Source organism: Salvelinus fontinalis, chromosome 23, assembly GCF_029448725.1.
Source record: "Salvelinus fontinalis isolate EN_2023a chromosome 23, ASM2944872v1, whole genome shotgun sequence".
Classification (NCBI taxonomy): domain Eukaryota; kingdom Metazoa; phylum Chordata; class Actinopteri; order Salmoniformes; family Salmonidae; genus Salvelinus; species Salvelinus fontinalis.
Genome location: NC_074687.1, coordinates 50,427,976 through 50,500,064, shown reverse-complemented (window position 1 = coordinate 50,500,064; position 72,089 = coordinate 50,427,976). Strand labels below are relative to the sequence as shown.

Here is a 72,089-nt window from a genome sequence, read left to right as displayed (position 1 = left end):
TAGTATATATATATATATATATATATATATATGTGTGTGTGTTTTTAAATCAACAGTACCAGTACCAATTTTTAAGTTGTTTTGGTGTTGGTAGCTTTAACAGTTCATGTTAAAATATTTACCATTGGGGTCTATGGAGTTCCAAAAGTATAAATGGTATCAAAAAGCTATACAGTCGTGGCCAAAAGTTTTGAGAATGACACAAATATTAATTTTCACAAAGTTTGCTGTTTCAGTGTCTTTCGATCAATTTTTACAGATGTTACTATGGAATACTGAATTATAATTACAAGCATTTCATAAGTGTCAAAGGCTTTTATAAACAATTACATGAAGTTGATGCAAACAGTCAATATTTGCAGTGTTGACCCTTCTTTTTAAGACCTCTGCAATACACCCTGGCATGCTGTCAATTAACTTCTGGGCCACATCCTGACTGATGGCAGCCCATTCTTGCATAATCAATGCTTGGAGTTTGTCAGAATTTGTGGGTGTTTGTTTGTCCACCCGCCTCTTGAGGATTGACCACAAGCTCTCAATGGGATTAAGGTCTGGGGAGTTTCCTGTCCATGGACCCAAAATATCAATGTTATATTCCCAGAGCCACTTAGTTATCACTTTTGCCTTATGGCAAGGTGCTCCATCATGCTGGAAAAGGCATTATTTGTCACCAAACTGTTCCTGGAAGGTTGGGAGAAGTTGCTCTCGAGGATGTGTTGGTACTATTATTTATTCATGGGTGTGTTCTTAGGCAAAATTGTGAGTGAGCACTCTCTTGGCTGAGAAGCAACCCCACACATGAATGGTCTCAGGATGCTTTACTGTTGGCATGACACAGGACTGATGGTAGCGCTCACCTTGTCTTCTCCAGACAAGCTTTTTTCCCGGATGTCCCAAACAATCGGAAAGGGGATTCATCAGAGAAAATTACTTTACCTCAGTCCTCAGCAGTCCAATCCCTGTCCCTTTTGCAGAATATCAGCCTGTCCCTGATGTTTTTCCTGTAGAGAAGTGGCTTCTTTGCTGCACTTCTTGACACCAGGCCATCCTCCAAAATTGGTTGATTTAGGCGTAATCTTACTGGCAGCAATATCCTTGCCTGTGAAGCCCTTTTTGTGCAAAGCAATGATGACGGCACGCGTTTCCTTGCAGGTAACCATGGTTGACAGAGGAAGATCAATGATTCCAACCACCACCCTCCTTTTGAAGCTTCCAGTCTGTTATTCGAACTCAATCAGCATGACAGAGTGATCTCCAGCCTTGTCCTCATCAACACTCAGACCTGTGTTAACGAGAGAATCACTGACATGATATCAGCTGGTCCTTTTGTGGCAGGCCTGAAATGCAGGGGAAATGTTTTTTTTTTAGGATGGCAAAGAGGGACTTTGCAATTAATCTGATCACTCTTCATAACATTCTGGAGTATATGCAAATTGCCATCATACAAACGGAGGCAGCAGACGTTGTGAAAATGAATAGTTGTGTCATTCTCAAAACGTTTGGCCACGACTGTATACAAGCAACCTATTCCAGACCACGTTTTAAAGTTTGAAATCCGTTTAAACCACATTTTAAGGTTTGAATTTCGTTTCTAGCTTAAACGGTGGAAGACTAGTTACGACCAGAATTTTGTTCCATTCAAGTCTATAGCAATTTAAATGCATTGGGATGTATACAAATATGGTTGGTAGTGTGAAAAGTACTAGTGTCAATGTTTTTTTTTTTTAAAGCAACCTGACCAAGACTGCAATGATTACACACAAAAAAAACAGAATATAAAAAGATAAACGTATGGTTTATTGTAAGTATTACCAGTATTTTGATCAAAACGCTCTTGCATTCAGCCAGTTTTGTTTGTTTATTCAAAGTAAAAATCCACAGGTAGCAACACACGTTCCTGCTAGTGGGCAGGAGTAGGGGGCACAGTCAGTTAGTGCAGACGGGGTTGCTGCTGCATTCATTCCATTCTGTTAAGCATCAGAGTACCATGTCTCTGCTTTCCCCATTGTCTTCAGACTACCTGCCTGAGGCACACATCCAAACCAAGCCCACACCTCACATCCCCAGGTCCCTTTCAACTTCCCCTTGGGAATATGAAAGGATTGAAAGTGTGAGCAATATTCATTCAGACCAAAAAATATATATTTTACAATACGTTACTGAGTGGGACATCTTTTTCCAACAAAACCCAATTGGACTGAAGCTCAAATTCATGCTAAAAAGCTCTGCCTTAAAACCTCTTCCCTATCGCTTAGTCTATTCCAATCCCATCATTTCAAATCTCCAAGAGGGGAACACGACGAGGAACCTATAGATAAGTGCCAACTTTCTGGTTGGTAATGGGTCCCGAGGCTGGGACCAGGCAACCTGCCACCACTATGATATCATCAGTGACATCACGCACTGGTGTCAGACATCGAGGTCTCGAGCATCATGTCACTCTCGTACATGTTGCATTCCAGGGGCAGCGCGCTCCGCAGGGGCGTGTCCAACGAGGCCTTGTCCTGATTGGACTGCGGCGTCTCCAGGGCCATGATGCCGCTCTCCTCCAGAAGAGCCGTGGTTCGAGCGTTACTGGGTTCCGTCGACGTGTTCAGCATCTTCATCAACCCCGGCGTGCTCAGCGTCCCACGGACTTTGTCTTTTATGTCCGTCCCTGAAATACACATATACTATTAAATGCTTTAGACACACACACACGACCAAAAGTATGTGGACACCTGCTCATTCCAAAATTATGAGCATTAATAAATATGAAGTTGGTCCCCCCCGTCGCTGCTAGAACGGCCTCCACGCTTCTGGGAAGGCTTTCGACTAGATGTTGCTGTGGGGACTTGCTTCCATTCAGTCACAAGAGCATTAGTGAGGTCCGCCACTGATGTTGGGCGATTAGGCCTGGCTCGCAGTCAGCGTTCCAATTTATCCCAAAGGTGTTTGATGGGGTTGAGGTCAGGGCTCTGTGCAGGCTAGTCAAGTTCTTCCACACCGATCTCGACAAACCATTTCTGTATGGACCTGTTTGGACATTATTTCTTAACACAATTCGCCGGCAAGGCACATGCTGGCAACAAGACTTGGAAAAAGCAAAAAACAAAACGCAAAATCAACAGTACTTAAATGTGTTGTAAGTCATTGATGTTCACAGGCAAAAATAACAAATACATCAACAAATATTTTTCGCAAATCTGTTTTTAGCATAGGTTGCAAAGGAAGTCGTTTTACCTATGTAGGAAGTTTTACCTATGTAGGCATCCGTATCACCAATGTACATCTCAATGCAGTGGCCGAGCATCGTCACAGAAAACGTGTCATCACGCTTAAGACCGAGTGCCTGTCAGAAAAAGAAGCAGAAAAACTCACATCAATTGCTGTAATAACATTAAAATGCACAGCAATATATATTCAACGTGTCACACAGGTTCTGTGTCTATGGATTTCAAATGTAAATAAAAACGGACCCAAAAAAATAAACAGTACCGTGTGGAAGTAGTCGATGGCGCTCTCGAAGTCTCCCATGAGGCTGTGCACATATCCGATGGCGGAGTAGGTTGACGCGTGCTGGGGGATGAGAACCAGGGCCTGGCGGTGGTACTCTAACGCCTGGACATACTTCCTATTGGGAGGACAGAACAAAACAACCAATTGGACAGTTCTCTAATGACAAGAGCCAAATAAAGAGTTCTGCCTGGGCTGGGTGGGTTCAGAGAGCCAAAATAAGGATGTAACCAAACAACACCTTCCCTATCAGAACTAGGTAAAAATAGTACTTGTTTAATTTTTGATATTGTTCCATGTTCCAATTGACTCTTGCAAACTTAATCCTTAGAACAGCAATTAGAAGTCGAAACAATACATATGCTGAGCGATAGAGCTGGAGAAATGTAAGCACTCAAATTCATAAACAGAGCTATGGATACCAATAATGGAAGGACTGACCAAATGTTTTACAAGTTATAGTTTAAACCATGTTGAGAGGCTATATAGTTTTGCTTGTTTAGTTTTACATTTCTTCACAAACATTGGAGTGAAACAACCTTGTATTTTGGGTTCTGATGGGGTACGACAGCTGACAGCTTGGTCGCAAATGGATCTTCCAAATGGATAATGACCCCAAGCATACTTCCAAAGTTGTGGCAAAATGGCTTAAGGACAACAAAGTCAAGGTGGTGGTTGAAGATTTCCCTCTAGTGGTGTGGGGGCTGTGCTTTGGCAAAGTGGGTGGGGTTATATCCTGCCTGTTTGGCCCTGTCGGACAGGGCCACAGTGTCTCCCGACCCCTCCTGTCTCAGCCTCCAGTATTTATGCTGCAATAGTTTGTGTCGGGGTGTGTCAGGGTCAGTCTGTTATATCTGGAGTAGTTCTCCTGTCTTCTCCTGTGTCCTGTGTGAATGTAAGTATGCTCTCTCTAATTCTCTCTTTTTCTTTCTCTCTCGGAGGACCTAAGCCCTAGGACCATGCCTCAGGACTACCTGGCCTGATGACTCCTTGCTGTCCCGTCCACCTGGCCGTGCTGCTGCTCCAGTTTCAACTGTTCTGCCTGCGGCTATGGAACCCCTGATCTGTTCACCGGACGTGTTACCCGTCCCAGACCTGCTGTTTTCAACTCTGAGTATCTCTACCGCTCCTGCTGTCTCTAGAATGATCGGCTATGAAAAGCCAACTGACATTTACTCCTGAGGTGCTGACCTGTTGCACCCTCGACAACCACTGTGATTATTATTACTTGACCCTGCTGGTCATCTATGAACATTTCAACATCTTGGCCATGTTCTGTTATAATCTCCACCCAGCATAGCCAGAAGAGGACTGGCCACCCCTCATAGCCTGGTTCCTTTCTAGGTTTCTTCCTAGGTTCTGGCCTTCCTAGGGAGTTTTTCCTAGCCACCGTGCTTCTACACCTGCATTGCTTGTTTGGGGTTTTAGGCTAAGTTTCTGTACAGCACTTTCAGATATCAGCTGATGTAAGGGCTTAAAAAATACATTTGATTGGCTGAAGGTATTGGAGTGGCCATCACAAAGCCCTGACCTCAATCCTATAGAACATTTGTGGGAAGAACTGAAAAAGTGTGTGCGAGCAAGGAGGCCTACAAACCTGACTCATTTACACCAGCTCTGTCAGGAGGAATGGGCCAAAATTCACCCAACTTATTGTGGGAAGCTTGTGGAAGGCTACTCGAAACGTTTGACCCAAGTTAAACTTAAAGGCAATGCTACCAAATACTAATTGAGTGTATGTAAACTTATGACCCACTGGGAATGTGATGAAAGAATTGCTGAAATAAATCACTCTCTATTATTCTGATATTTCACACTCTTAAAATAAAGTGTTGATCCTAACAGACCTAAGACAGGGAATTTTTACATGGATTCAATTGTGAATTGTGAAAAACTAAGTTTAAATGTATTTGGCTAAGATGTATTTAAACTTCCGACTTCAACTGTAGTTGTTTGTATTCAAATATCAGCTCAGATCCTCCTAGGATCCTAGGGCGACAAATAGCCTAGCGGTTAGAGTATTGGCCCAGTAACTGAAAGGTTTGAATATCCAAGCCGACAAGGAAAATACATTTTGCTCCAGGGGCTCTGTACTACTATGGCTGAACTTGTAACAACACATTTCACTGCACAAATCCAGAGTGTTATTATATATAAAAAAAGGTTTATCCTTATCTTGTCTCCCATCGACAGGACCAAAGGCTGGACCAAAAGATACAGAAATAGGACCAAAGGATGGCACTATCATTCACTACACCCAAGGATTCCTCAGATGTTTTGGAACATTTGAAAAGAAAACCTGTGCAGGAAACTGAAGAAAAGCCTATACGGGATCCTCCAGAAAAAATGCAGACAGCAAGGATAATGGGGTGGTAGACTAAAGAACAAACCTAAGTCTATTGTGTACACTGCCCAGTTCAATACCACACAGTACATCATGCACACCGGAGGTGGATGATAAAGGACACTGGCCAATTCTGCATGCTGCGCCTCAGGCAACTTCCAAAGTAAGTCAACTGGGGCTTTTAAATTCAAGATCCATAAACAAAGGCTTACTACTGAATGACATCATTGCTGATAGAGGTCTAGATTTTCTCTGCCTCACAGACTTGGCATCAGCCCAATGAGCACGGTGCCTTCAGAAAGTATTCATACCCCTTTGACTTCTTACAAATTGTGTGTTACAACCTGAATTTAAAAATGATTCAATTGAGTGTCACTGGCGCACCCCCCTCCCTCCATAATCTAAAAGTGGAAATATGTTTGACATTTTTACAAATAAATGTAAAACTGAAATGTGTTGAGTCAAGTATTCAACCCCTTTGTTATGACAAGCCTAAATACAGTTATTTTGCATGGACTCACGGTGTGTGCAAGTGTTTAACATGATTTTTGAATGCCTACCTCGTACAGATAATTGTAAGGTCCCTCAGTCGAGCAGTGAATTTCTAACAAAGATTCAACCACAAAGACCAGGGAGGTTTTCAAATTTTTTAAGCAGACACTGAATATCACTGAGCATGGTGACGTTATAAATTACACTTTTGGATAGTGTATCCTAAACCCATTCACTACAAAGATACAGGCATCTTTCCTAACTCAGCTGCAGGAGAGGAAGGAAACCGTCCATGAGGCCAATGGTGACTTTAAAACAGAGTTGACCGGCTGTGATAGGAGGAAACTAAGGACGGATCAATAACATTGTAGTTACTCCACAATACTAACCCAAATGACAGAGTAATTTTTTTTAAATTCCAAAACATGCATCCTGTTTGCAATAAGGCACTAAAATAAAACTGCAAAATATGTGGTCAAAGAAAATAACAATTTCCTGAATACAAAGTGTTATGTTTGGGGCAAATCTAACATCACCGAGTACCACTCTTCATATTTTCAAACATGGTTGTGGCTGCATCGTGTTATGGATATGCTTGTCATCTGCAAGGGAGTTTTTTTAAGCTAAAAAGAAAGAGGAAAACCTGGTTCAGTATGCAGTCCAATAGACACTGGGTGAAACATTCACCTTTCAGCAGAATAACCCAAAACACAAGGCCAAATATACACTGAAGTTGCTTACCAAGATGACACTGAATGTTCCTGACTGGCCTAGCTACAGTTCTAATTTAAAAATCTACGACAAAACTTAAATTTCTGTCTAGCAATGATCAACAACCAACTTGACAGAGCTTGAAGATTTAAAAAAAAAAGAATGTGCAAATATTGTACAACCTAGGTGTTCAAGGCTATTAGAGAATTACCCAGAAAGACTCACTGCTGTAATCGCTGCAAAATAAGATTCTACCATGTATTGGCTCAGGGGAATACTTATGTAAATAAGATATTTAATTTTAAATAAATTTGCAAACATGTCTAAAAACACACATTCACTTTGTCATTATGGGGTGTGTAGATGGGTGAGAAAAATATATTTAATCAATTTTGAATTCATGTTGCAACATAACAAAATGTGGAGTAAGTCATGGGGTATGAATACTTTCTGAAGGCACTGTATTTTACAAAAAGTTTACAAATGAATTAAAATGAAAAGCTGAAATGTCTTCAGTCAATACATATTCAAACACTTGGTTATGGCAAGCCTAAATAAGTTCAGGAGTAAATTTATTATTATTGCATAACAAGTTACATAACAGTAAGTTGCATGCAGACAATGAATAGGCGACGTTGTTGCCGGTGATGTCTGGTTGAGGACCAGCCTTACATCAGGCCTACAAGCCCTCAGTCCAGCCTCTTTCAGCCTATTGCGGACAATCTGAACACTGATGGAGGGATTGTGCGTTCCTGGTGTAACTCAGGCAGTTGTTGCCATCCTGTACCTGTCCCGCAGGTGTGATGTTCGGATGTACCAATCCTGTGCAGGTGTTGTTACACGTGGTCTGCCACTAAGAGGATAATCAGCTGTCCATCCTGACTCCCTGTAGCGCCGTCTTAGGCATCTCACAGTACGGACATTGCAATTTATTGCCCTGGTCACATCTGCAGTCCTCCTGCCTCCTTGCAGCATGCCTAAGGCACATTCACGCAGACGAGCAGAAAGGCCTCTTTAGTGTCCTAAGTTTTCATAACTGTGACCTTAATTGCCTACCGTCTGTAAGCAGTTAGTGTCTCACCGACCTTTCCACAGGTGCATGTTCATTAATTGTTTATGGTTCATTGAACAAGCATGGAAAACAGTGTTTAAACCGTTTACAATAAAGACCTGTGAAGTTGTTTGGATTTCTACGAATTATCTTTGAAAGACAGGGTCCTGAAAAAGGGACTTTTACTGAGTATATAAGTACCAGTCAAAGGTTGGCACACCAAGTCATTCAAGTTTTTTAAAAATTTTTTTACACATTGTAGAATAATATTTAAGACGTCAAAACTATGAAATAACACATATGGAATCACGTAGTAAACAATACAAAATATATTTTATATATGAGATTCTTCAAAGTAGCCACCCTCAGCCTTGACAGCGTTGCACACTCCTGGCATTCTCTCAACCAGCTTCATGAGGTAGTTACCTGACTGCCAATCACAACATTCTTATTGGCAGACTCAGCCTTGGTTTGTCAATTGATTGCCTCACCAACTACTTCTCTGATAGAGTTCAGTGTTTCAATTCGGAGGGCCTGTTGTCCGGACCTCTGGCAGTCTATGGGGGTGACACAGGGTTCAATTCTCGGGCCGACTCTTCTCTGTATACATCAATGATGTCGCTCTTGCTGCTGGTGATTCTCCGATCCACCTCTACGCAGACGACACCATTCTGTATACCTCTGGCCCTTCTTTGGACACTGTGTTAAATAACATCCAGATGAGCTTCACTGCCATACAACACTCCTTCCGTGGCCTCCAACTGCTCTTAAATGCAAGTACAACTAAATGCATGCTCTTCAACTGATCGCTGCCCGCACCTGCCTGCATCACTACTCTGGACAGTTCTGACTTAGGTATTTGTAGTTGTCCACATATTCTAGGTGTCTGGTTAGACTGTAAACTCTCCTTCCAGACTCATATTAAAACATCTCCAATCCAAAATTAAATCTAGAATCGGCTTCCTATTTCGCAACAAAGCATCCTTCACTCATGCTGCCAAACATACCCTCGTAAAACTGATCATCCTACCGATCCTCGACTTCGGCGATGTCATTTACAAAATAGCCTCCAACACTCTACTCAACAAATTGGATGCAGTCTATCACAGTGCCATCCGTTTTGTCACCAAAGCCCCATATACTACCCACCGCTGCGACCTGCACGCTCTCGTTGGCTGGCCCTCACTTCATACTCGTCGCCAAACCCACTAGCTCCTGGTCATCTACAAGTCTCTGCTAGGTTAAGCCCCGCCTTATCTCAGCTCACTGGTCACCATAGCAGCACACACGCGTAGCACGCGCTCCAGCAGGTATATCTCACTGGTCATCCCCAAAGCCAATTCTTCCTTTGGCCGCCTCTCCTTCCAGTTCTCTGCTGCCAATGACTGGAATGAACTGCAAAAATCACTAAATCTGGAGACTCTTACCTCCCTCACTCGCTTTAAGCACCAGCTGTCAGAGCAGCTCACAGATCACTGCTCCTGTACATAGCTCATCTGTAAATAGCCTATCCAATCTACCCCATCCCCATACTGTATTTATTATTTATCTTGCTCCTTTGCACCCCAGTATCTCTACTTGCACATTCATCTTCTGCACATTCTACCATTCCAGTGTTTATTGCTATATTGTAATTACTTCGCCACCATGCCCTATTTATTGCCTTACCTCCCTTATCCTACCTCATTTGCACACGCTGTATATAGACTTTTTTCTACTGTATTATTGATTGTATGTTTGTTTATTCCATGTGTAACTCTGTGTTGTTTTATGTGTCGAACTGCTTTGCTTTATCTTGGCCAGGTCGCAGTTGCAAATGAGAACTTGTTCTCAACTGGTTAAATAAAAGGTGGGGAAAAAAGCAAATCAATTAACAGGTGCGCCTTGTTAAAAGTACATTTGTGGAATTTATTTCCTTCATTTCCTAATGCGGTTGAGCCCAACATTTGTGTTGTGACAAGGTGGGGGGGGGGGGGTATACAGAAGAGCCTTATTTGGTAAAATACCAAGTCCATATTATGGCAAGAACAGCTCAAATAAGCAAAGAGAAATGACAGTCCGTCCTTAATTTAAAAGACATGAAGGTCAGTCAATCCAGAACATTTCAAGTTTCTTCAAGTACATTTGCAAAAAACCATCAAGCGCAATGATGAAACTGGCTCTCATGAGGACCGTCACAGGAAAGGAAGACACAGAGTTACCGCTGCTGCAGAGGATAAGTTCATTAGAGTTACCAGCCTCAGAAATTGCAGCCCAAATAAATGCTTCACAGAGTTCAAGTAACAGACATCTCCACAACTGTTCAAAGTAGACTGTGTGAATCAGGCCTTCAAGGTCAAATTGCTGCAAAGAACCCACTACTAAAAGAACACCAATAATGAGAAGAGACTTGCTTAGGCCAAGCAACAAGAGCAATGGACATTAGACCGGTCGAAATCTGTACTTTGGTCTGAGGAGTCCAAATGAGATTTTTGGTTCCAACCGCCATGTCTTCGTGAGACGCAGAGTAGATGATCTCCGAACGGGTGGTTCCCACCGTGAAGCATGGTGGTGTGATGGTGCCTTGCTGGTGACACTGTCAGTGATTTATTTAGAATTCAAGGCATGCTTAACCAGCATGTCTACCACAGCATTCTGCAGCGATACTCCATCCAATCTGGTTTGCGCTTCGTGGGACTATCATTTGTTTTTCAACAGGACAATGACCCAAAACACACCTCCAGGCTGTGTAAGGGCTATTTGACCAATAGGGAGAGTGATGGTGTGCTTCATCAGATGACCTGGCCTCCACAAGCACCCAACCTCAACCCAATTGAGATGATTGGGACCGCAGAGTGAAGGAAAAGCAGCCAACGAGTGCTCAGCATATGTGGGAACGCCTTCAAGAAGGTTGGAAAAGCATTCCAGGTGAAGCTGGTTGAGAGAATGCCAAGAGTGTGCAAAGCTGTCAAGGCAAAGGGTGGCTACTTTGAAGAATCTCAAATATATTTTGATTTGTTGAACACTTTTCTGGTTACTACATGATTCCATGTGTTATTTCATAGTTTTTGTCTTCACTATTATTTTACAATATAGAAAATATAAAAAATAAAATCTCTTGAATGAGTAGGTGTGTCCAAACTTTTGACTGAGAGATTTTCTTAATTTAATTTTTACTGTTTGGACCCGAATAAACACTTATGCGGCCAGTCCAATACTTTTCTATTTAGAAAAGGCTACGCACTCCATTCCTGGTAAGCTGCCTGCAGGACATCAATGCGTGGATGCAGTTGAGTTTTTTATTTGACCTTTATTTAACTTGGCAAGTCAGTTAAGAACAAAGTCTTATTTTCAATGACGGCCTAGGAACAGTGGGTTAACTGCCTTGTTCAGGGGCAGAACGGCAGATTTTTACCTTGGCAGCTCTGGGATTCGATCTTGCAACCTTTCGGTTACTGGCCCAACGTTCTAACCACTAGACTACCTGCCACCTCTTACAGTTAAACTGCAAAAAGACAGATTGGCACTCACACCATCATAAATATCAGCAGCTACAGCCTCAATATTGATGGTGTCAAGATCCTCCTCTCCAGTGAGGTTCGCAACCTGGGTGTGATATGACAGTATGCTCTCGTTTGAGGCCCACATCCAGAGTGTGACCAAAGTCTCATTTTCCATCTACAGAACATTGCCAGGTTACGACCTATACTATCACAACCTTAGGCTGATCGACTCATCCACGCCTTTATTTCATCCCGTCTGGACTATTGTAAATGCCCTGTTTGTTGGCGCATCTGCCAAGTGCCTAAACAAGCTACACTACAGTGCATTCAGAAAGTATTCATACCCCTTCCCTTTCTCAATGTGTTTACAGCCTTATTCTGAAACGCATTAAAGAAAACATCTCAATCTACACACAATACCCCATAAACTATTGCAAATGTATTAACAAATAAACAGAAAGCTTATTTTACATAAACATTCAGACCCTTTGCTATGAAACTCGAAATTGAGCTCAGGTGCATTTTGTTTCCATTGATCACCCTTGACATGTTTCTACAACTTGATTTGAGTCCACCTGTGGTAAATTCAATTGATTGCCTTTCCAAAATCATGTCCACACACCTGTCTATAAAAAAATGGTCCCACACTTGACAGTGCATTTCAGAGAAAACCAAGCCATGAGGTCAATGGATTTGTTCATAGAGCTCTGAGACAGGATTATGTCGAAGCACAGATCTGGAGAAAGGTACCAAAACATTTCTGCAGCATTGAAAGTCCCAAGAACACAGTGGCCTCCATCATTCTTAAATGGAAGAAGTTTGGAACAACCAAGACTCTTCCTAGAGCTGGCCAAACTGAGCTATCGGGGGAGAAGGGCCTTGGTCAGGATGGTGACCAAGAAGCCGATGGTCACTCTGACAGAGTTCCTCTGTGAAGATGGGAGAACCTTCCAGAAGGACAACTATCTCTGTAGCAATTCACGATGGAAGCCACTCCTCAGCAAAAGCCACGACAGCCCACTTGCGAGTTTGATTGAACCCTTTGGCCTGAATGCCAAACGTCACGTCTGGAGGAAACCTGGCACCATCCCTACGGTGTAGCATGATGGTGGCAGCATCATGCTGTGGGGATGTTTTTCAGCGGCAGGGACTTGGAGACTAGTCAGGAGAGGGAGTGATGAACAGAGAAAGTACAGAGAGCCTTTTAAAATTATAAACTTGGATTAGCTGACACAACGTGTCATTGGAACACAGGAGTGATAGTTGCTGATAATAGGCCTCTGTACACCTATGTAGATATTCCATTAAAAATCTGCCGTTTCCAGCTACATCAGTCATTTACGACATTCACATTCATAGACTGTATTTCTGATCAATTTCATATTTTAAATGGACAAAAAGAATGTGCTTTTCATTCAAAACCTGGAAATTTCTAAGTGACCCCAAACTTTTGAACAGAAGTGTATATACATAAAAAATAAATAATAATTTGCACCTTGGGTGTGAGAAGTGATTTACAAATTAAATGAATGATTAATATTATTAGCAGTTCTTGATTGAGATTGGCACAATGGAACCAATTGAATAGTCCCAAAACTGCAAACCCTGCCTCTCACTTCACTTAGGTTCATTTAATGTCTCAATATTTTACCATAAACAAATTCACCACATAGGAAAACATCCCATCATCTCTTGAACAAATAAATTACGGAACCATGTGCATGTTGTTTGCAGGGCTTTACCAACTGATTAATTCAAAAGATCAGTGAACACGGCAATCCTGTTAAGAAACCTTCATTAAAATAAAAACACGCATTAACTGCAAGGTGTGGATTTCCAAAGATGCCCCTTTAGATATGAAGTACCCAAATCTTTTCAAAACAGCCACTTGCACTGCAAAGCCTCTCTAGATCTGCTTAGTGGCTACTATGCATTAATACTCAATGAGAGTCCTAAGGACTGGAGACGAGCAAAAGCGTGTCTTTGAAAATAGTGCGAGGAGAAAGAAAAAGAGAGAGATACAGTAGGTTAGGGATTGTCAACTAGTTTCAGCCGCAGGCCGATTTTATGTTCAGCGGATGGTCGGGGGGCCAGAACATAATTACAAATCATTTGTAGACTGCCAATTGACTGTAAGAAGCCTAAACAGATATGTTTGAATAAATCAATACTTTCAAGCCTTGCTTACATTTGTACACAATCACATTTCTCTCCATTATGAATGGGAAAACTTGGGAAAATATTTCTTAAATTAAAAATCAGTTGGAGCGTATTTCCTGGTGATTTTACAGTATTCTATGTCCAACAAAGAAACATTTCTTCTTTCGGCTCAGAAAACATGGGGGGAAAAATGAAACCACCCGCGGGACAAATTCAGCCTCCGGGCCGTCAGTTGGGGAACCCTGCAGTAAGTCCTCTCATCACCTCAGACTCTCCCCCTGAAATACCACTCAGGAAAATGTTTGGATCCCTGTCCTTTAACAATGCTTTAGCAGGTACCTGGGAGACAACAGAGAAACGCCTGCCTGTCTAACTACCTAATCCTGAACTTATAAGTGAGATGAGAACAAGGACAGGACCACAACAGTGATGTCATAGGAGATACAGAGATACTGCATATGCCAGTCAGAACTTCCATTCTGTTCAGTTCCATCCCCTCAAAAGGGGTGTGTCACAAGCCAACTAGAAGTATTCTGGATTAGTTTAGGCTAACTGGTTTCAGTTAGCGCCACATTCCAGCTCACAAAGGTGGTTATTTATCCAACAGCTTCCACTAATTCAAACCAGGCTTGTAACGGCGTGTGCATGTCGCACGGTGGAAAGCCCAGAGTCCAACAGTTACCATAGTAATTTACCTGGCTAAAAAGGTGTCGACGCCTTCGTCACAATAGTCATCCAAAGTTGAATTCTGAATAAACCAAAGTGAGTTCGCAACTCCATCCTGGTGTCCTCCATCTGGTGTCCTGATGAGTAAATACTTACGGAGGATCTTTATACTCACTTCAGTTTTCGACATACGTGACCCAGGTTGTTCAGGAGTGGCTCCCACTTGTCCACTGTTACCTGGAAGAAAACACAACTTTTACAAAAAGAGGAATGTTTGCATTGAAAATAAACACACAGCAACTACACTGGCTGCCAGTTCTTAAGAAGTTCCATTTTTTTTAAGAATGGCGTATGACACAATACATGTGGGGCTAGAGTTAGTCGATTCAAATGAGCAGCTACCTCATTCCCAATGGCTTTGATCTTGTCCATTGCGTCCAGGAACAACTTCTCGGCTGTTTTCCAGCTGAAAATTGCAGAATTTAACACATTTCAGCACAATCAAAGCCAACACATGAACAAATAAAAAAATAAGGCATAAGTACCCTTTCACACACACTATCGTGTCAACCCGAACCATACGGTGCCAGCACAGAGTTTTTCTTTACAAATGGTCCTTTCCGGCAAGGTTCCAGCAACTATGATGGAGGCGTGGCCAGGTGCAGCTAAATCTCAATAAATAGACAGAATCCACACTTATCGTCGCGACCCAAACCGAATCAGTCGTGGCCCTACCTGTGGGTTTAAACCCATCGTTAGGAGAACACTCTTCTAACCCATTTGCTAATGGCTATGATGAGAGCCCTTAAGCGTGTATGTGTGCATGTGGGGGTATTGCAGAGTGTGTTAAACACTGAGCGTACAAAACACTCTGTGTATTTCCATGACCAGGTGAAAGCTATGATCCTTTTAATGTCACTTGATAAACCCACTTCATAATCAGTGTAGATGATGGGGAGGAGACAGTTTAAAGGATTTGAAACAATTGAGACACGGATTGCGTCTGTGTGCCCTTCAGAGGGTGAAAGGGCAAGACAAATTATTTAAGGTGTCTTTGAACACGGTATGGTAGTAGGTGCCCAGGTGCATTGGTTTGAGTGTCAAGAACTGCAACACAGCTGTGTTTTTCACACTCAACAGATTCCTGTATGTACCAAGAATGGTCCACCACCCAAAGGACATCCAGCCAACTTGACACAAATGTGGAAAGTATTGGAGTCAACAAGGGCCAGCATCTCTGTGGAGTGCTTTCGACACCTTGTAGAGTCCATCCCCGACAAATTGAGGCTGTTCTGCGGGTAACAGGGGGAGAAACTCAATATTAGGGAGGTGTTCCTAATGCTTTGTACACTCAGTGTAGTATGTGAGCACGTGGGGGTATTACAGTGTATGCAATATATCCTCTTGGGTGCAGGTGTGTGAGTATGCACATATGTACATTTTCCCAATGTGTGGCCGTTTTCCCCCAGTGTGTGCATACACATTATCTCTGTATGTATTTGTGTGTGTGACTCACTCTCCGTTCTGAAAGGCCACAACGGCTACCTCGTGCATGACAAAGGGGTCTTCTGGGGCTATGCTCAGGGCCTGGCTGAAGAAGCGCTCGGCCAGTTTAGAGTTGTTTGTAAGACCGTACTCCAGCCCTATGTACAACATGGGGAGATGACATCTGGACAAGAGAGATGAGAGCAAGGGTTAGGGGTCAAGTCTAATGGGAAAGATTGTGAAGGTACATGCTATTATATATATATATATAAGTTTGTTGTGATACTGTACATTTCTCACTGTTTTCAATGACTAAGGCACACCTGCTTTTAGCAAGATGCATCTTTGAACACACGCCAACAAATGTGTTCATGTTCAACATTGCTTTTCAGCACATGTGACAGATCTGTTCTGTGGATGTGTGGTGTCTGGGTACAATAACAGTACATACCCCTTCATCAGTTGAGCAGCAGTGAAGTAGGCAGCCATGGCCTGGTCGTGTTCACTCTCCACTGCAAACGAGTGACCGTAGGCGATCCATGCCGGACCGTACGTCCGCTCCAAAGTGGTCGCCTTGCTGTGGGAGACAGCATAAGGAACTTAGAGTAGAATATCTCTTTTATTTACACTGAGTGAATGATAATCAATGTTTTTTTATTTTTTTTTTATAATAGTTTGAAATTTGTAGATTTGATTCAGAAGCAAGTGAATCAAAATATTTTAATTTACAATATATAGAATATCAGTGTCTAACTGCTGAATATAAAATATGCTCGGTAATAAGAAAAACATGATATCTGGTACCTGAGATATCTACGCGCGTGTTCATTTTTGTGACCAACCATTAGATAGTAGCATCCCACAGCAAACCAAGAGACCTGGATGACAACAACGTATACCATTTGTCTAGTGGTCAAAAAATAAAAACACACACAAAAGAAAACATACCGTACCAATCAGAGCTTGGATATGTGGAATGGCGAGATGCTAGTATTGGGGGGGGGGGGGGGGGGGGGTGTACTCATAGCAGAGCAGGCAACACTTTGCACTATATAGGGCAGGGCCTATACTTACTGGGTTGTTGGGGTACAAGTCCACAAGCCTGTGCGAAAGGTAAAACAGTTCTGTGGTAGTAAAAAAAGGAGAATCATGGTACACGTTCAGATGTTAAATGTATCTTTCACATGTATGAATAACCAATGAGAGCTTCAACAGTCTTACCATTTGCTTTGCTGAGCTCCACCAGTGTTCCTATATGAACAGGTAAACAGTTGGCATGGAATGGGTCTTTCACCATCACCCTTGAAGGAAACACAAAACATTCAGGTTTTACAGACATGACCAAATGACAGTGTGAAACGCATATCCTTTTTACACAACTGAGCCGAGCTGAGAATAATATTCCACTAACAGAAACCATACAAATATCACAAGTTCTTATAAAAATTAAAAAAGTTAGATTGGTCAGTTAACGCTTGCAGACTGCCGACACATCTCAATTTGTTGTTAAAAGGTTAAGATGGGCCAGCGGTTAGTTACCAAACTTACATGGAAGTGAGTTTGTAGCACATTTTGAAGTCACAGTTGTAATAATGCCTCTCAGCAAGGGAGACCACCACGTCCAAATTGTCCTGGAGACCGTTGACCATCTCTGGGACCACCATATCACTGGGTTTGTTATACTGAGGGAAGGAAAGAGGAAAGGATGGATGGAGAGAAAAAAAAAGTGGAGAAAGGGAGGGGGAAACAAATGTGGAATAGGAACACTAATTTGAGACAAATGACCACTCTTAACTTTAGTAAAATCAGAGAGAACATTTCTGGGTTGTTGTTGTCGTCATTGTTAGGGGCAACTGTAGACAACCAATATTAACCAAATATGAGTGATTGTAATATTTAGAAAATAATCATATGGTTCATTCTGAACTATAGGGCAAAATTCAAAGTGACATGACATGTGTATTCCAACATAGAAACACAACATGGTGATCAACATTGCACATGACAATGTAAAATACTGAAACTTAAAAGGAATCTGAACGCAACTGATGTCCTGACATGGAGGATAACAGTGGACGTACCTTCTTCAATTTATTCTCAAACAGGAAGTGAAGTAATTTGTCTTCTTCCTCTGTGCACTGTTGGCTCAAAGGAAGCAAGTCCAGGAAGTCCTTTTCTACAAACACAAAAATGACAAAAGGTCTTTAAATAAGGGGTTTGGGAATAAATGTAATACGTTTACCCTACAGACACATCTATAAACCGTTAATGGCTAACAAAGCAACATACATACCTATATTTCAGGGATGCAAACTGGTGAGGGCCCAAAAAGGGGCACAGAAACACACGAAGAGTGGGGTTGTCACAATACCAACATTTTACTAAAAATGTGATACCAGGCCAAGGCACATGGGGGCCCGAGAAGGCAAAAAAATATATATATATCACACACAAACGGTCAAAAGTTTTAGAACACCCCCATTTCTCCAGTTTTGAAATTTAAGCAGTTCAAGTCCAGTGAATAACCTGAAACGGTACAAAGATAAGCGGTAAACTGCCAGAGGTTAATAAATAAAAAAATTCGGTTACGGGAAAATTATGTACATTTCAGAGTTATAAAAAAGGCCTTTCCAAAGAACAAATTACAGCTGTTCTGCAGCAATGGAAGTAAATTAAGCCTTGAAAGTTGATGCTAACAATTCCTACAGGTGTCCCAACTTTTGTTGACTACTTACAAAACCTCTGTCTGTATAAAAGCAGTGTTGGAACAGACTGTGTTACTACACCCTCTTAAGCATTATTTGGGACAGTATTGTTTGAGATTTAACAGCTTGCATGATAGGCAGCTCACAGTACAACAGCTTCAAGCACAGCTTAACACTGGTCGAAGTAAGCAAATGTGTTTACATTTATTTAACTAGGCAAGTCAGTTACAGAACCTCTTAAGGATCCACCCCTTTTATTCCAATTTTCGCTTAAAATGACATACCGAAATCTAACTTCCTGTAGCTAAGGCCCTGAAGCAATGATATGCATATTCGTGGTACCATTTAAAAGGAAAAACTGAAGTTTGTTGAAATGTGAAAGGAATGTAGGAGAATATAACAATAGATCTGGCAAAAAAATAGGTTATTTTGTACCATCTTTAAAATGCAAGAGAAAGGCCATAATGTATTATTCCAGCCCAGGTGCAATTTAGATTTTGGCCACTAGATGGCAGTGTGCAAAGTTTACGCCTGATCCAATGAACCATTGCATTTCTGTTTTGTCTCAAGACTGCCCAAATGTTCCTATTTTTTTTATTAATAACTTTTCATGTTCAAAATTGTGCACTCTCCTCAATAGCATGGTATTCGTTCACTGTAATAGCTACTGTAAATTGGACAGTGCAGTTAGATTAACAAGAATTTAAGCTTTCTGCCAATACCAGATATGTCTATGTCCTGGGAAATTCCCTTGTTACTTACAACTTCATGCTAATCGCAGCCTACATTTGCTCAAATTCTACCCCAGCCAAACCATAACTACGCTGGGCCAATTGTGCAAAGCCCTATGGGACTCCCAATCACGGCCAGTTGTGATACAGCCTGGAATCGAACCAGGGTCTGTAGTGACTCCTCTAGCACTGAGATGCAGTGCCTTAGGGCTCCCGAGTGGTGAAGCCATCTTAGTCTCAGTTTCAACTGTGAAGAGAAGACTTCGAGCTGCAAGTTTGACAGGTTGAGTGGCAGTAAGAAAGCCATTGCTAAGATGGCAAAATAAGAAAGAGGCTTGCCTGGGCCATGAAGCACCGCCAGTGGACTACTGAAGACTGGAAGGTCTTATGGACCGATGAATCAAAATCGTCGGTCCATCGCGCAGGGTTTTTGTACGCCGTCGAGTAGGCGAAAGGATGGTTCCTCAGTGTGTGACACCAACTGTCAAACATGGAGGAGGAAGCGTGGATCCAGAGTCGGCTTTACTTGGCTCATTGTGCACTAACAACTCCTTGTGGCGGGCCGGGCACCTGCAGGATGACCTCGGTCGTCAGTTGAACAGTGTTTCCTCCGACACATTGGTGCGGCTGGCTTCCCGGGTTAAGCAGGCGAGTGTTAACCGCGGTTTGGCGGGTCATGTTTCAACCATTGCCTCCCGAGCCCATTGGGGAGTTGCAGCGATGAGACAAGATCGAAATTGGGGAGGAAAAGGGGGGATCAAATTTGTATATAATTTTTTTATAATAATGTAGCCTATACATTGCACAAGAATTATACATTTATGGATTTTTTTTATGTATTGCTCTCTCTTCATTCAACCAGCCCACCAACCATTTGCCCTTCATCTATACAATATTTTATGACCATAAACACGACCACCCCACGGATAGAACTGCAGGTTATGAGTCAACCCGTACATCACTAGTATACGTTTGTCTTATTTTTTGATTACACAGTCCCCTTAAGTCTGTTTCTGTTCCCAGTCTTGCTCTGGCCTCACCTTCCTGAGCGGTCAGCATGTGGTGGGACGTTAGAAGGTCGAAGGCTTCAAAGCAGTACACGTCCAGTTTCAAGGCCTCTTTGTAGCTGGACGTGGCCAGTGGCCGGTTGTCCATGGCATCATAGATCTTCCCCCGCAACAGGCAGATGGAACTGTTGATCTGAAAAAGAGAGGGAAAGAAAGACGTTAAAGGGACCACAAGGGATCAGAACCACTGAAGCAGCATCAGTCGGAAGACTCGAGAGGATTCTGACATTCAAAAAAAGACCCACACATGAGTTTTGTATGAATATGGCAGGTGATGTGGCTACCGGGTGAATGACGGGACCCCTTTAATAATATGATGGTGATAATGACAAAAGGACATTTTTATAGCTTAGAAAGGAACAAAATCATAAAAATTCAGCCAAAGGGTCTTTGACATGGCAACACGGTATTCAATCTCTGCCTCAGTCACCTACAGTACAGTAGGTAAATAGTTAACCTGTAATCACAACACCATAAATGTGAAGAGACTGGAAAATCCCATTGTAAGACCACAAACGTGGTATTACAGGGCCACAAAAACACATGGGACCCTATTGTATCAAAGCTGAGACCCACAGAGGCAGGGGTCATCTCCCAGTCTGACTCTTGTATCCTGTTCTCCTCTTTGACACTCCGGTCCAGCAGCTTCTTGCTGGTTGGCTCCTCCATGTCCAGGATGTCTAAGGCCTGCTGGAACTCTTTGGCTGCATACTGCACAAAACACAAACACTAGGTTAGTGCTTCCAATGGCTCCGCTCAGTTAAGAGTATGGTCCTGGGAAATTCAGGGTTGTGGGTTTTTGTACCTGAATGTAAAAATATTCAAGAGATAAAAGGTGCTTTAAAGTTGACCCATTTTGCATACCCCACCATACCATGAGACATTAACGGTTGAGATTGATACCATTTAAAAGCTTACAAAACAGGGTTGTGAAACCATTTTATTTCTTTAATTTTTTGATTGTTGATGCTGATGAAGTTGATGCTGCATAGTATTTTTTTTTATTCCTGCTATGCATAAGCCGTAAAAACAATAAAGGCTTTCTCATTTATCCACTACATGAGAGTGCCTTGATTACTTCTGGAAGTTTGTTTGCACAAAGACTTTTCCGGCATTATTTACTGTCCAGCATCAACTTATTTTTGTTCTATTCAAGTTCAGTAAAATTGCAGTGATCTGAAGGGGTAGGTCCATTCTAGGGGTAGGTCCATTCTGGCATCCACTCTGTTTCCATGAGCATGTTGTGTCTCAACCGATGGCGGCACAACATAAAAACCTCAGCTGATGTAAAATAGGATCTAAGCTATAACATACAAGAATATGAAGAAAAAAATCGTAGTTTACGCAATTTTAGATAATTTATGCTAATTGTTAAAATACACTTTTTTTCAAGAAATTAGAAAATAGTTAGACAACGGTGTGTAATGTTTTAAATAATATCAAAGTCAACTTTTAATATTTTTCAGCAATGAAGATATGTCTCACATTATGGTGGGGTATGCAAAATGGGTCAACTTTGAACACCTTTATTCTAATTGTTTTGGCATTCAGGTCCAAGAAGTCACTTTCTGACCACTCATTTCATGGGCAAACATGTTTGAAAAGATATGTTTAAATCAAAAGGGATACTGTAGAAAAGTAATTGAATTTAAGTGGATTGACCAAAAGGCCATAGGATCATGGAGTTTGAACAGGTATATTTAATCACAAGAAGTAGCCTAAGATTAATACTCACGTGGCACCTAGCAGCAAGATATTGACAAGCACCATACAACTGAAATGAAAGATCAATATTAGGAACAGTCTGACTGACAACAACTGTTCAGATCAACAAGGACATGCAGCACACCCAGTACAATGCTTCTTCTATCAAAAATATCAAAGGCATACTCTGGATGGCACAGTTTTGAAAGCTACATAGAAGAGTGTAACGTATAGACTGGACAGACTCATAATGACAAGTCAGAATATGCCTAGTATCCAACATGTCATTAGTCCTTCTTCATGCTAGTGAGCTGCATGCTAGTGCATGAGGGCCCCTCAGTGAGACGTGTAGAACAGGGAGGCACCCAAGCTACCTGCATGCCCCATTGCAACAAATTGGGGGAAGACAACCAGGTGGTCTTACCTTATCTAGTTTACGTGAGCGGAGGGCATGGGAAGCTCTGTGGTACTGAGAGGTGAGGTAAAGGCACTGTGCTAGCCAGTAGATATCCTGGGGGTCTTCTGCAAGGACAGGAAAAAGGCATCACCTCCGTTAGATACCCTACCAACCAACATTTTATACTAACTAGCCAGATGAAAACTAAACATTTGTTACATCTCATTAATCAGGAAGATCACTCACCATGTGACAGGGATGCAATCTTATCTGCCCAAAATAGAGCACTTTGATACTGTTGCTGCAAACAAAACAGACAGGGAAGGCAGCATGAAACCAAACATTCTGAATGTGTTTACTACAAGTATGAAACTGACACTGTCAGGGGCTGTCAACACTCACTGATACAAGTTAGCTAGCCCTGATATAATGTGGCTAACCTCCAAGTACATAGTAGCTAGCTCAGGCCACTGACTTAGTAGCAAGCACATGCAGGGTAGCTAACTTAGTTACTAGCTAATTCATAAAAAGTCATGTTAATTGACTGATATCTCAGAACAAAACAGATTAGATCTCCTAAGCCTGTGTTAAGCTCAGACCTTATTTTCAGCATTTATCCCAAACCCCCATTAATTTCTCCCATAGGAATAGCCAAACGAACCAGAGGTTACTCATTTCCGTTTTTTAGGACTACAACACAGATCGAACAATGAGCCGCATAAATCTGAAGCATCCGGTTGGCATTTCCACTCACCACCAAATATGGTGATGGCAGGAAGCCCAGTGGCTGGCAGTTGGTTGAAAATAGAGCGAGATGGATGTTGTCCAACATTCTGCACATTTTCTCATTGATGAAACATTTGATCTCAGTACAGTTTCCTGTTCCCAAAACTAGAATATGTTACAAAGAGTGTGGACTACGTTTTGTAGATTTGACCAAAAACATTTTTAAATTGCGTTGTTTAGGAGTACTATGGCGAATTGAGTTATTGCACACCCTCGCTTGGCGTTCCTTAACGGAAATAGGCAAATAAATGCTAGAACGCGCCAGTAGGACCTCGCTATGCCCACTATGATTAATTTACCCCCGTTGGAAACAGAGGTAAATATTGGGTTACTTTAAAAAAAAAAAAAAATTATCGACAACAAGCTGGCAAGTTCTATTTACATTATGCTAACGCAAATATAACCTTACACAGCTGGATAACGTTCCTGTAGACTTGTCATTCTGAACAGTACCTAGCCCATTTACTTAGCTAGTAGGAGCAATACATTTTTCCAAACTGACAGCGGCAACCTAATTTAGCTATCTAACGTTAGCTACCTCGCTTCTTATCGAGACCTTTTCTAGGTCGTCTACATTTCTTACCTGATCAATGTAGTGTCGTACACGTTTTCGAAGTCTGTCGAGATTCATTGTAATTGTCCTAATGCTTTTTACAAATCAAAGCGTATCATTATCATGTGAAAATGTACTCCCTAGTAGTAGCTAGCTACGCGGCTTCTTCTGCAGCAGTAGTGTCACTTAAACTCCGCAAGGAAACTCGGGCCTTTGATTAAGGGTTCCGGTCATTTCACAGAAAATAAAATGCTATGAATATTTTATTTAATTGCGACGGAAAACATTTTGGACAATACAGTTAATTAATTACATGATAGATATAGCCAATTAAAATGTGTATTTATATTTTTGTAGAAAATATGGGGGTTAACCCTTTTATCGGTGTTATAACTACAGGTGAAAGTAAAGGAAAGGTTCACCCACTTGTAATGTTATATTGTTTTTGTGCATCTCTGAGTGATGTTCTATCGAAGGTATATGAGTTAAATAGATATGCAGTAAAATTAATTACAAATATAATTGCTGTATTTTTTTTCAGCATAACACTGGTTAATATGAATTCAAGTTGTAAACCTTTTCAAACTAACTTCTTCAAGCATTAACCAGACAGTCTATGTTTCTCAGTTCACCATGTAACAATTCACTCCGCTCCCCGTTCAGTGATGATGCTGTCCAAAAGCAAGACGTTTGGCGGTGATTATTGAAGCCATCTCTGTTCCCGATTTGCCCTCCAAGGGTTCAGCAATTACCCATTAGCTGAAGAGGTCAGTCATGGTTAGGGCATATTGGTTACCAGCTGCGGTTCTCTTTTCAAAAGGGCCAAGGAGAGAGCATGCCTGTCTAACTTCGATAGGATGCATCACAGAGGCCCGCGTTTTCATGTTTCATGTCTCGACCTTATATATAATGTACCATGTTTTCACATTCTATAACAAAGGCAAACATTCATATTAATTTATAATAACTGCAATAGCAGTTAAAAAAATTGGTTGTTTGGGTCCTGGATGCTGATTGGTTGATAGTAGGGAGTTATAGCGCCACAATCCCCATATATTCCGCGGGTAATGCCTGTTAACAATTCAGTTAAATTTATCAATGTGCAGCAAGTGCCCCACAGCCCATCCAGTCAATTTATAAACTTAATCTCCCCTGAAAAAAAGCTGTCTAGAGAATATTTCTTGCCCATGCTACAGCCTAGCATTTGGTTTGGTACAGCAGTGGTTAATATAAACCTTGCCGTGTGCCTATCCAACCTATGCAACACGTTGCTGTTTTTTGTTAGTCATCTCCACAATGCCATGCAAATATGAACGTGACGAGACTGACAGCTTCTCTGAACCCGGCAAATTAATTTATCAGGAATCATTATTATAATGGATATATTCTGACAATTGGCAATATAAACAATGTTAAACAAATGAAATGAATGCAGTTTGCTGTTATTTCAACTGCTTGATGTGATTGTGTTACGCTGTAAACACTGAATTCCCGCGATATGGGAGAAGTAGCGTAAACTCACATAAACTCGTACATCACCTTGGTCCGTAAAATTGCCCTTATTTTAGCGCCCCAAAACGTAATACTTCCAGATCAGCTGTAATGTCAATACCTTTGTAAAGCACAATTTCTACCCTTTCCAACAGAATAAATTACATGACCTAAACGCTGCCCGTTTCTGCATAATTCATGCAGGCAATGAGCCCCGTCGGGTCTTTCTAAAAATGGCAGGTGGCGAAGCGAAACTAATGCGTGAGAGTGAGAAGGAGAGATATCGTGTGGGAACATTTCTTTTTTTTTACTCGATCTGTCCAACTTATCACCTTATCGCCTCTAAAATGTAAATAAAACACTATAAAGAGTTTACATAACGTGTCATTACATACCTATTTGAAGGTTTGTGTCGAATTTGAATCTGTTTTTTAGGGCGGTGCTAAAGTGATCTTAGATAGATCTAGCCAATTAAAATGTGTATTTATATTTTTGTAGAAAATATGAGGGGAAACTCTTTTATCGGTGTTATAATTACAGGTGAAAGTAAAGGAAAGGTTCACCCACTTGTAATGTTATATTGTTTTTGTGCATCTCTGAGTGATGTTCTATCGAAGGTATGAGTTAAATAGATATGCAGTAAAATTCAATTCAATATTTAAAGTACTCAGGATGTAAAGGAAATTAAAACAATTACTTTTTTTTTTACTTTTTCCTGACAAACATAAGTGCTGTCTTTTTTTCAGCATAACAGTGGTTAATGTGAATTCAAGTTGTAAACCTTTTCAAACTAACTTCTTCAAGCATTAACCAGACAGTCTGTATCCCCCGTCACTGCCCATTTCTTGTTTTTAAAGGATGCGCGAAGTGCTACACCTAGTGGAGAGAGATTGTAAGACAGAAATAGTTGCTTTACGCATGCTGTACGTTACGACATGACACGTCTAGATGTAACGGAGGGTCAGTTATTTTTTTACTTTTCTCCAATACTATAGAGCTATTACCATGTCGATCAACGCTTGTATAGAAACCTAGTTCACACCCCCGATTTCGAAGTCAACACAGTCGCTACAGTCCCATTAGTTTTCTTTGTAGCCTCATTTGAATGTTGCGGTTGCGCACATTTATACGGAATGGGGTGAGTTTAACTTTAGTGTGTGATTACTTTTGAGTGAGGAAGATAGAAAGTTAGCACTTACCTAGTAGATCGTTTCCTTCAGCAGATGTTCCCAGGTACTGTTTTGAGATAGCAGTCTTGAACAAATATATGTACTATCAATCGAAAAAGTAGAGCCAAGTCTTTGTAATTGCAAGAAACCTCCTCACATCAACCCTCAGCACTTAGACGCGCGAGTCCGGATTGGCAAAATGTAGCAAATGCACACACCCACAGAACCGTTTTTCGAGGGAGGGTCAAAGAGAGACATCAGCACGAGCTCAGCCATCCACACAAAGAGACAAATCAATCAATCAAATGTATTTATAAAGCCCTTCTTGCATCAGCTGATGTCACAAAGTGCTGTACAAAAACCCAGCTTAAAACCCCAAACAGCAAGCAATGCAGGTGTAGAAGCACAGTGGCTAGGAAAAACTCCATAGAAAGGCCGGAACCGAGGAAGAAACCAGGCTATGAGGGGTGGCCAGTCCTCTTCCAGCTGTGCCAGGTGGAGATTATAACAGAACATGGCCAAAATGTTCATAGATGACCAGCAGGGTCAGATAATAATAATCACAGTGGTTGTCGAGGGTGCTACAGGTCAGCAACTCAGGAGTAAATGTCAGTTGGCTTTTCATAGCCAATCATTCAGAGTAGCTCTACCGCTCCTGCGGTCTCTAGAGAGTTGAAAACAGCAGGTCTGGGACGAGGTAACACATCCGGTGAACAGGTCCCACTGTTTGAGGAGCATGGTGATATTCGGTCCAAACACTGTATGCCATGGACTCTCCAACCCTGTTCATGTAGCTACCCCGTGCTTCATTTGGGAAACAAGTGAAATCTGTTCGGGAACATCGATAGTAGCATATTTACGGAAGATAACATATTTCAATAAACTGTTGACAGTTCCTCTGCGTGCTTGAGAAAGGAATAAAGGAGAGAGAAGGAGATGGAAACGCAAGGTGGCGAGAAATCCTGTAGCTAAAGGTAATGTGTCAGCATATTAATTATGAAAATATAAAATATTCCCTATTTCAAAATTTTAAACAAATTCACTATAATTGTAAACTAACTGCAAGCAACCCTGTGTTGTGTAAAAATCTTCTCAGCATGAAATAGTTCCTAATCGTTTTGATTGTGTTGTGTTTGTGACGTCAATTTCAACAATTTCTCAGTGTGAACATTTTCTCAGTTCAATAATACATTTGCGGCTATGGAACCCTGGTTGATTTGTGGAGTGAAATAAGTTTTCTTATATTTATTTCCCAGCTGCTCATGTTAAGCACAGCTCCGCTATAAAACCGAAGTAGCCTATCCAGCTTCATTAAAAAACAGAGCGGGGGGAAAGCGCGGGCCTCCATTTGCTCCCTGACACTGTTCCTGCCCATTTCATAATGGTCCAATCTAAATCGAAACTAATTTGATTTATTAGTAAAGTCAAGATTAAAATGGAGAATACTCTTATGGGTAAAAAATATAATCACTTGATGAGAGAACAGCTGTGCAGCCTGAGGCAAGGAACGTAGCGCAAGTTTTTCCCCGACTTTCTCAAATCATCAGTGGCCCCTGTCATTCAGGACAGGTGTGGCTCATTTTTAGCAAAAAAATATATTGTAAACATTTTTCTGCTCTCTTGCATGCAATGCAACTAGGTTGCAGGTAATGTTTTGGTGGTGACACACCTTGATAAGGTGACCAGATTTTGGAGAAAAAAATATAAAATGGGGTCCATTTTGTTTGAAGAGGTTCTCTGAAAATGTTGTATACCTTTTTAGCCATGCAGTACTGCTGAAAGTAGCACTCATGACCAGAAGTGGTCCCCGAAAATTGCATACTATGTCACATATGTGCAAAAAAAGAATAATATCTCACCCATCGACACACAATACCCCTTCATGACAAAGTGAAAACGTACTTTTTTTCATTTTTCCAAATTGATTGAAAATGAAATACTGAAATATCTAATTTACATAAGTGTTCACACCCCTGAGTCAATACATGTTAGAATCACCTTTAGCAGCGAATACAGAGCTTAGTGCTACTGGATTGTACAATATTTACACATTATTCCTTAAAAAATTCTTCAAGCTCTATCAAGTTAGTTGTTTATCATTGCTAGACAGCCATTTTCAAGTCTTGCCATAGCCGATTTAATAAAATATGTTAACTAGGCCACTCAGGAACATTCAATATCGTCTTGGTAAGCAACTCCAGTGTATATATTTGGCCTTGTGCTTTAGGTTTTTGTCTGGCTGAAAGGTGAATTTGTTTCCCAGTGTCCATTCTAAATCAGCCGGAACCATGTTTGCTCTAAGATTTAGCCAGAGCTTAGCTCTCTTCAGTTTATTTTTATCCTAAAAAAAACTCCCTAGTACTTGCCAATGGCAAGCATACCCATCACATGATGCAGCCACCACCATGCTTGAAAATTTGAAGAGTTGTACTTAGTGATGTGTAATGTTGGATTTGCCCCAAACATAATGCTTTGTATTCAGGACATAAAGTTAATTTATTTTTCACATTTTCTGCAGTTTCACTATAGTGCCTTGTTGCAAATAGGATGTATGTTTTGGATATTTTTATTCTGTAAAGGCTTCCTTCTTTTCACTCTGTCATTTAGATTAGTATTGTGGAGTAACTACAATGTTGTTGATCCTGCCTCAGTTTTTTTCCTATCACAGCCATTAAACTTTAACTGTTTTAAAGTCACTATTGAGGGGATCCCTGAGCGGTTTCCTTCCTCTCCGTCAACTGAGTTAGGAAGGCTGCATGTCTTTTTGTAGTGACTGGGTGTATTTATACACCATTACAAAGTGTAATGCATAACTTCACCATGCTCAAAGGGATATTCAAAATCTGCTTTTTTTATTTTTACCCATCGATCAATAGGTGACCTTCTTTGCGAGGCATTGGAAAACCTCCCTGGTCTTCGTGGTTGAATCTGTGTTTGATATTCACTGCTCGACTGAGGGCACTTACAGATACTTGTATGTGTGGGGTAGAGGGATGAGGTAGTCATTCAAAAATCCTGTTAAACACTATTATTGCACACAGAGTGTGACTATGCAACTTATTATGTGACTTGTTAAGCACATTTTTACTCCTGAACTTATTTAGGGGCAAAGGGGTAGAATACTTCTTGATTCAAAACATTTCAGCTTTAAATTTGTAAAAACATTTTTTTAAACATAATTCCACTTTGACATTATAGGGTATATTGCCAGTGACACAGCATCTCAATTTTAGTTCAGGCTCTAACACTACAAAATACACTATTTACACTGAACAAAAATATAAATACAATGAAAAGTGTAAAGTGTTGGTCCCATTTTTCGTGAACTGAAATAAAAGATCAAAGAAATTTTCCATATGCACAAAAAGCTTATTTCTTTAAAATGTTGTGCACTGAGAGTGGCCAGACAGACACCACTCCTGAGAAAAAGGCACATGACAACAGACCTGGAGTATGCTAAAAGTCACGTGAAAGACTCTGTTGACTGATAAGACAAAAATGTAACTCTTTGGACTAAACGCAAAACAATATGTCCGGAAAAAAATAGGCACAAACCATCCCTACCCTGAATAATGGTGGTGGCAGCATCATGCTAAGGGGATGTTTTTCAGCAGCAGGGACTGGGAGACTGTTAAGGATAGAGGGAACCATGAATGGAGCAAAATACAGGAAAATCCTTGATGAGAACTTGTTTCAGAGAGCAAAAGACCTTAGACCGGGGCGAAGATTTACGTTCCAACAGGACAATGACCCCAAGCATACATCCAAAGCAATGCTGGAATGGCTTTTGAACAATAATGTTTAGGTCCTTGAGTGGCCCAGCCAAAGCCCAGACTTGAATCCCATTGAAAATCTGTGGAAAGACTTAACAGAGCTTGAGAAAGTCTGCAAGAAAGAATGGAAGAAAATGCCTGAAACCAGATGTGCAAAGCTGATAGACTGATGTGCTACCTTCCTTTCTGTCAAACTGTCTTGACACCGCCACAACCTGGACTGGGGCAGGGTTTAAGGCCTGTTTCAGGGACTTGCTTCTGAAGACCATTCTTCACAGTAAGGAATGATATTTTTAAATGTGCGATTCAAATGCATCTGAATGTTATTTCTTTGTGTATAGGAGCCATTCAGAAGAACCTGCAACCCGGGATGCCACGTATAAGAGTTGGTCAGATTTAGATCACCCGTTACCTGAAAGGGGCCTCCGATTGTGAAAGCGGGAGGTGGCAGCCCACAGGGGAAAGGGATTGCTTCAGTGAGGGTCGACATCAAGTCTCGGACCACCTGTCTCAAAGCCAGCCTTTCATTTCAAGTCACAAGAATGTTCCAAAAGCTGAACCCTGGGCTGACTACTGTACCCTACCACACACTTACTATTTATTAATGTTCTGCTCTCTGAAATGACTTATGTCTACCGGACCAATGCAATAGGTATGTCACCTTACTGCACTACTAATGTGTATATACTTTCATATATTTCTATGCTGCTACTGCAATCACTTTGCACATGTGTAACAGTATAACTTTAAATCGTCCCCTTGCCCCGACACGGGCGCGAACCAGGGACCCTCTGCACACATCAACGACGGTCGCCCACAAAGCATCGTTACCCATCGCTCCACAAAGGCCATGGCCCTTGCAAAGCAAGGGGCAACACTACTTAAATCTCAGAGCAAGTGACGTAACTGATTGAAATGCTACTAGCGCGCACCCGCTAACTAGCTAGCCATTTCACATCCGTTACACATGGGCAAACAATGTCTGTACTATAGCCCTACAGGCTATAAAAAAGTAGTATTTTAATTTAATCTATTTTCTTTTTTCTGCGTGCTTCTTGTACTTAGTTTTATTAGTATGTTATATATTTACAATGTTTGATTACTATGACACTTTTGTGGCCAGATAGTTAGCAACAATAACAAGAAACTAGCGTTGAATCGTATGTGGCTCATTTCAGCAAGTTTGATCTTGTTCTTGATACCATGTCTTGTTTTGAGGTGTTTTGACTGATGTCCTGTCTATGCTAATATAGCTCAACATTTCTAGCTAGCTAACCAACAAATGTAACAATGTATTTGAGCGACAAGTGCTCATTGTGCAACTTTATTTATGTTTTCAATTCACATTGGAGACAAAATATAGTTTACATGTTATTAACAATCTAAGCCAACCCCTTCTGATTTTCCCCATAGTTGCACATGAGTCAGATTTGTTGCTAAACAACCAATCTGTCAAAACACCACTGGAACCAAGGTTACATGTGTAACCACGGTTATGTGAGCTATATGGATCACTCCAATATATTGGTATCACTCCGCGGCGGAGGGATACATCCGAGGTGAGGATTTACAGATGTACTCCCGTATACACCTGTGTCTCGGCTATACATAGACACACGTTCTCTACATAATTTTCGACGCGCTTCTAGCACCGTAGAGGATTGAAGTGATCCATATAGCTCACAAAACCGTGGTTACATACGTAACCTTCGTTTTGTTTCACAATATTGGATCACTCCAAAATATTGGTATACCCTACCAGATTTAGTCGGTGCTAGAGAGATCTGGTCAGACACAGCGAAGTCCCAGCATGGGACCGTCAATGTTAAAGGGGGGATCCCGGCACAGTCCCCAGAAGGGGATGCGACGCCCAGGACCACTGAACCAACAGCAGAGGGAGGTGCCACATTTACCCGATAGTACCTAGCAAAGGTGCAAGAGGAAGCCCAGCTGGCCACAGCACAGATATCAGCGAGGGGCACTCTTCTCAGTAGAGCCCAGGATGCAGCCACAGCTCGTGTTGAATGTGCCACCACAGATCCCAGCACTAGCCTGCCAGATAGGCAGTATACTGTTGTAATCATGTCCATGATACAGTTAGAGAGCCTATGCTTTGATAGTCCAGCCCCCAGGACTCTCACCATAGCAGACAAAGAGCTGGTCTGTTGTGCTCACAGACCATATCCGCTCCACATTGGCAGCCAGTGCCCTCACAGGGAACAGCATGCCGGAGGGAGGCCCAGACTCCCCCGCCACTGCCGGGGGGCCGTAAGCAGGCAGGATAAAAGGGATGTTCACATGCCTATCTGAAAGAACCTTGGGGAGGAATGAAGGGTTGGGGCGGAGACACATACTCCTCCTCCCGGGGTCCATCCAGTAGCACTCATAACTTACCGAAAGAGCATAGAGCTCACTCACCCTCTTCATGGAAGTAATTGCTACCAAGAAAGCCACCTTCATAGAGATGTGTTTCAGGGAGGCAGACTCCAACAGTTCAAAAGGCGGCTTTGCCAAAGCTGCCAAGACCACATCCAGATCCCAGCTCGCCATTGAGCGGGTCCTAGCTGGATGCAGGCGATGAACCCCCTTCATAAACCTGGAGACCAACGGATGGCACCCGACTAGCCTGTACATCCACCCCATATGGCAGGCAGATAAAGCGGCCAAATACCCTCTCAGTGTAGAGGCTGCCAAACCCTCATCCAAGCGAAACTGCAGATATTGGAGGACATACTGCACCCCGCATGACTCAGGCGCAACCTCAATACCAGTACACCAAGAGCAGAACAACCGCCAGCGCAACTGCTATGCCGCGGTTGTTGCCGGTGCACTTGCGCTCAGCATGGTGTTCATTACACCCTCCTGTAGTCCTAACATGGACCATTGGTGCCGTTCAGTGGCCAAGCCCACAGACTGAGGCGGTGCGGTCTCGGATGCCACAGAGTTCCCCCGGCCTGAAACTGCAGGTCCGGTCTCAGGGAAAGTTGCCAAGGTGTCCCAGACAACAGGGACAGGAGAAGGCTGAACCAGGGTTGTCTGGGCCAGTATGGGGCCACCAGAAGCAGATGATGCTCTGCCATCCTGGTCCTGTCCAGCACAGCCTGGATCAGGGGAAAAGGGGGGAATGCATAAAGCTCCAGCCCTGACCAATCGTGATCCAGAGCAGATCAGAGGCCCTGGTGGCTTCGACATGGAGTACCACAGGGGGCAGTGTGCATTGTCCAGGGAGGCAAACAGGTCCACCTGCGCCCTCCCGAACTTGTCCCACAGGTGCTGCACCAGCTGGGGATGTAGGCTCCAGTCCCAAGGTGGCGGCCCTCCCTCGAGAGCATATCTGCTGCCACATTCAGGATGCGTGCGCTGCGAGTAGAGAGGCTAGACGTCGCTGAGCCCAGAGAAGGAGCACCCGGTCCTTAAGATGGAGGCGGTGGGACCTCAGTCCACCCTGATGGTTGATGTAAGCCACCACTGTGGTGTTGTCCATTCTCACCAGGACATGTCTTCCTTTCAGATGCAGGGCCAGCAGTATAGCTCAGAGCTCTAGTGTATCGATGTGCCTGCCGCTCCAAAGGGGTAGCCAACAGCCGCTGGCCGACCTGCCCTTGGTTACACCTCCCCCTGCCGATATGGGAGGCGTCTGTGCTGACCAGCTCCTGGTAGCACATCCTCAGCATCTCCACCCCACCTGAGAGAAAGGAGTGACAGCGCCACCTCAACAATGCCCTGAGGCACGGTGACGGTGGCGCTTCGGGTGCAGCTGGTGGGAGTTGAACCACCATTGAAGAGGCCGGAGATGGAGCAGGCTCAGGAGAATCAACAATGAAGCCGCCGTCAGCAAGACCAACAGGCTTTGGCAGGTTAGGGCGGATACCACCTGCCCCTGCCGAAAGTGGTCGATGCAAGATAAGATCGCCTGAACCCTTCTGGTGGGCAGGCGTGCTCTCATGAGGACTGAGTCCAGTTCCATGCAAATGAAGTCCACCGTCTGGGTGGGCACCAGACGACTCTTCTTGTCATTTACAGCAATGCTCAGCCCGCCGATGTAGGTCAGGAGCATGTCTCTGTCTGACAGGACCTGGGTCCTGGTCAGGGCACAAATCAGCCAATCGTCCAGGTAATTGAGGATCAACAATCCTCGGGACGTGAGGTGCCAGGACAGCTTCCATGCACTTTGTGAAAGAGCGGGGTGCCAAGGAGAGGCCGAAGGGAAGAACCATGGATTCGTAAGCCCTCCCTTTCGAAAGCAAATCGATGGCCCGCCTCTCTTCGAAGGCCCGCCTCTCTTCAAAGGCCCGCCTCTCTTCAAAGACCCGCCTCTCTTCAAAGGCACACCTCTCTTCCCTTCGAAGGCCCGCCTCTCCTCTGGCACCCCGAGCGCCTGGGTCTCCCAGGCATGTCCCTATGGTGGTGATGGTTGACAAGTTGTTGCTCCACTGCACGCTGTGCCCCTCCCCGCTGTCGACCCTCAACACAGGTGGGTGGCGATGGTCCGTCTGCCTTGGACCCAGGGCCTGAGGAGACGACATGAACCGTCTCAGGGTCTCCCGGTCCCTACGAACCTTATCGGTCTGCTCCAGAATGTCATTAACACCTGGGCCAAACTTCAGCCCTGGGGTGATGGGGAGAGTGGCAAATGTGCTCTGCAGAGCAGCTGGCAGACGGGATTGGGCTAGCCAGAGATGACGGTGGGGGGCAACCACCTACACCATGGCCCGTCCATTGGAGCGAGCCACATCCCTCTGGAGCAGGGAAAGCAGGCGAGACACCTCCATCGCTTCCAGGGGGAGCCCGTCTGTGCCCTCCTGCAGCTAGGGCAACAGAGTCTGCAGGTAGGCCTCAGTCACTGGATCCGCCCTATAATCTCCCGGACCGGGAGGACCATGACAACTATCATGGTGTTCATGGTCGGGTACTCCCGGAGGCCGAGTGACTCTGCGCCCACAACATAACTCCATGGTCCAGTCTCTGCTGTGAGTTGGAAGCGCCCCCCTGGCAGAGGCCCAGCTCTCCTGCAAGGCCTCGCAGAACTCAGCAGAGAAGCAGAGATGGGAACAGATGGAGAGTCATCACTGTCCACCAGTTTGATATCCAGTGTAGTGGCTACACGAGTGAGTAGGCCCCTCATATCCTCTCAAGACGCTGGGGGCGATGAAACTCCACTGCCGGCTTCTGATGGCCTGTCAGCCTGGTAGCCCCGCTCACTTTGATGAACAGTGCCAGCATCGTCCCCCAGGAACAGAATATCAATGGTCGCCATGGAGGCTGTCAACCTCCTGACGCTGGGCTTGCGACCTTCGTTCAAGATGGTCCCAGGGGTCCGACTTCTGCCCCCGTCCAGGACTGGCAGCAGATGGGCTTTTCCTGCGGTGGCTCCGGCCACGCTTCCTGGGAGGGGTACTGGGCCCAGCAGAGGGACTAACAGCTCGCTGGCCCACCACTCCTGAGGTAGGGAGCTCGTCCCCAGCCTGAGCCCGAGCCTGGCCGACCCACTCGCACATGGCCTCCAATCACACCAGGCGCAGGCGTTCTGAGAACACTACACAAAACAGGCATCCAGTAGGGTGCTCCACCGCCCTCTCTGCGTGGCTCAAACACAGGCAGTGCATACACAAGGTATGCGGATTTCCAGGGGGGATGCCACCATCACACTTGTCACAAAGGGAAGCCATAAGCTCAGCCAAGCCAGCAAGCCCACGGAGCAGGGGTCCGACACCCTGGGAGAGCTTATACCATGACCCGCTTGGAGGAATAGGAACCCGGTGAGGGATAAATTACCCAGTACCTCTGCAAGAAAACGGGGAAGACCCGTGTGGGAAAAACAAGCAGACAAAACAGCATCCAGGTAATGGATTTGCCAACTGCAATATTACCTAGCCGGTTTAATATCAAAGCAGAAATCAAAAAACAGCACCATATGATGGAGTAACTCCGCTAAGGAACTCCAAACTTAAATGTCTCCACGTAGTGGAAGCCCACCATGATACTCTTACATTCTGCAGGGGAAAGAACAAGAAATAAAACCTGCAGGGTAATTAAAGCAATTCACAACACACACAGAATAAGCCAGTCGGCAATTTGTGTAAGGTAAATACAGTTTGTGGCAGCAAGAGCCACCAATATATTAATGGATGCACACTGAGTCGTAGTGTAACGTTAACGAAACACAAGCACGACAAACCACAGGCGGAAGATACAGATCAACCACACACAGCGAGTGGAGCACACAAGAGGAGGGGCTGGCCGTGTGGCCAGCTGCTCCAGGCTGCAAACAGTATACTTCCACGCAAGATGTTACACTTACCAGTGACTTACCAAGCGAAATTCAGAAAGTTTGTACCTCAAACTATACGGATGTCTGCTGAGAAAATGAAGAGAACGTGTGTAAATCCTCACCTCGGATGTGATCCAATATAGTGAAACATAACTCCAATTAAGGGACTGTACGCTATTTATGATGAAGGATACCTGGAGAAAATCTGACCTCTCTGAAATGAAACTGTTTGGCCCGCTTGAAAAAAAACTCCCCTATACCCCAAATAATGATTAAAACATCAAGTGGATAGGAGAGAACATGCCTACTGCTTATCCACACTCCTAGGACAGACCATAGCCTTAGATATGCAGTTTTATAAGCATTACACGGCAAGTAGCCAGAGGTTGTGGATTTGCAGACCACCACGGAGAAGAGTAGGGAAGGAAATATCTCCATTATAATAAAAGCACTGCATGAATCTATCATCTTATTTTTGGTACGAGAAAAAAAAGCATTTTACAGGTTGTTTCTAGCATAAAGCATTGCGAATTAAACGGTCGTTATAGATCACTTTATATATAAATCAGGTCCATTACATTTTTTTTAATCTTAAGCTAACAAGAAGTAGGCTTATGATTTTAGGCATTTTCTTTTACAAAAGCCACACAACTTTAACTTTTAACTTTAAATTAACTTTAATTCAAGCCTCGGTTTTAACTTAACACACCAAGCCCTTCACTGACACTAAGATATTTAAGGCGTGCATGGTGACTGAAGGAAATGGCTGACAAAATGTATGGATAGTAGACTGTAATTTAATCTGTCAAACAGGTAGGCCTACATCTTATTTCTTGAATAGCTCCAACACAAAGCCTTCTTGTTGTTAGTAGCCTAAAGTCAAATGAAGACAGTTTAAATTAATTAGGCCTTCTTAAATTAGCCTACTTTCAGCAACCATGCGCTGTCCATCTCCGCGGTAGCCGCTTCATAGTAATGTAAGTTATGTAAATTACTCAAATATGTTTTATTGTGAGGTCAATAACTCTGATAAATAGCTTCATTATGGGCAACGAAAAATATATTTTTTAATTAAAATAAATTATAGCAGTAGCAATCTTACTTCCGGTCCTCTTCATCTTCATGCTCTCCCTCTCAAACTGAACAGGACATCAGTAGGCCTAGTCTGCTCGCACAGATATCGTATTCTTTTTACAAATTAAAAATAATTTTCATAAGAAGCCTTGGACTTGCCATTGGTTAGGCAACAGAAAAGGGTTTACATCAGCAAGAGCAGGGCAGGCCAGGGCTCATGATTGGGATAGCCTATCCATTGCAGTGTGTAATGCAGTGTAGCCTAGTGTTATATACACCATCCCAGCAGCACAAAATCTCTGCAAGGAAATACATTTTCATAGAAAATAACTTACCATGTGCTTCTCCGAGCATGCTCTTCATATAGCCTAGGCCTTCAGCCTATAGTATAGGCTATGGGTCATTTGATTAAGACCACATCTTTTTTTCTCTACATCCTGTTTTTGATGTACTTATTTGGTTTATTCATCCTATGTTTATTTTCGGATCAAACAAGCTTGCATCACTTTGTCTAACTCTATGCTTGATTCAAATTCTTCACAATAAAACATATTGGAATCAAAAAATAAGTCTCTGAAAATATAAATATTTTTTTATGTAATCAATTAACAGTGTCACGATATTAGATGTTGAGTTTTTTGACTGTACCACCTTTCTTGTACTTGTTGAAGTGATGGGCTACAGTATGTTCAGTCCAACAGAGTGAAACAGGGAGTTGCTATCGGAACATAACATCGACATTTGAGTCACGTGCTGTAGGCTATATAGTCTATGAGCCAGGGGAGTCGGTCAGGCTCACTTGTGCCAACGATCTCTCATAGTGATTTTCTTGAATGTCCCTAGCGTTGGAAAATGTGTGATAGCAGTGCAGCAATGGCAGCTTGCTCTGTTATCACTCTTTCTTTAATGAAAAGCATTGTCATTATACGACAGGTAATTCCTTAGTTGTACCCTTTAATCATATATCATTGGAACGCTATCTATCAGACACCTTTTTTGGAATGTTCAGGTCAACAGAACTTTGATCTCTAGGGTACATATCAGAATTACCTGTATAAATTGCTTAATAAAGGAAACCCTGATACATTCAACAAACAAAAATCGACTAGTGGTTCTAAAAGGTCATGAAATTAACTTAAAAATGATATACAATATACCAACTTTGACAGCACCAGCTACAGCTATTGTAAAAAAAAAAATAGCCCATATTGTGTCATTGACATTACAATGTTGGAAGCTTAGCCATAGAATTACATGTAGTGGGGCAGCTATGTTTTTGGATTGTAACTTTGGTGATAGAGGCACCACATTTCACACACACAGCTAGAACAGGGTTGTAAAAAGATTTGTAGATACAGGGCCGTCATATAATTAATGTATTAACCCCACAGAAGCCTTTTTCTAATATGGCCGCCAAACAACTCAATGGCATCTTAAATATCTTAAAATGTTCATAGTGATGTAGGATACTCAACCAAATGAGCCAGGTGTGTCAGATAAACACTACCAGTCAAGTTTGTACACACCTACTCATTCAAGGGTTTTACTTTATTTTTTACTATTTTCTACATTGTAGAATAATAGTGAAGACGTCAAAACTATGAAATAACACACATGGAATCATGTAGTAACCAAAGAAGTGTTTAACAAATCAAAATATATTTCATATGAGATTCTTCAAAGTAGCCACCCTTTGACTTGATGACAGCTTTAAACACTCTTGGCATTCTCTCAGCCAGCTTCATGAAGTAGTCACCTTAAATGCATTTCAATTAACAGGTGTGCCTTGTTAAAAGTTAATTTGTGGAATTTCTTTCCATCTTAATCCGTTTGAGCCAATCAGTTGTGTTTTGACGAGGTTGGGGTGGTATACAGAAGATAGCCCTATTTGGTAAAATACCAAGTCCATATTATTATATTATGGCAAGAACAGCTCAAATAAGCAAAGAGAAACGACACTCCATCATTACTTTAAGACATGAAGGTCAGTCAATTTGGAAAATGTCAAGAACTTTTTAAGTTTCTTCAGGTGCAGGCGCAAAAACCATCAAGCACTATGATGAAACTGGCTCTCATGAGGACTGCCACAGGAAATAATCAGCCAGATTTACCTCTGCTGCAGAGGATAAGTTCCTTAGAGTTAACTGCACCTCAGATTGCAGCCCAAACAAATTCTTCACAGACACATCTCAACATCAACTGTTCAGAGGAGACAGTGTGAATCAGGCCTTCATGGTCGAATTGCTGCAAAGAAACCACTACTAAAGGACACCAATAAGAAGAAGAGACTTGTTTGGGTGAAGAAACACGAGCAATGGACATTAGACCAGTGGAAATCTGTCCTTTCATCAAATTTGCGATTTTTGGTTCTAACTGCCGTGTCTTAGTGAGACGCAGAGTAGGTGAACAGATCATCTCTGCGTGTGTGGTTCCCACCGTAAAGCATGGAGGAGAAGGTGTGATGGTGTGGTGACGTTGTGCTGGTGACTGTCAGTGATTTATTTAGAATTCAAGGCACACTTAACCAGCATGTCTACCACAGCATTCTGCAGCGATATGCCATCCCATCTGGTTTGTGGAGCTATCATTTGTTTTTCAACAGGACAATGACCCAACACACCTCCAGGCTGTGTAAGGGCTATTTGACCAAGAAGGAGAGTGATGGAGTGCTGCATCAAATGACCTGGCCTCCACAATCACCCGACCTCAACCCAATTGAGATAGTTTGGAATGAGTTGGCCTGCAAAAGTTATGGAAAAGCAGCCAACAAGTGCTCAGCATATGTGGGAACTCCTTCAAGACTGTTGGAAAAGCATTCCAGGTGAAGTTGGTTGAGAGAATGCCAAGTGTGCAAAGCTGTCATCAAGGCAAAGGGTGGCTACTTTGAAGAATCTAAAATATATTTTGATTTGTTAACTACATGATTCCATTTGTGTTATTTCATAGTTTTGATGTCTTCACTATTATTCTACAATGTAGAAAATAGTAAAAATAAAGAAAAACCCTTGAATTAGTAGGTGTGTCCAAACTTTAATGGTACTGTACAAATATGTTAAATTATTGACAGAACTTTGGTAAGAATGTGCCCAAAAAGCTGTCAGAATCATCAGGGGGCTGCATAACCTCATGACAAAGAGAGGTGCTTACTGTGAGACAGCTTTAGGTACTTTGACAAATTTCCTAAATGTTCCGTTGTTCCCCTTTTAACAATGTCTTAACCAATTTCAGGTTGTTATACATTGGTGTTGATATTAAAACTGTAGTTAGTTGGACATATTAATATCGTTTACAATTAAAGTTGTTATACAGCTGTACATTGGTGTCGATGAAACATATGTTTTGTATTCTACCTGGTGATAATAGGCTGCATTTGACTTGACCATAAAACCTAAACCAAAAGATGAACAAATACTGTGGTTTTAGTTGTGCACACGTGATAGATAGCCTTGTAGCCTAATTTCATCTCCATGTGAAGTTATGGAAGGCTGCTAATGTCTTAAAAAAAGGTCAATTTTGTTCTAGCCCAGCTCGTTCACAGGCAACAAACCGTCTTATGATATAATCACTGACGCTTTCCTCTGATTGAACCTTTGTTTTGACAACTATTTATTGTGTAGCTAACATGCATTATGCATTGATTTCGCATAAAGGTGGCAAAGGCATCTGATCCCAAGACGAGAAGTTATAAATTCCTTTAATACAAACCAGTAATATATTTTCAAAAAACATCTGGAGACATTGCAAATGTAAATAATCTACCAAATAGACAAAAAATTACTTCACCCCTTCTTAATGTCCTTGTGCTTACACATATTCTCAGTCTTTGACTGGTGAGTCAGGTCTGCTAGATGTGCTTATTAGTGTGTCAGGTGTGTGAGGGGGTTCAGGTATTGGGGGACTTTCAGATATAGGACCTTTGTTTGGTGTGTCAGATGACTCAGGTGTTTCCTACAGGCCCGCCTCCTCTTCCTGTTGATCAGGTTCTTCCTCACACTCCCCTTTTGCCATTGTGAGTGATGCTGCTGTTTGAGCTCTGTTCTGCATGAAGACCGTCCTCTTCTTCAGTCTCAGTGTTGCTGCTCTTTATTACTGGCCTGGCCTAGTCCCTATAGGATTGGCATCAAATTATATGCATATTTTAAAAAGGTCATTTTTATCTGAATATCAAATAATTTCTGGGTAACAATTAGGTACTTTTTTTCAATATTTCTTTCTCTCAAAAATAAATAAACAAAAGTAGCTTCTTAGCAAAAAGCAAGATTTTTGCTAGGAGTGTCTGGGCGTAGTCTGAGTGGGGATGGGTAAAACTGAAAACTATCTGTTATTGGCAGAGAGGTTTGGAACTCTTTCTTATTGATCTATTTACAAATTTATCGCCTGGTGATGTCACCAGGCCTGCGAAAACTCCATCCTACCAAAACAGGCTGAAATTTCAGGCAGTCTTTTCAAACAGCTCTTACACTAAAAGGGCATTATCATAATTTCACAATTATACAGTATTATTCCAATCTCATAGTGTGGAAATACATATAAAACATAGGAACATCACATTTTTGACTCCACTGGGGCTTTAATACACATTTCAATAATATGTTATGTTTTGAGTAAGATCTGCCAATCGCCTGTATGTGATGCACAGAACTCACCTTTTAGTCACTAACTCTTCGTGGATATCGTGCAATGCTCTCCATGAGCTTGATTGTCTTGAGCCAGTCCTCATGCCAGTCCTTAATGCTGTAGTGAGGCTGGCACTGGGTCAGACGAAGAAGGATCAACTGGTTATCTTTGGTGATACGGAGCAACTCTTGCTGTTGCATCTCTCTGCAGAGACTACCATTACAAGGGGAAAAAAGCTTTTCTATTATGTGTAGGCCATTGAGTTGAGGTACAGTAGGATGCAAAATTTACAAACATGGACATTTTAGGACCTGGTGAAGCCTCCCTGAATGTAAGCATACTACTGCCTCTACCAAAAGGTCTAGACCAGGGGTGTCAAACTCATTTCGCATCGTGGGCCACATACGGCCTAGGGAGATGTCAAGTGGGCCGGACCATTAAAATTATACCATACTCTGCTATAAATAACCAAAATATCATGTCTTTCCTTTGTTTTGGTGTAAAGAAGCACAAGAACATTAGGAAAATATTGAAATTTAATGAACTATCCTTTTACAAAACATTTCATGAAACACCTCATATTTCCTTAGACAAATGTGCAATTTACTTTTATCATTCACAAATATGCATTGCAACTGATCCCACTGATTGTACAAAGGCACAAAACTTTAATTGGTACTGAAAAATTTAGTAATGCACTTTAAGATTAAATGAGACTTTTAAAGAAAGGAATTTTTAAACCACTTACACATACGCATATAAAATCTAAATGTAATCCCTGCGTACACCTTACAAACTAAGGAGAGTGATTTTAAATGTGTAATGAAGAAAGTGTTCGCCTGTCCTGTAAATCTGTAAACTTCATACATGAAACATACATACACATACAATACATACTGAAAATTTATGGAGTTGTATGAACAGTAGAATTCCATCACACAACTTTTGTTTTGAAGCTGCTGACTAACATTAAAGTGCACATTTTTTAAATCACCACAGTAAGGATTCATCTTCACAGAGCTGTATTCTTTCAATGCAAACAGTATCTAAGGCAGCATTTTAAAGGTGTTAGTCTAGTCTGGACTTGTATTTGTTCCTGAAACTTGGCATCTTTTGGCCTGTACAAGTGCATCAACACCAGGTGTCATGTCCTGACTAGCTGTCACTTTCAGAATGTCATTTAAGTGCTTGTTTGTGAGCCTTGAACGCATTTTTGTTTTATTGATATTCATCACTGAGAAAATTTGTTCACAAAGGTAGGTTGTCCCAAACATGCACAAAATTTTAGCAGCCAGGGCTGTTAATTTGGGGTACCCTGGTAGTAGATACTGATAAAATCTGTCCAGACCTACAGAGGAAAATTTGCCCTTCAAATCTGCATCACACTGCAAATCAATTATCTCTAGCTGAATTTCGACCGGCAGATCAGAAGCTTTAACTGTGAAAGGTGAGCGAAAAACTGAAAATTCTGTCTCAAGTTCACCAAATACCTGAAAACGTTTCTCAAACTCCCGCAGTAGTCCTGCAATTTTGTCTTTGTACCGTTTCATGTCCGCATCAGGTCTGGTCACACACACATCTGGATGAAAGTTGACTGCTGTTTCCTCAGACCCGCCAGCAATTCGTTAATCTTATCTCTTCTCAGTTGTCCTTGCAAGCCGTCATATTTTTCGCTGTGATGAGTCTCGTAGTGGCGTCGAATATTATATTCCTTCAATACCGAAACTTGTTGCAAACACACCAAGCACGAAGGTTTTCCGTGCATCTCTGTAAATAAATAGGACGTGGTCCATTTTTCTTTGAAAATTCTACACTCCTTATCTACTTTTCTCCGTTTGGATAACGACATTTTGGCTAATGAGGGTGTAGCGGAGAGGTAGAGACCAAGGTATTAACAACGTCGTAACAAGCAGCAGATGGCGCATTGATACCGTCTGCTGTTTTCAGTCTGTCTCAGTGATGCGGCTTGTCTTCTACTCTGATGGAAAGAGTGCGCCCCTTAGCGGATAATCCATGAATTGCAGCGAACTAAAAATATTAATTCCATGTCTTTTATGCATTTTTTCCACTTTCAAATTATCCTGCGGGCCTGATCGAACCTCCTTGGGGGCCGGTTCCGGCCCGCGGGCCGTATGTTTGACACCCCTGGTCTAGACCATTATGGCACATTTAATGTGCTTGCCCTGTGCAAGCTGAGTGGGTCCACACCTGCTTTAGCTGCTGTGGTGTACAGTACTTAAGTATTTTTTTGCGGGCTCTGTCATAACCTCACATGGTCTCTCCTATCATTGCTATGCAGACGACACACAATTAATCTTCTCCTTTCCCCCTTCTGATGACCAGGTGGCGAATCGCATCTCTGCATGTCTGGCAGACATATCAGTGTGGATGACGGATCACCACCTCAAGCTGAACCTCGGCAAGACGGAGCTGCTCTTCCTCCCGGGGAAGGACTGCCCGTTCCATGATCTCGCCATCACGGTTGACAACTCCATTGTGTCCTCCTCCCAGAGCGCTAAGAACCTTGGCGTGATCCTGGACAACACCCTGTCGTTCTCAACTAACATCAAGGCGGTGGCCCGTTCCTGTAGGTTCATGCTCTACAACATCCGCAGAGTACGACCCTGCCTCACACAGGAAGCGGCGCAGGTCCTGATCCAGGCACTTGTCATCTCCCGTCTGGATTACTGCAACTCGCTGTTGGCTGGGCTCCCTGCCTGTGCCATCAAACCCCTACAACTCATCCAGAACGCCGCAGCCCGTCTGGTGTTCAACCTTCCCAAGTTCTCTCACGTCACCTCGCTCCTCCGCTCTCTCCACTGGCTTCCAGTTGAAGCTCGCATCCGCTACAAGACCATGGTGCTTGCCTACGGAGCTGTGAGGGGAACGGCACCTCAGTACCTTCAGGCTCTGATCAGGCCCTACACCCAAACAAGGGCACTGCGTTCATCCACCTCTGGCCTGCTCGCCTCCCTACCACTGAGGAAGTACAGTTCCCGCTCAGCCCAGTCAAAACTGTTCGCTGCTCTGGCACCCCAATGGTGGAACAAACTCCCTCACGACGCCAGGACAGCGGAGTCAATCACCACCTTCCGGAGACACCTGAAACCCCACCTCTTCAAGGAATACCTAGGATAGGATAAAGCAATCCTTCTGCCCCCCCCCCCCTTAAAAGATTTAGATGCACTATTGTAAAGTGGCTGTTCCACTGGATGTCATTAGGTGAATGCACCAATTTGTAAGTCGCTCTGGATAAGAGCGTCTGCTAAATGACTTAAATGTAAATGCTTAAATGTACATCTGTACTTTACTATTTATATATGACAACTTTTACTTGACTACATTCCTAAAGAAAAGAAAAGAATGTACTTTTTACTCCGTACATTTTCCCTGACACCCAAATGTACTCGTTACATTTTGAATGCTTAGCAGGACAGAAAAATTCACTTATCACCAGTTCACGCACTTATCAAGAGAACATCCCTAGTCATCCCTACTGCCTCGGATCTGGCGGACACACTAAACACACACGCTTCGTTTATGAATGATGTTTGGGTATTGGAGGGTACCCCTAGCTATCCGTACATTAAAAAAAAGAAAATGGTGCCATCTGGGTTGCTTAAAGGACAATTCCACCCAAAAACTATATTTTGGTATTTGTTTCGTTTCATTAGTCCATTGTTGACATATTTCCAAAATATGTTACTTTCAAAATAAATAAATCATCCCCATATGATGCATTTTGACAAGCAAAACTTTTTGGGACTATGTCAACAATGAACTAATGAAACGAATATCAAAATAATTTTGGGGTTTTCCTTTAACATAAGGAATTTGAAATGATTTATACTTTTACTGCCGATACTTAAGTATATTTAACACCAAATATCTTTAGATTTTTACTCAAGTAGTATTTTACTGGGTGACTTTCACTTTTAAAGTCATTTTCTATTACAGCATCTTTACTTTTCTCAAGTACGACAATTGGTTATCTTTTCCACCACTGTTTAGCTGTTACCAATTAATATTGGTGTCAGCAGTGGGAGTTAAAGCCACACCCCTGAAGAGACTGGAGGTAAACACTATACCTTTTCTTTTCATAGTCGTTCCTGTTGTCGATGCGACCAGCAGTCCTCATGATGTGAGATATTTTCTCAAGCAGCATATTGTTTTCCCTCTGAATTTCCCTTTGCTCCTCAAACTTAATGAGGAAACATTAAGAAATAGATAAAAACAAAAACACCAACAACAAAATACAAAGTAACAACTGCTAAGGTTGCAATATGCAACATGGAATGTTCAAGGAAAGCCTGGAGCTTTCTCAAAAGACACATTTGCCAGCTCAAAAGTTCAGAAAAAGCACTCTTTGCTGGATACATGGTGAAATGACACGACTTAGAGATCTCTTATCACCTTTTGTTTCTTAATTTTGAGGGCAAGGTGGCCATAGGTTTTAGGTGCAGTTGTGTCGATGGTGGGTTTCGCTGATTTGACCTTGACAAAAAAAACAAAGACACCACAGTAAAGGTCAACAACACTGGACATTTTTACTCAGCTTGTTTTTTGGAAGCACAAAAAAGGACAATTGATGACTCAGGAATATGACAATACTTTGAAAAACAACAGCTAATAACAATGTTAAATTAATATTGTCAATATGTTAAGGATAAGAAAGAGCTCTGGATAAGAGCGTCTGCTAAATGACTAAAATGTAAATGTTAAGGATATCGCCAACATTGTTGATAGCCTTTGATTTTAGCATCAAAGCAGCTTTCGCTTACCTTTCTCAGATGCATTTCATAGGAGGCCTTGTCCCACTTCTGCTGCAGGTATTTGTTTCCATTGAGAAGCAGTGGCTGGTACGACAGGTGTTGCATGGCTGCAGTACCTGCACTATTGGTCCCAGTCTACCTCCAGTCAACCTAAGAATTGTCCTACACTGTTACCCCTGCCCTGTGGCCTTCTCTATCTACTGCATATGGAGCTCGCTCAAGGAGATGCAGTCTGTTTTTAGTCTGTTTCCTACAACTTCTGTTAGCTAGTAGAACCACTGTCAACTGCCAAGTACTGTCAACTTACTGTAACCTACCTCCAGCACAGCACCACCGGATGCCCCACACACAGCCTTCTCTGCTTTGCTAAAGTCGAGCTACTGCATACAAAGCTCAGACTGCAGTCTGTTTTCAGCCTGTCATACCCAGGTTGCCATGACAGCAACGGCATAGAGTGGAGATGAATGAACGTTTTCAAACACTGCTTGCTTAACAAGTTTCACAAAGGGAGGGAGAAGCATTAGAGGATGAGATAACTGGTGTGGCGAACCTGTTGAAAGAGTGAGAATATAAACGTCTTCATGAGCCTTGTGAAGTGATTCTCCACAAAAATGTAAAAAAAATCTTCTATTAAATGGTTATGATATAATACAGAAAGTATAAAAATCCTACTCTGTCTGTGGGCAGAAATGCATCGTGGTCTATCTATATTTCTCCCTAATATAGAGACTGTCCTTTTTAGTGTTATGACCTTGGATTCAGACCCGAAAAGCCAACATATCGTTTGAAATACTTGAAGTGCGCTTGATTTTGCTTGCCAGGTACAATGGAACCAATGGAATAGTGCAAAAACTGCATTAATACTTAAGTATTTCAAATATTGGAGATATATATTATATATATTATTCAACCAATTTCTGCTTGGCTTTTCTGTGTCGTGAAAGTATGCCAGCAAGGCCAAGATATTACCAGTTTAAGGTCATAACATCTTTCAACACCACAATTTTACTTTTCAGAATGTTCACTTTGAAGTTGTTACTGACCTATTTTCACACTCACTCTTATAAATCAAAACAGACTGCATCGTTTTCATGTAGTTTTCTACTGAAGAACAATAATTAATACCCTTAGTAACAGTTACCTGGAAACGAACGTTGCACCAACACTCCCCAGTAAACAAAGCCAATTTACAAAAGCCTCCCAGGGAGATATTGATGTCATAAATCACAGGTCAAATCTTGATTTTAAATGGAACTTTACAGCTGTAGGCCTCTAATAAAGGTGCAATATCTGGCCAAAACACATGGTATTATTTTAAAATAAAAGAATTGTGGTGAAGTGGTGCATTTATGGAAACACTTTCTATGAAGGCCATATGCATAATGCCAGCAATTATGAAGCACAATGTTGCTGTATATTATAAGTGATTATGATTTGTATACAGAATTATAAGTCTTTATGTGCGTCTATATAGCTCTGCTTTTACTGCATTCATACTCTATCAAAGTGCATTATGAGTACATGTATAATGCATATAGGTTTCATAGAAAGTTTTACCGAAATGGTAAATGGGCTGATGCTCTGATTTCTGAATGTAGACATTGATAAAACGTCTCATTAAGGCTTAGAAATGAGCTGTCATGAATGGACTTTTACAGCACAGCACCTCCACCTGCAGTTATCTGTTTGTGGGTCTCCCTCTTTATCTTGCTCTGTCCTCCCCTCTCCTTATTTCTTTAAAGACCTATTATACACAGCAGAGGTCTATGTGCTCTTTGATGAAGATATTTCCATCAGCAACACAAATCACCCAGCAGTTGTTTGTTTTCTTGGCCGCGACACAGAGATTCCTCTGCATAGCAACTTAACAACACAGCAGTTAAATATGACTACACCCAGACAGCCGTCTACAGTATCAGGTTTACAGGTCCTTAAGACAAGCAGCTAGAATCTGATTGTCATGTCAGCCTGGTTACTTATTGAAACCTTATGTTTTTCTTACACAAATTGAGTCTTTGTATAACAGGTTAGATAAAGTATTTGGTTTGATTATTTTGCATGTTTTCATGTCCATGTCCTGAGGATGATGGGAAATGCCTTCAAAACCAGCCACTAGTGGTAACAGTGAGCTCTATTACCATCATGTAGACTTGGGTTTTGTTAAAAACACTGTGGATTGGGGTGGCAGATAGGTGTAATCCCATGACTCCAGATCTGAAAGTCCAATGTTCAATCTTAGTTGTTAGACACACATTTTTTTCTTTTTTGGTTTTAACTGTTATCACAAACCTTAACCCTTAACTTAACCATTCAGAATGAATGCAGAAACGCAATGTTTTAACCCTATCCAAAACCTTAACCATTACCTTCAAAAATGTTACGTTTTGGAGAAGTCAACCCAGGGATTTAAAAAACACATCAAAATTTGACGTTAGGAGAAATGAAAACTCAGCAAAAAAATAAACGCCCCCTTTTCAGGACCCTGTCTTTCAAAGATTCTTCGTAAAATCCAAATAACTTCACAGATCTTCATTGTAAAGCATTTAAACACTGTTTCCCATGCTAGCTCAATGAACCATAAACAATTAATGAACATGCACCTGTGGAACGGTCGTTAAGACACTAACAGCTTACAGACAGTAGGCAAGCTTACAATTGGCTCATTCATCCCCCTCCTCTCCCCTGTAGCTATTCCCCAGGACGTTGCTGTAAATGAGAATGTGTTCTCAGTCAACCTACCTGGTAAAATAAGGGTAAAAAAAAAATGAAGATCACAGTTATGAAAACTTAGGACACTAAAGAGGCCTTTCTACTGACTCTGAAAAACACCAAAAGAAAGATGCCCAGTGTCCCTTTTCATCTGCATGAACATGCCTTAGGCATGCTGCAAGGAGGCATGAGTACTGCAGATGTGGCCAGGGCAGTAAATTGCAATGTCCCTACTGTGAGACGCCTAAGACAGCACTACAGGGAGACAAAACAGACAGTTGATTGCCCTCGCAGTGGTAGACCACGTGTAACAACACCTGCACAGGATCGGTACATCCGAACATTACACCTGCAGGACAGGTACAGGATGGCAACAACAACTGCCCGAGATACACCAGGAACGCACAATCCCTCCATCAGTGCTCAGACTGTCCGCAACTGGCTGAGAGAGGCTGGACTGAGGGCTTGTAGGCCTGTCCTCACCAGACATCACCGGCAACAACGTCGCCTATGGGCACAAACCCACCGTCGCTGGACCAGACAGGACTGGCAAAAAGTGCTCTTCACTGACGAGTCGCGGAATTGTCTCACCAGGGGTGATGGTCAGATTCACGTTTATCGTCGAAGGAATGAGCATTACATCGAGGCCTGTACTCTGGAGCGGTATCGATTTGGAGGTGGAGGGTCTGTCATGGTCTGGGGCGGTGTGTCACAGCATCATCGGACTGAGCTTGTTGTCATTGCAGGCAATCTCAACGCTGTGCGTTACAGGGAAGACATCCTCCTCCCTCATGTGGTACCCTTCAAGCAGGCTCATCCTGACATGACCCTCCAGCATGACAATGCCACCAGCCATACTGCTCGTTCTGTGCGGGATTTCCTGCAAGACGGGAAAGTGAAGAGCCCAGATCTCAATCCCATTGAGCACGTCTGGGACCTCTTGGATTGAAGGTTGAGGGCTAGAGCCATTTCCCCCAGAAATGTCCGGGAACTTGCAGGTGCCTTGATGGAAGAGTGTGGTAACATCTCACAGCAAGAACTGACAAATCTGGTGTAGTCCATGAGGAGTTGATGCACTGCAGTACTTAATGCAGCTGGTGGCCACACCAGATACTGACTGTAGCTTTTGATTTTGACCCTCCCCCCTTTGTTCAGAGATACGTTATTCAATTTCTATTAGTCACATGTCTGTGGAACTTGTTCAGTTTTTTGTCTCAGTTGTTGAATCTTGTTATGTTCATACAAATATTTACATGTTTATATGTTAAGTTTGTTGAAAATAAATGTATTTGACAGTGAGAGGACGTTTCTTTTTTTGCTAAGTTTATATATACACACACTACAGTTCAAAAGTTTGGGATCACTTAGAAATGTCCTTATTTTTGAAAGAAAAGCATTTTTTGGCCATTAAAATAACATACATTTGATCAGAAAATACAGTGTAGACATTGTTAATGTTGTAAAAGATTATTGTAGCTGGAAACGGCAGATTTCTTTATGGAATATCTGTACATAGGCATACAAAGGCCCATTTTCCGCAACCATCACTCCTGTGTTCCAATGGCACGTTGTGTTAGCTAATCCAAGTTGATCATTTTAAAAGGCTAATTGATCATTAGAAAACCTTTTTGCAATTATATTAGCACAGCTGAAAACTTTTGTCCTGATTAAAGAAGCAATAAAACTGTCCATTTGGAAGACCCATCTGCAACCAAGCTTTAACTTCCTGACTGATGTCTTGAAATGTTGCTTCAATATATCCACACAATTTTCTTCCCTCATGATGCCATCAATTTTGTGAAGTGAACCTATCTCTCCTGCAGCAAAGCACCCCCACAACATGATGCTGCCCCGTGCTTCACGGTTGGGATGGTGTTCTTCGGCTTGCATTCCCTTTTCCTCCAAACATAACGATGGTAATTATAGCCAAACAGTTCCATTTTTGGTTTCATCCGACCAGAGGACATTTCTCCAAAAAGTATTTGTCCCCATGTGCAGTTGCAAACCGTAGTCTGGCTTTTTATGGTGGTTTTGGAGCAGTGGCTTCTTCCTTGCTGAGCTACCTTTCAGGTTATGTCGATATAGGACTCGATTTACTGTAGATGTAGATACTTTTGTACCCGTTTCCTCCAGCATCTTCACAAGGTCCTTTGCTGTTGTTCTGGGATTGATTTGCACTTTTCACACCAAAGAACGCGTCTCCTAAGCGGTATGATGGCTGCGTGGTCCCATGGTGTTTATACTTGCGTACTATTTTTTTTTTTTTTTTTTTTTTTTTAGGGGAGGATCAGCTTAGTATTGCGGAAAGAATGTTGCTTCCAATGTAATTGTCTGCATCATTTCCATTCCCCCATATTTTTTTGGGTAAATATATATATCCATACACGTATGCATACATATACACATATATACATACACATACCTATATAGACATACATACTTTTTTAAAGAATATGCCTTTATTATTATTCCCCGCGACCCTACCACCAATCCCCCAATTGGAGTAAACTTATAAACACTTCTGCTTTTACCTTCAATTTCTACATCTTATACCTATCTTACAGACACAGTCCACTTTACAATAGTTCTCTCTTATTTGTTCTTAGTCCTTCCTCTATTTCTGTTGTCCATCCAATTTTATTTCCACTTGTAACTGTGCTATTTCACAAAAGCTCCGCACCTATACACATTTCACAGATCCCGTATGCCCTATATTGTTTATCTTGTTATTAGTCCCACCCTTCAGCTCCACCCAACCCCTCCCATCTATCTTCCAACATCATCCATTTCGGATTTCTATTTGCCATACATTTCTCAACTGTGCTGTGATGCTTCACAAAAGACCTGAACCTTCCTATTCTCATAGCTTCTACAGATTGTAAATTAAAAATAAACATCTTTGCCAAAATAATTATTATATTATTGATTGATTGACTATGGCTTTTCAAATCCCCCAGTATTGCTATCTGTAGCGTTAGTTTTAGGCAAATGTTGCAATTCTTCAACCATTCCTGGACCTGTGACCAAAAACGAGCTACATATGGACAATACCAAAATAAATGATCTAATGACTCTGCCTCCTCACAACAGAATCTGCAGAGCTGGGAAGATTGTATACCCCATATATATAACATTCTATTAGTTGCAAGAATTTTGTACAGTAATTTATATTGAAAAATTCGAAGTTTTGAATCCGGCGTTGTTTTGCGTATCAATTCATAAACCATGTGCCATGGAATGGGTACATCGAAAATCTCTTCCCAACTATTTTGCAATTTGTATGGCACAGCTGTTAGTTTTTTGGTCCTTAAATGAAATTGGTATATGTTTTTATTTATCACACCTTTCTTTAACCATTTTTGTTCTTTAATACAGGGCCGACATACAAGTTCCTTACTTTTTTCCCCTTCTACTTGCCTCTTCCATTTTTGTGGTAATGCTGCAATTAATTGGTTGTAATTTTGGGTAGAGCAGACTTTTCCATATGTCTGTGTTAGCTGCATGTGTGACATAACTCCACCAGTCCTATTTATGATATCATTCACAAAAATTATACCTTTTTTAAACATTTCTTCGATAAATACAGTTTTTTTATCAATTATTATATTTGAATTTAACCACAATATTTGTTGTACTATTTGTTCCGTCCTTTCAGGTGGATTAAACTGAAATTGCAACCAACTTTCTAAGGCTTGTTTAAAGAATAAGGATATTTTGGAGATCATTTCCTTTTCAAACAACCGAAAATGAGCAGGTGTAATCTGAATAAAGGGAAAAAGGCCCTTCTTGAACATAGGATGAGACATTCGTACCAGTTTACTAGAGAACCAGTTTGGATTTAAGTATAACTTTTGTATGACCGATGCCTTTAGTGAGAGGTCTAATGCTTTAATATTTAATAATTTCTGCCCTCCGAATTCATATTCGTTATATAAATAGGCCCTTTTAATTTTATCTGGCTTGCCGTTCCAAATAAAATTGAATATTTTTTGTTCATATAATTTAAAAAACAGGTCACTAGGTGTAGGCAAAACCATAAGCAAATAGGTAAACTGTGATATGACTAAAGAGTTAATTAGGGTGATTTTTCCACAAATAGACAGGTATTTTCCTTTCCATGGTAGCAAGATCTTATCTATTTTTGCTAACTTTCTATAAAAATTTATTGGAGTGAGATCATTTCTTTCTTTTGGGATTTTTATACCGAGTATGTCCACATCTCCGTCAGACCATTTAATTGGTAAACTACATGGCAATATAAAATGTGTATTTTTTAGTGATCCAATACGTAATATGGTACATTTATCATAATTTGGTTTTAATCCAGAGAGGATAGCAAAGGTATCTAGATCCTCTATGAGGCCCTGGAGAGACTCTAGTTGTGGTTTTAAAAGAAAACATGAATCATCAGCGTACAATGACACCTTAGTTTTTAAGCCATGGATTTCTAATCCTTTAATATTAATGTTTGATCTAATTTTAACAGCTAACATTTCGATGGCAATAATAAATAGATATGCCGATAGTGGACAACCTTGTTTTACTCCTCTAGATAGTTTAAAACTTTCTGAGATGTAGCCATTATTTACTATTTTACACCTAGGGTTACTATACATAATTTTAACCCATTTTATAAGAGATTCCCCAAAATTGAAATATTCTAGGCATTTATATATAAACTCCAGTCGTACTTTATCAAAAGCCTTTTCAAAATCAGCTATGAAAACCAGGCCTGGTGTCCCCGATATCTCATAGTGTTCTATTGTTTCCAGTACTTGCCTTATATTATCTCCAATGTATCGTCCATGTAAAAAACCTGTCTGATTAGGATGAATAATATCTGACAAAACTTTTTTTATTCTATGCGCCAAGCATTTTGCTAGGATTTTTGCATCACAACACTGAAGTGTAAGAGGTCTCCAATTTTTTAATTGGACTGGATCTTTATATATACCACTTGGGTCCTGTTTCAGTAATAACGATATCAGACCTTCTTGTTGTGTGTCTGTTAATCTACCATTTATATAGGAGTGGTTAAAACAAGTTAATAATGGTCCTTTGAGTATATCAAAAAACGTTTTGTATACTTCCACTGCTATGCCATCCAGCCCTGGAGTTTTCCCATCTTTAAAGGCCCCAATTGCAACAAGCAGTTCCTCCTCTGTAATTTGGCCTTCACATGAGTCTTTCTGTTCAGATGTTAATTTTACATTATTAATAGGAAAAAAATCCATACAATTAGTTTCAGTTAGTGGAGATGGAGGAGCCTGAAACGAAAACATATTCTTAAAGTACTTTACTTCCTCTTTCAAAATATCATTTGGTGAATCATGCGTGACTCCATCATTTGTCAAAGTTTTAATACATTTTTTTTGGTAGCATTTCTATATTGAAGATTGAAAAAGAATTTGGTGCATTTTTCCCCATATTTGTAACGGGTGACGCTCTCCTCATCCTCGGAAGAAGTGAGGAGAGAAGGATCCTCAGACCAAAACGCAGGCGTAGGGAAATAAGCCATCTTTATTATAAAATATGATGGCAACACGAAACGAAACAAAACACTTTAACAAGCTTACAAAATAACAAAACGACGTTGACGCAACCTGAACATAAACTTACATAACTAAACATAAACTTACGTACAGGAAACAGACGACATCGAAACGAAACGAAACAACCGCTACAGTCCTATGTGGTACGAACATAATACAGACACAGGAGACAATCACCCACAAACAAACAGTGAGAATGCCCTACCTAAATATGACTCTTAATTAGAGGCAAACGCAAACCACCTGCCTCTAATCAAGAGCCATACCAGGCAAACCGAAACCAACATAGAAACAGATAACATAGAATGCCCACCCAACCTCACGTCCTGACCAACTAACACACAAAAACTAACATAAATAGGTCAGGAACGTGACAGTACCCCCCCCACAAGGTGCGAACTCCGGACGCACCAGCACAAAGTCTAGGGGAGGGTCTGGGTGGGCATCTAACCACGGTGGTGGCTCAGGCTCCGGGCGCGGTTCCCACCCCACCATAATCCATCCTAGCCCCCTCCCTTCAAGAATGTCCACCCTCTTACTTCCCCCACAAAATCCTCCTAATAACATATCTAATAATGACAATACCGGGACAGAGAGATAAACCAAGAAAAAGGGATAGATAAGAATATAGAGATAGATGAAGATAGAGAGGGAGATTAGGATAGAGGGGCAACTCCGGACTGAAAGGCAGCTCCGGACAGAGAGACAGCTCTGGACTGATGGGCAGTTCTGGGTATCCAGCCTTTTCAGGCTGAAGGGCAGCTCATGGCTGACTGACGAATCTCGATGCTCATGGCTGGCTGACGGCTCTCGACGCTCATGGCAGGCTGACGGCTCTCGACGCTCATGGCAGGCTGACGGCTCTCGACGCTCATGGCAGGCTGACGGCTCTCGACGCTCATGGCAGGCTGACGGCTCTCGACGCTCATGGCAGGCTGACGGCTCTCGACGCTCATGGCAGGCTGACGGCTCTCGACGCTCATGGCGCTCTGACGGCTCTGGCTGCTCATGGCGCTCTGACGGCTCTGGCTGCTCATGGCTCTCTGACGGCTCTGGCTGCTCATGGCTCTCTGACGGCTCTGGCTGCTCATGGCTCTCTGACGGCTCTGGCTGCTCATGGCTCTCTGACGGCTCTGGCTGCTCATGGCTCTCTGACGGCTCTGGCAGATCCTGTCTGGTTGGCGGCTCTGGCAGATCCTGTCTGGTTGGCGGCTCTGGCAGATCCTGTCTGGTTGGCGGCTCTGGCAGATCCTGTCTGGTTGGCGGCTCTGGCAGATCCTGTCTGGTTGGCGGCTCTGGCAGATCCTGTCTGGTTGGCGGCTCTGGCAGATCCTGTCTGGTTGGCGGCTCTGGCAGATCCTGTCTGGTTGGCGGCTCTGGCAGATCCTGTCTGGTTGGCGGCTCTGGCAGATCCTGTCTGGTTGGCGGCTCTGGCAGATCCTGTCTGGCTGACGGCTCTAGCGGCTCCTGTCTGGCTGATGGCTCTAGCGGCTCCTGTCTGGCTGACGGCTCTGTAGGCTCATGGCAGACGGGCGGCTTTGCAGGCTCATGGCAGACGGGCGGCTTTGCAGGCTCCTGGCAGACGGATGGCTCAGACGGCGCTGGGGAGACGGATGGCTCAGATGGCGCTGGGGAGACGGATGGCTCAGATGGCGCTGGGGAGACGGATGGCTCAGATGGCGCTGGTGAGACGGATGGCTCTGGCCGGATACGGCGCACTGTAGACCTGGTGCGTGGTGCCGGAACTGGAGGCACCGTGCTAATGATAAGCACCTTCCTACTAGTGCGGGGAGCAGGGACAGGGCACACTGTATTCTCAAAGCCTACTCTATCCCTGATACGTGGTACCGGCACTGGTGACACCGGGCTGAGGACAAGCACATCAGGATTAGTAGGGGGAGAAGATACAGTGGGTTCAGGGCTCTGGAGACGCACAGGTAGCTTAGTGCGTGGGGCCGGAACTGGAGGCACCGGGCTAGATACACGCACTACAGGGAAAGTGCGTGGAGGAGGAACAGGGCTCAGGATACGCACTGGTAGCCTAGTGCGTAGTGTATACACTGTAGGTACTAGGCTGGGGCGGGGAGGTGGTGCCGGAAATACCGGACCGTGGAGGCGTACTGGCTCTCTTGAGCATTGAGCCTGCCCGACCTTACCTGGTTGAATGCTCCCGGTTGCCCGACCAGTGCGGGGAGGTGGAATAACCCGCACCGGCCTATGTAGGCGAACCGGAGAAACCATGCGTAAGGCCGGTGCCATGTATGCCGGCCCGAGGAGACGCACTGGAGACCAGACGCGTTGAGCCGGCCTCATGACACCTGGCTCAATACCCAATCTAGCCCTCCCAGTGCGGGGAGGTGGAATAACCCGCACCGGGCTATGCACTCGTACAGGAGACACCGTGCGCTCTACTGCGTAACACGGCCCGTACTCCCGCTCTCCACGGTAAGCCTGGGAAGTGGGCGCAGGTCTCCTACCTGCCCTTGGCCCACTATCTCCTAGCCCCCCCCCCCAAGAAATTTTTGGGAATTACTTACGGGCTTTTTCGGCTTCCGTGCCAGACGCGTTCCCTCATAGCTCCGGTTCCTCTCCCCGGTAGCCTCTGCTCTCCTCCGTGCCTCCAGCTCAGCTTTGGGACGGCGATATTCTCCCTGCTGTGCCCATGGACCTCTCCCGTCCAATATTTCCTCCCAAGTCCAGAAATCCTTGTTTCTCTCCTGTCCTTTACTCCGTTTAGTTTCCCTTTGCCGCTTGGTCTTAGCTTGGTGGGTGATTCTGTAACGGGTGACGCTCTCCTCATCCTCGGAAGAAGTGAGGAGAGAAGGATCCTCAGACCAAAACGCAGGCGTAGGGAAATAAGCCATCTTTATTATAAAATATGATGGCAACACGAAACGAAACAAAACACTTTAACAAGCTTACAAAATAACAAAACGACGTTGACGCAACCTGAACATAAACTTACATAACTAAACATAAACTTACGTACAGGAAACAGACGACATCGAAACGAAACGAAACAAACAACCGCTACAGTCCTATGTGGTACGAACATAATACAGACACAGGAGACAATCACCCACAAACAAACAGTGAGAATGCCCTACCTAAATATGACTCTTAATTAGAGGCAAACGCAAACCACCTGCCTCTAATCAAGAGCCATACCAGGCAAACCGAAACCAACATAGAAACAGATAACATAGAATGCCCACCCAACCTCACGTCCTGACCAACTAACACACAAAAACTAACATAAATAGGTCAGGAACGTGACAATATTCCATCCAGTTCGCTTTATTTTTATAATATATTACACTGAATCTTTCTTGAATAAGTTCCTCCATTTCTTTTTGTTTTTTTTTCCTCCATTTCTTTTTGCCTCTATGGTACCGTTTTTATTGCTATCTAACTGTACTGTTAGTCCTTCAATTTCCTTTGTTAATATGGACTCTTTTGATCTAAATTGCTTTTGTTTTATAGATGAGTACTGAATTGCATGGCCTCTAAAGGCACACTTAAAAGTGTCCCATACAATAAAGGGATCTGCTGTACCTATGTTATGTCTGAAAAAGTCAGTTATAAAATCTTCTGTCCTAGTTCTAAACAATTTATCATCTAGTAGACTTTGATTAAATTTCCAATATCCTCGCCCACGTGGAAATTCTGTAAGAGAAATATATATGCCAATTATGTGATGATCCGACCGCATTCTATCCCCTATCAACACTTTTTTAACTTTTGGTGCCAGAGAGAATGGAATAAGAAAGTAGTCAAGACGACTAGCTTGATTCAGCCTCCGCCATGTATATCTCACTAAATCAGGGTATTTAAGTCTCCATATATCCACTAATTCCAATATATCCATGACATTCATGATTTCCTTAAGTGCCTGAGGGTGATAATTTGTAGTGTGATTTCCTTTCCGGTCTATAGAGCTATTTAAGACCGTATTAAAATCTCCCATTATAATAATAGAGTCTAGTGTTGCTTGTAGAGTTGATAAGTTCTTATATATATTTTCAAAGAAGCTTGGATCATCATTATTCGGACCGTATAGGTTAACAAGCCATATTTGTTTATTGTCCAATAACATATTTAAAATAATCCATCTACCTTGAGGATCTGTTTGGACAATTTGCACATTTGGATCAAAATTATTGTTAATTAAGATCATCACCCCTTTTGAATTTCTTTGCCCATGGGAGAAATATATTTTGCCCACCCAGTTCTTTTTCCACAAAACTTCATCTAAAACTGTTGAATGGGTTTCCTGTAAACAATAAATATTATAATCCTTCTCTTTTAGCCAGGTAAATACTGATCGTCTTTTCTTATTATCTGCTAAGCCATTACAATTGTAACTGGCTATACTTATTTCACCACTTACCATGAGACACACCTTTCATTCTTTTAATCAGAATATATTTTTGTAAACGTACTATTAAAAAGTAACATAATGATTGAGTGTCTATATAGTTGTACCATGATATTTGCATTTCTACTAAGTAAACCTCCAATTGGTCCCTACTATTCCACCCGCTAAAAGGCCTCATCTCGAGATGGCTTGTCATCCCAATGCCCGGCAGACCACCCTCGACCCCCTGTATCCCATAGCCCTGAACCGACTGGGATCCATTCTTTGAAAAGAGCATACAGTTCCATTTACCGAATTGAAGTAAATCAATTGCCATATGCATTTCCATTGCCGTCACCTCGATTTGTATTATATATAGCTGTGGATCATCCTCTATTGTACCTTACATCTTTTACTTCTTTCGCAACAGTTGTGGGATACACACATACACACTCAGCCCTTACCCCCACACAACCATAAGCTCACTTTCTCAATAGTTGCACCATCCCAGAGCCCAACTCAAGATGGGTCATGATTTCCAAATGCCATTGCAGTTGCAGCTGCATGAGAAGGCCTGCAAGACCGCGCAAAAAAATAAGCAAAAATGGAAATTTATTTACCATTGTCATATCCTAGATAATGTCCGTCAAATGTACACCCTATTCCTGAAAGAAACACCCACAATACGGCCACCAGTCATGACCATGTCCCCACGCATCTCCATGCAGTCCGACCTTGATTCTGTGCCACCAGGGCCACAATAATATACCCCCTCTCTGAATGTCCGAGTGTGACCCCCTCCCCATGGGTTACTGCAGCTAGTGTTGCCAGCACTGCCACTGCCTGGGTGGGGGTACCCCACCGGAATCCCCACCGGCTAGGTACAAGGTCGTCAAGGTTCTCATTAGCAGCTTTGAGAAATTCCTTGTATATTTTCCTCTCCCTTTAGGGGGCTTTGGCTTTGCAGGACCAACCCTGCCAAGCAGGCTCAGAATCTTGAGGGGGCAGTGCTGCTCTTGGTCTCTGACCTCATTTTAGCTGCATATAGACCGCTTACAGCGAGCACATAAAACAGTTAGGGACTTCTCCTTAATATCTGGGTCATTCAGGTGGGTGTCTAGGGTATAGGGCCATAGATAGTACCATTAAAATAGGATAATAATTAGATATAATTTATTAAGATAAAAAAAATGTAGTTTTCCATGATAGGACAATAAATAAATAAGACGTATAATTCATTATAAAAGTATATCCATCATCTGAACAACATTGAAAGCCCTCTCATACCCGGCTCACAGCAATACATTGGCTCTGGGATATGCAACCATTTCATTACTCACTCACTCAACTTTCCAAACATGACAAATAAGATAAAAAATAAAATAAACACAAACCATACCATCCACACATACTGTGCCTTCTGTTTACTTAGTTTTTATCTTCACTGTGTAAAAATAGTGCTTGTGTGTTCAATTAGTTATATGTGAAGATTTATAAAAAAGCTATATTTTTTGTTGTATTGTTACAATCAGTAACCGGGCTTGAATTGTGTTTATTTTCCTCGTCTATGAGAATTTTGTAAATTTTAAAATAACCATGGAGTAGTCTTTGTGTCTCTGAACAACTGGTTATCAATATATAGTTTATCAACGACGAGAGCTACTCGTTTAGCTTTTAATCTGTTTTCTTTGAAAATTGGATACAGAACTTTGCGCCGTTCTGCAATTTCTTTCGGAAACTGATCATTCATGCCAATTTTGGTCCCAGCAAGTCTTTTACCTAGGCTTTTAACCATTATTTTATCTTTAAATGAAGCAAATTTTGCAACGATTGGGCGTTCGTACCTCTGCCCTCTCTGTCCGAAGCGGTGAACACGTTCAAGTTGGATTTTGTCGACAACTTCGCATGGAATCTGAAGCGCTGTACGGAGGAACTCTCTAACTATAGATTCAGGAACTTCTCCTTCTTTTTCTTGGATACCTGTAAGTACCAAATTCTCTCTCATGGATCTAGTTTGAATCTCCAGTAAGGCTTCTTTCAGAACGATGTTCTCTTTTTTAATTCCATTCATTTCGGTTTGAATCTTATTGACTGTCCCTTTTAGCGCGTACTATTGTTTGTACAGATGAACATGGTACCTTCAGGCGTTTGGAAATTGCTTACAAGGATGAACCAGACTTGTGGAGGTCTTGGCAGATTTCTTTTGATTTTCCCATGATGCCAAGCAAAGAGGCACTGAGTTTTAAGGTAGGCCTTGATATACATCCACAGGTACACCTCCAATTGACGTCAATTAGCCTATCAGAAGCTTCTAAAGCCATGACATCATTTTCTGGCATTTTCCAAGCTGTTTAAAGATACAGTCAAAGTATTGTATGTAAACTTCTGACCCACTGGAATTGTGATACAGTGAATTATAAGTGAAGTAATCTGTCTGTAAACAATTGTTGGAAAAATTACTTGTGTCATACACAAATTAGCTGTTCTAACTGAATTGCCAAAACTATAGTTCGTTAACAAGAAATGTATGGAGTGGTTGAAAAATGAGTTTTAATGACTCCAACCTAAGTGTATGTAAACTTCCAACTTCAACTGTAACACCAAAAAAGGGTTGCGCTATTGTTACAACACTTTTGGGGGCTATATAGACCCCGTTTTTAAGGTTCTTTATTAAACCTTAATGGAGAAAGGTTTTATAATAGAACCATTCTCAATCTGAAAAGTTCTTTGAAAAGCCTTTTTGAAGAACCATACAGTTTTTTTTATTCTGGTCAGCCATATTATATTGTTAATATTCTTTTGGTGTTAATTGACAAGTTGAATCAAGTGAGCTACCTCTGGTACAGCTGAGGAGAGAATTGTTAACCACTAACTGATTTAGTCAACTGTTCTCAATTGACACGAGGTCATAAATCAAATCAAATGTTATTGGTCACATACACATGGTTAGCAGATGTTATTGTAAGTGTAGTGAAATGCTTGTGCTTCTAGTTCCGACAGTGCAGCAATATCTAACATGTAATCTAACAATTCCCCAACAACTACCTTATACACACAAATCTAAGTAAAGGAATGGAATAAGATAAATATATGGATGAGCAATGACAGAGCGGCATAGACAAGATACAGTATATACATATGAGATGAGTGATGCAATATATTGTGGCATTATTAAAGTGACAAGTGATCAATTTATTAAAGTGGCCAATGCTTTCAAGTCTGTATGTAGGCAGCAGCCTCTCTGTGTTAGTAATGGCTGTTTAACAGTCTGATGGCCTTGAGATCTCATCTATTTTTCAGTCTCGGTCCCAGCTTTACTGTACTGACCTCGCATTCTGGACGGTAGCGGGGTGAACAAGCAGTGGCTTGGGTGGTTGTTGTCCTTGATGATCATTTTGGCCATCCTGTTACATAGGGTGCTGTAGGTTTCCTGGAGGGCAGGTAGTTTGCCCCCGGTGATGTGTTGTACAGACCGCACCACCCTTTGGAGAGCCTTGCGGTTTTGGGTGGTGCCGTTGCCGTACCAGGAGGTGATACAGCCCAACAGGATGCTCTCAATTGTGCATCTGTAAAAGTTTGAGCGTTTCAGTTGACAAGACACATTTCTTCAGCTTCCAGAGGTTGAAGAGGCACTGTTGCGCCTTCTTCACCACACTGTCTGAGTGGGTGGACCATTTCAGTTTGTCCATGATGTGTACGCCGAGGAACTTGAAGCTTACACCTTCTCCACTGCTGTCCCGCCGATGTGGATAGGGGGGTGCTCCCACTGCTGTTTCCTGAAGTCCACAATCATCTCCTTTTTTTTGTTGACGTTGAGTGTGAGGTTATTTTCCTGACACCACACTCCGAGGGCCCTCACCTCCTCCCTGTAGGCCGTCTCGTTGTTTTTGGTAATCAAGCCTACCACTGTAGTGTCGTCCGCAAACTTGATGATTGAGTTGGAGGCGTGCATGGCCACGCAGTCGTGGGTGAACAGGGAGTAGAGGTGGACGCCTCGGACACCGGAGCTGGGGCGGTCCTTTCATAGTGGAACGAGGAGGACAAGAAACTGCACCCATGCGCCTTTCTCTCCAAGCGGTTCTCGCCAGCGGAAGGCAACTACGATGTAGGCAACCGGGAGCTCTTGGCAGTTAAGTGGGCCCTTGAGGGGTGGAGACACTGGTTGGAACAACTGCTTCATCTTCTGGTCTCTTCTCTGCACCTGGGTCCAACTTCACCACGTCACAGTTATAGCATCTCTCAATCCCTTCTCTTAACATGTATGGCCCCAAAACATAATCAAGCAGCTGACCAATTACACAAGACTTTAGTTCTAAATTAACTGAGATTAATCAACAACTGGGTACATTTCTTTATTTCTAAAGTGAAACTATCCTCCGCATTGGAGTATCTCTACAAGCACACGTTTAACCAGTTATCAATCAGTTGTTTTACCGTCCCATGAAGAAGTGTGGCAGGCATGTGAGGAAGGATCCTACAGCCATGAGGAAACAGCCCATAGCAATGAGCCTGGGCCGGTGCAGCTTCGCCCCAAAATGTCTGACCACAGCCAGGAACAGCAGGTTACCTGCAAGAAACCACAACACTACAGTAGTCAGGAATCGCAAATGATAAACACTGGGTTTTTTTAACAAAAAATGGCATATCAATTTGGATACTAGGCTGCAACAACATAGCATCAAATAAAACAATGTTAGGGGTTAGACAGTAAAGTCATGGACAAATGCCAGTCAATCAATGAATAGGAACAACTATAAAACTGGACAGTATTGAGAGCAGACTCTGATTGAACCACAAAACAAAATGGATCATACTGTAGTCTGTATCTGGTTTTACTACATGAATTCTCAAGCAACTCAAAGTTATTGTTGATACCCATCTCCAAGCTGCCGTCTATGAGTCCGATGAGAGAGCTGGACAGGTCAAAGTGTCTCTCTGAGTGATGGCACTCTTCATGTAGGTCCCTGACAGAGCTTTGGTGAAGGAGGCGAACCACAGGGCCACGATGAACTGCTGACAAACACAAGAGAGAGAAGATTAGTGTGTGTTTGTCCGTGTGTATGTGCATGCGTGGATGCAAGTGCAGACAGAGTGCATGTGTAGCTGAGGTGGCCTGCAATAGTAAAAAGAACGGACACAAGTTTACTTCTGCAAAGTTCTGACGCTTTCTTTATTCTGAAGAATGTTTTTTTCCCTCTTGTTCAATTGTCTATTTTCTTGTTAGTACTTTGAAAATATTCACATCAAACAAGTGTACACTTTAAATTACACAACATAAATGCACTTTACCTAAAGCAGAATTTAAAAAAATTCCACAAATAACCCTGTCTTAGTGTATGGTTTCACATTAAAACCACAAAGTATTTCACATTCATACAATAGAAACACCTATATATGAAAACATAAATAACTGAATGTTTTTCTATATACCGCCACCTCTATAGAAAAGTGACAACAATACATTCAGCTTTAAGATAATGTAACATCCAGAAAATCGTATCTCTCTCACTGAATGCACTAAAAGTTCACCAGACGGAGCATGCTCGGCCAGTTTACCAGCTAGTGAGCACAATTTTACACACAACCAATAACATGTAAAACCAACTCAGAAATCCCTAACAAATGGACACAAAATCCATTACAAGTAAGCTACTCAGTAAACATAGTCTCTGTGACTCGTAAATCGTTTTTTACCTCAGCTAGCATCAAGCTAACACTCACTCAATGTAAATCACGTTCTTCTCTCACTCAGTTCGACACAAAGCCAAAACAAAACCTTTCCTAACGTGATAATATCTTGACAAAGTTGTTAAATAGCATGTTATTACATATTGTGTATATATTTGAACGTTTGGAAGCTCTGTTACATACCTGTAATGGTAAAAAGAACAGACGCAGTTTACCTCTGTGAAGTTCTGATCCTTATTCTGCAGAACCGTGAGCGCTTGGCCAGAACTTAATGTTTCTCCTGCTACAACAGTGCAACAGCGCCATCTATTGGCCTGATGGACGGCTAACGCTAAAGTATGTAGAAATTACAATTTAGATTAATTAAGAAAAGAACATAAACAAATGGGGGGGGGGGGTATAATAAATAATAAATGTACCACTAGCCACTTTAAACAATGCCACTTAATATAATGTTTACATACCCTACATTACTCATCTCATATGTATATGTATATACTGTACTCTATATCATCTACTGCATCTTGCCATCTTTATGTAATACATGTATCACTAGCCACTTTAAACTATGCCACTTTATGTTTACATACCCTACATTACTCATCTCATATGTATATGTATATACTGTACTCTATACCATCTACTGCATCTTGCCTATGCCGTTCTGTACCATCACTCATTCATATATCTTTATGTACATAGTCTTTATCCCTTTACACTTGTGTGTATAAGGTAGTAGTTGTGGAATTGTTAGGTTAGATTACTTGTTGGTTATTACTGCATTGTCGGAACTAGAAGCACAAGCATTTCGCTACACTCGCATTAACATCTGCAGAAGATCTCTTTGTTTCTTGGGACCTAGAACAAGCATCTCTGTTTTGTCCGAGTTTAAAAGTAGAAAGTTTGCAGCCATCCACTTCCTTCTGTCTGAAACACAGGCTTCCAGCGAGGGCAATTTTGGGGCTTCACCATGTTTCATTGAAATGTACAGCTGTGTGTCATCCGCATAGCAGTGAAAGTTAACATTATGTTTTCGAATGACATCCCCAAGAGGTAAAATATATAGTGAAAATAATAGTGGTCCTAAAACGGAACCTTGAGGAACACCGAAATTTACAGTTGATTTGTCAGAGGACATACCATTCACAGAGTCAAACTGATATCTTTCCGACAGATAAGATCTAAACCAGGCCAGAACTTGTCCGTGTAGACCAATTTGGGTTTCCAATCTCTCCAAAAAAATGTGGTGATCGATGGTATCCAAAGCAGCAGTAAGGTCTAGGAGCACGAGGACACATGCAGAGCCTCGGTCTAACGCTATTAAAAGGTAATTTACTACCTTCACAAGTGTAGTCTCAGTGCTATGATGGGGTCAAAAACCAGGCTGAAGCATTTCGTATATACATTGTTTGTCTTCAGGAAGGCAGTGAGTTGCTGCACAACAGCTTTTCAAGAAAATTTGAGAGGAATGGGAGATTCGATATAGGCCGATAGTTTTTTATATTTTCTGGGTCAAGGTTTGGCTTTTTCAAGGGAGGCTTTATTACTGCCACTTTTAGTGAGTTTGGTACACATCTGGTGGATAGAGAGCCGTTTATTATGTTCAACATAGGAGGGCCAAGCACAGGAAGCAGCTCTTTCAGTAGTTTAGTTGGAATAGGGTCCAGTATGCAGCTTGAGGGTTGAGAAGCCATGATTATTTTCATCATTGTGTCAAGAGATATAGTACTAAAACACTTGAGTGTCTCCCTTGATCCTAGGTCTTGGCAGAGTTGTGCAGACTCAGGACAACTGAGCTTTGGAGGAATACGCAGATTTAAAGAGGAGTCCGTAATTTGCTTTTTAATGATCATGATCTTTTCCTCAAAGAAGTTCATGAATTTATTACTGCTGAAGTGAAAGCCATCCTCTCTTGGGGAATGATGCGTTTTAGTTAGCTTTGCGAAAGTATCAAAAATACATTTCGGATTGTTCTTATTTTCCTCAATTAGGTTGGAAAAATAGGATGATCGAGCAGCAGTGAGGGCTCTTCGATACTGCACGGTACTGTCTTTCCGAGCTAGTCGGAAGACTTCCAGTTTGGTGTGGCGCCATTTCCGTTTCAATTTTCTGGAAGCTTGCTTCAGAGTTCGGGTATTTTCTGTATACCAGGGAGCTAGTTTCTTATGACAAATGTTTTTAGTTTTTAGGGATGCAACTGCATCTAGGGTATTGCGAAAGGTCAAATTGAGTTCCTCAGTTAGGTGGTTAACTGATTTTTGTCCACGTCCTTGGGTAGGCAGAGGGTGTCTGGAAGGGCATCAAGGAATCTTTGGGTTGTCTGAGAATTTATAGCACAACTTTGATGCTCCTTGCTCCTATTTTTTGCGATTGCAAATTTAATAAAATGGTGGTCCGATAGTCCAGGATTATGAGGAAAAACATTAAGATCCACAACATTTATTCCATGGGACAAAACTAGGTCCAGAGTATGACTGTGGCAGTAAGTAGGTCCGGAGACATGTTGGACAAAACCCACTGAGTCGATGATGGCTCCGAAAGCCTTTTGGAGTGGGTCTGTGGACTTTTCCATGTGAATATTAAAGTCACCAAAAATTAGAATATTATCTGCTATGACTACAAGGTGGGTTAGGAATTCAGGGAAGTCAGTGAGGAACGCTGTATATGGTCCAGGAGACCTGTAAATTGTAGCTATGAAAAGTGATTCAGTAGGCTGCATAGATTTCATGACTAGAAGCTCAAAAGACGAAAACATATTTTTTGTTTTGTAAATTGAAATTTCCTATCTTAAATGTTAGCAACACCTCCGCCTTTGCGGGATGCGCAGGGGATATGGTCACTAGTGTAACCAGGAGGTGAGGCCTCATTTAACACAGTAAATTCATCAGGTTTAAGCCATGTTTCAGTCAGGCCAATCATATGAAGACTATGATCAGTGATTAGTTCATTGACTATAACTGCCTTGGAAGTGAGGGATCTAACATTAAGTAGCCCTATTTTGAGATGTGAGGTATCACAATCTCTTTCAATAATGGCAGGGATGGAGGATGTCTTTATTCTAGTGAGATTGCTAAGGCGAACACCGCCATGTTTAGTTTTGCCCAACCTAGGTCGAGGCACAGGCACAGTCTCAATGGGGATAGCTGAGCTGACTACACTGACTGTGCTAGTGGCAGACTCCACTAAGCTGGCAGGCTGGCTAACAGCCTGCTGCCTGGCCTGCACCCTATTTCATTGTGGAGCGAAGGGAGTTAGAGCCCTCTCTATGTTCGTAGATAAGATGAGAGCACCACTCCAGCTAGGATGGAGTCCGTCACTCCTCAACAGGCCAGGCTTGGTCCTGTTTGTGTGTGAGTCCCAGAAAGAGGGCCAATTACCTACAAATTCTTTCTTTTGGGAGGGGCAGAAAACAGTTTTCAACCAGCGATTTGAGTTGTGAGACTTTGCTGTAGAGCTCATCACTCCCCCTAACTGGGAGGGGGCCAGAGACAATTAGTCGATGCCGCACATCTTTCTAGCTGATTTACACGCTGAAGCTATGTTGCGCTTGGTGACCTCTGACTCTTTCATCTTAACATCGTTGGTGCCGACGTGGATAACAATATCCCTATACTCTCTACACTCCGACTCGCTGCTTAATGAGGAGAACCGATTGAAAGTTTGTGGTTGAAAGTTTCTGTCGGCTGAATGAGCGACACCAGAGAGATTAAAGTAGATGTCACGTGTCAAATTTGATGGATGCCCCTAAGTCCGGCTGTCAAAATTTGATTGATGACCCTAAGTCCTGTTGTAGGAGGCCTGCACATATTTGGGCTTCCGGTCAGGACATCCTGGCATGGGTGGGGGTCTTTGGGTTGAGTAAGTGTCAAGCTGTCAATGTCCTAAATCAAAAAAAATCATGATTTATGACCCTATGTAATGATTGATGACCCAATGTCGTGTAGAAGGGGGGCCTGCACATATTTGGGCTTCAGGTCAGGACATCCTGATGGTTAGGGGGGCTTTTTGGGTAAGTAAGTGACCAGGTGTCAGGTCAACCTGTTCCTGGATGTCTAGTGTTGGGGGGGGTTGTTAATGAACATTTCAAAGAGGCTGGCTTTGCAGAAGCCTTATAAAGCCCCAGAACAATGTATGTTTAAGACTGTACAAGATAAACTCCCTGAATATTAAACAAAAATGACACATATGCCAATTTATGGTATGTTATGCTCGGCTTGTCATGAACCCAGTGACCAAAGCATTGAGGAAGTTCTGTGTGAAGCTCCAGAATGTTTTAAAGGATTTTTGGGTACGAGTGAGGGCCACATGTCTTACCTATTCCAGCCGGAGGATTCTACGGTAAAGATTTTCAACGCCAGTGGCCCCAAACCCGTTTATCAGGCAAAACCTGGGAGTTTTTCTTCTGCTCTTGGTATGAGAGAATGGCTAAAGATCAGGCTTGCGCTCTGTAAAATTGAACAGGTCCTGAGTGGTACACCTGTGCCCGGCTATGCGTTGGAAGAACAGGTCTTCGGGGGCAGGGATCTCAAGGCTCTAAGAATTGCTTCAATGGACTATAGCCCTGACAACAAAGTGACAATTTTAGCCTGTGAAGTTTATGATGCGTGTAATGCTACAAAGTCTGTCAATTCTCCAGTAGCTTCCAGAGCATGCAAAGATGTCAACTTTTTTATTCCTGTGTTTAGTTTTAAATGGGTGGATTATCCAATTTTCATAACACTTATGAATAAGCTGGACATTCTCTTCAAAAATCGCGAACAGTTAAGGCGCTGGCCTCGGCTGTCCTTGAGACATAGCCAGGACCAAAAGGCCCGACGTAGGATCTACCCCCTGGAGTGAAAACTTACCAAGTGTTGATGAACCTTGCAAGAGATCCCGGCATTTTGATGACCAACTGGACACTGACAATGGGGGGGTGGTTGCATCAGATCCCTGGATCTGTAAGAAAGGCTTCGTAAAATACCTTAATAATGTAAGGCTATAAAATGTATGTACTAAATATTTTGAATGAAATAAATGGTTTTAAAAGCAGAATCTCACCATGTCATGAACTCGTTAGTTTGTTCACTCTTAGCGCAGTCTGTCCCTGAGAAAAAAAAACTTGCGGAAAAAGCCATGTGCGCGCGTGTGTGTGTGGGAGTGTGCTGTAGTGGCTGTGTGTGTGTTTCAAAAACAGAGAAAAAGGGGTGGGGTGTGTGTTCAAAAATGCCCATGCATCTGCGCTCAAGGCTCTCTCTCTCTCTCTCTCTCTCTCTCTCTCTCTCTCTCTCTCTCTCTCTCTCTCTCTCTCTCTCTCTCTCTCTCTCTCTCTCTCTCTCTCTCTCTCTCTCTCTCTCTCTCTCTCTCAGTAAATGTTTTATCAACAGTTATAGAAATATTAAACAAGCCTTAGTTCAAAACATAATTTAGGTTTTAGGGTCTAATGTAGCAAGCAATACGTGTCAAATATGGGCCACAGTCAATCATGACAGCCTCTTTATGAAAGGCCTTTACTTATGACTTAAACAGATTCATTTTCTACACATCTTATTCATTAATGCTGGGGGGACAAATCAGGTGTTTCTAGGTGGGCTTAAACAAATCTACAGTGAAACAAAAGTGTACATTTTACACATATGTTTATTGACTTTTAAAAAGACCACAGTAACATGACAGATATAGTGGAGATGCATGCTACACAAATATGCTAGTGGATATTCAATGTACAACAGGGGTCTTCTGTAACAAGCAATACGTGTTAAATATGGGGCCACAGTCAATCATGACAGCCTCTTTAGGAAAGGCCTTTACTTATGACATTAACAGAATAATTTTCTACACAGCTTATTCATTAATGCTGAAGGATAAATCAGGTGTTTCTAGGTGGGCTTAAACAAATCTACAGTGAAACAAAAGTGTACATTTTACACATATGTTTATTGACTTTTAAAAAGACCACAGTAACATGACAGATATAGTGGAGATGCATGCTACACAAATCTGCTAGTGGATATTCAATGTACAACAGGGGTCTTCTGTAACAAGCAATACGTGTTAAATATGGGGCCACAGTCAATCATGACAGCCTCTTTAGGAAAAGGCCTTTACTTATGACATAAACAGAATAATTTTCTACACAGCTTATTCATTAATGCTGTAGGATAAATCAGGTGTTTCTAGTTGGGCTTAAACAAATCTACAGTGAAACAAAAGTGTACATTTTACACATATGTTTATTGACTTTTAAAAAGACCACAGTAACATGACAGATATAGTGGAGATGCATGCTACACAAATCTGCTAGTGGATATTCAATGTACAACAGGGGTCTTCTGTAACAAGCAATACGTGTTAAATATGGGGCCACAGTCAATCATGACAGCCTCTTTAGGAAAGGCCTTTACTTATGACTTAAACAGATTCATTTTCTACACAGCTTATTCATTAATGCTGTGGGATAAATCAGGTGTTTCTAGGTGGGCTTAAACAAATCTACAGTGAAACAAAAGTGTACATTTTACACATATGTTTATTGACTTTTAAAAAGACCACAGTAACATGACAAATATAGTGGAGATGCATGCTACACAAATCTGCTAGTGGATATTCAATGTACAACAATAGTCTTAGGTAACAAGCAATACGTGTTAAATATGGGCCACAGTCAATCATGACAGCCTCTTTATGAAAGGCCTTTACTTATGACTTAAACAGATTATTTTTCTACCCATCTTATTCATTAAAACTGTGGGCATAACCCAGGATTTACATGCCGGACGGATTATCTACCCATGGAGGGAAAATTTAC

The 72,089-nt window shown here is 42.2% G+C and overlaps 2 protein-coding genes and 1 long non-coding RNA gene across 7 annotated transcripts; all 3 read right to left on the bottom strand.

Moving 5' to 3' along the window:
- Positions 1–1,776: 1,776 nt before the first annotated feature.
- LOC129821464 (cell division cycle protein 16 homolog) lies at positions 1,777–24,036 on the bottom strand. 4 transcript variants are annotated; one of them, XM_055879142.1, is made up of 18 exons: positions 23,860–24,036; positions 22,737–22,791; positions 22,518–22,615; positions 22,125–22,163; positions 20,966–21,100; positions 20,363–20,522; positions 17,968–18,062; positions 17,435–17,568; positions 17,108–17,187; positions 16,961–17,010; positions 16,691–16,764; positions 16,338–16,463; positions 15,918–16,070; positions 14,804–14,867; positions 14,577–14,638; positions 3,478–3,613; positions 3,223–3,331; positions 1,777–2,656 (listed from the first exon to the last, which is right to left on the bottom strand). In XM_055879142.1, the coding sequence occupies exons 1-18, from the start codon at positions 23,905–23,907 to the stop codon at positions 2,397–2,399; spliced, it is 1,878 nt and encodes a 625-aa protein (XP_055735117.1). In that variant the 5' UTR covers positions 23,908–24,036; the 3' UTR covers positions 1,777–2,396. The 4 variants fall into 4 exon arrangements, with proteins under 4 accessions (XP_055735117.1, XP_055735118.1, XP_055735119.1 ...); XM_055879143.1 differs by having other exon boundaries at positions 3,241–3,331; XM_055879144.1 differs by having other exon boundaries at positions 2,563–3,015.
- A 17,247-nt stretch (positions 24,037–41,283) lies between these two features.
- LOC129821462 (uncharacterized protein CFAP97D2-like) lies at positions 41,284–51,939 on the bottom strand. 2 transcript variants are annotated; one of them, XM_055879141.1, is made up of 5 exons: positions 47,006–51,939; positions 46,638–46,718; positions 46,313–46,425; positions 42,254–42,358; positions 41,284–41,713 (listed from the first exon to the last, which is right to left on the bottom strand). In XM_055879141.1, the coding sequence occupies exons 1-5, from the start codon at positions 47,099–47,101 to the stop codon at positions 41,707–41,709; spliced, it is 402 nt and encodes a 133-aa protein (XP_055735116.1). In that variant the 5' UTR covers positions 47,102–51,939; the 3' UTR covers positions 41,284–41,706. The 2 variants fall into 2 exon arrangements, with proteins under 2 accessions (XP_055735116.1, XP_055735115.1); XM_055879140.1 differs by having other exon boundaries at positions 42,254–42,437; positions 47,006–51,936.
- A 7,808-nt stretch (positions 51,940–59,747) lies between these two features.
- Positions 59,748–65,589, bottom strand: LOC129821461 (uncharacterized). Its single transcript, XR_008754340.1, has 3 exons — positions 65,486–65,589; positions 64,490–64,627; positions 59,748–64,181 (listed from the first exon to the last, which is right to left on the bottom strand). It is a non-coding gene; the product is annotated as an uncharacterized LOC129821461 (long non-coding RNA).
- Between the last annotated feature and the right edge of the window lie 6,500 nt (positions 65,590–72,089).

Excerpts from the sequence above, each read along its gene's own strand:
- LOC129821464 (XM_055879142.1), bottom strand. The coding sequence starts at position 23,907 with ATGAATCTCGACAGACTTCGAAAACGTGTACGACACTACATTGATCAG. Across the intron at positions 22,616-22,736 it reads GATTGCATCCCTGTCACATG|AAGACCCCCAGGATATCTAC; the intron begins GTGAGTGATCTT and ends CTGTCCTTGCAG. Across the intron at positions 16,765-16,960 it reads ACTTGTACCCCAACAACCCA|GTCTCTTGGTTTGCTGTGGG; the intron begins GTAAGTATAGGC and ends GTTGTCATCCAG.
- LOC129821462 (XM_055879140.1), bottom strand. The coding sequence starts at position 47,101 with ATGCAACACCTGTCGTACCAGCCACTGCTTCTCAATGGAAACAAATAC. Across the intron at positions 46,426-46,637 it reads TCAAAATTAAGAAACAAAAG|TTTGAGGAGCAAAGGGAAAT; the intron begins GTGATAAGAGAT and ends TTCCTCATTAAG. Across the intron at positions 42,438-46,312 it reads AACGACTATGAAAAGAAAAG|TCTCTGCAGAGAGATGCAAC; the intron begins GTATAGTGTTTA and ends TTGTAATGGTAG.